Source organism: Phaseolus vulgaris, chromosome 2 (genome assembly GCF_000499845.2).
Source record: "Phaseolus vulgaris cultivar G19833 chromosome 2, P. vulgaris v2.0, whole genome shotgun sequence".
NCBI lineage: Eukaryota > Viridiplantae > Streptophyta > Magnoliopsida > Fabales > Fabaceae > Phaseolus > Phaseolus vulgaris.
Window position 1 is genome coordinate 25019929 of NC_023758.2, and position 70329 is coordinate 25090257.

The following is a 70329-nucleotide window of genomic DNA, read 5'->3' on the forward strand; positions in this document are numbered from 1 at the left end:
CTTATTGAAAAAGAGTGTTGGTCTCCTAAGGTGGAAGAAAGTGGTTTGCCTTGTAAGTCGAGTTATGACTTTGAAATATAATCATCAAATTTTCCAAAAATCATGAGGAAAAATTCATTCGTAGAAGATTCTCCAATGTTCAAGTGAATAAGAATATAGAAAATTATAAGTATATAAGTGAGTATGAAAATTAAGTAAATACTTCGTGTATGATAGCTCTATATTTGTAAGCCTTTTTGGATAAAACTAAAATATTTAAAACATATTTAAAATAAATAAAAAATATGATAATTAAATATTTATCTTATTATTATATAAATATTCAATTTTGTTTCACTATATTGATTTGGTTAAATATTATATTATTATAAATATTTTCGCATATAGGTAAGTAATATATGGATGAAATTATACATGCTTTTGAAAAAATTATACAAATGACTAAGAGAAATGGGTGAAGAAAGTGATCCATCAATTATATTATTTATATAATGATAAGATATGTATAAAAATAAAAATATTTACAATAATTAATTTTAACTTCTTTTTTATTTTGTAAACACAAATATTATGACACTTTACTGTATTACAGTGTATATACATGGTGTTCCTTTTAATTTCATCTCAATTTTGCTTGAGTGAAAAAATATTGTAAAGGGCCGTTGGACCTTCTTGGGCCCACCCCATCATTGCTCCCAGGCTCCTAACATCATTTCAGTTCATGACTATTTAAGCAAAGGCAAATTCTTCCTGTACCATATCAATTTTAACCATCACCATATTAATTTCTTAAATTTCTAAAACTACCCTCCTGTAACATATCAATTTTAACCTCCACTATAACAAGTTTTTAAATTTCCAAAACTACCCTTATTCCAAATTAAAAAATTCAAAATAATAATTATAATTGAGAAATAAAAAAATACATGCTGGAAAAAAAATTCTGAACACAAAACTAAAAATACATTCCAGATAAAATATTTCAGAATTCAAAAATATGTTCCGAAAATTGAAATCTAAAATATTTCAGATAAAAATTTTAAAAATATTTTTTTCCATTCTTGTGTAAGGTTATTTTTATCATTTAAAAGGGGTATTTTTGTCATTTTCTAGTGCATACTGAAATTAATATGGTGGAGGGAGAAATTGCAAAGCAAAAGCTAGAACAGTCAAAAAAACGATAAAAGGTTAAGCCTTTTTATTAGTGTGAAATTTTTACCATTTCTAATCCTAATTAGAAAATCTAATTTTCTCTAACCACAGAAAGTTGAACTCGAAATTCTGATTAAAGGAAAAATTAAGACTTGAATGAAAGTCATGTGATGTCATGACTTACAACATATGAACAGTATACACGCAAATTCTGGTGTCAGATATCTGTGGAGGAACAAAATTCTTTACTGATTTACATCTTTGTAGTTAAGAATCCAATAGAAAGAATCTTATTGAAGTTTAACAAAAAATAATAATATCACAATCAATAGTTCATGTGGAAGGAGGGGCTTAAAGATGTGACTGACTTTGACTGTGTCAAACCACATTTCACCCCTTCACTTTCCCACCCTGATTTCGAGGTTGCTCATCCCAACATCATCAACTTTTTCCTTAGCAGTTTCATTTGGAGGGGACTCCATGCAGTTCAGCCATGGATGTTCCAGGCACTTTCGGGCAGTTGGTCGCTTCTCCGGTGCAAAATCAAAGAGTGGTTGAAGAAATTCTGAAAACTCTTGAGCATCTTTAACTGAAAATTTATATCTATCAGTCAGCAATTTGTCTAATGGACAAAATTTTAGCCTTCGAATCCTTTTTAGATCCCCATGCCTGTCAAAGAAATCCTTGGATTGACCTCCACCAATAGCAATCTGCAACTCACAAGCATTAGATCTGGCAGAATAGCCCTTCAAGAAATTATATGAACAAATTGTTATGTACTCACCTTCCGGGGCATCTTTCCAAGGAGTTCCATCATCAGGGCAAGGTGATCCTAAAATCAACACAACGCAGAGTTTATTATTCTGCTAAAAAATTCTTTAGGGTAGAGACTTGTTGTGTTCAACAAGTGTAGGCTATCACAACACAAGTGACCTATTACACTAATGGCCATGGTGATTTTTTCCTTCGTTTTTTTTTTTGTCGAACAAGTCAAAGAATAGTTCTGATTCCAGCTATTGCAGGTATAATTTTATGTCAATAGCAAGAACTCATGATGCAAAAACCTAATATTGACCCTTTTCTTTGCAACAATATCAGCCAAGATTAAAAGCTTCAGCGTCAGAAACTACAATTTGATTAAAAGCCAGATTATACAATTACTATCGAAACTATTTTATCATGACCGATGCAAAAAGTGTTTTAGTAAATTAGTATAGAAAATTTGTCAAACTGACATCTGGCTTACTGGTTTACCAAGGTGATTCAATGAATTATATTCTTATGTATCTAGTAATCTTTCACATATCCCACAATAAAAGCAATATAAGTGTAATTGTAAGTATTGGAGACAAAAGATAGCATGATTCAACCATTTTTTCCAAATCGTTTCTGATAGTCTTGCCGCTTTCAAAAAGATCACATGCTTTACACCAAATTGAAGCCAAAGGAACCTCCTTCTAAAAAATATTGATTTATGATCCAACCAGATGCACCAAAGTGTATCATAAATTGCATGTTGCCAAAGCCAATAATCAGGACTGAGTTTCAGCACCAACTCCACACCGAAATCTCCTCTCAAACTAATTAATCAAATTATTTAATTATGAATACATGCTTTTGTCTATAAGTTATGCCAAAGAAATCTAAGCTAAACAGTTTATGCAAGATCTTTTATAATAAATTATAAATGCAGAAGATTAAAAACGTAATTAACTATTATAGCATTAATGAAATCATCATACCTCATCCTCACTAAAACCTTGTCCACCCTTTGGTGTAAACAACATATCTCCAGTGGCTAGTTCAAAAGCAATGCAAGCAAAAGACCACATGTCAACGGAGAAGGAATATCCAGATGTCAGTATAACTTCAGGTGCTCTGTACTGTCTTGTTTGTATTTCTTCTGCAAACTGCTTATCAGCCCAACACGCACTTCCAAAATCTACTATCTTGCATCTCACATCAATCCCATTAATATTTCTATCATTCTTTGCAATATCTCCACTTCCTCCCATTGACCCTCTTCTTCCGGATATCTTAGCAACTGCCGACCTTGCTCTCCTTTTCAACCTTTTCTCAATAAGACTTGATACACCACCATTTGGGTTTCCCTCAGGCCGCTCTAGAATTGGGGAGAGACCAGATCTTAAAGGGTCTTTGGCAGGATCAATGGTTGAACACAGAAGAATGTTTTCAGGTTTTAGATCAGAGTGGATTATACCAAGATCAGTATGCAAGTAGTCCAAACCAATTAAAATGCATTTGCAAATCTCTCTAACTTTATTCAATGGAAGACCTTTGTAACGGTTATATTTGATCAAACGAAGCAAGCTATCACCAAGAAACTCAAGGACCATGCAAAGATGCTGCCCATTTGGACCAGTGTGCTTAAAGTTGTCAATCAATTGAATTACAAATTTTGAATTTGATGGGTCATGGTCAGCAATGGATGAAAGAAAATCAATCTCATGAAGGGCAGCCTGAACAAACTGGGCCGCACTTTTCTGGATCTTGAGAGCAACAAATGACTGAAAATCACAATCTTAAAATTAGATAAAAATGAAAAAAAAAAAAAGAAAGTGAAAGCTGGTGCACAAAAGTAACAAGAAATTATATTGGTTGGGGGTAAAGGTAGACTCTGAGAACAAATACACAACCATACATACATGTTTAACCTTCATAGAAGGTTTCTGAATTAAAACACAAATACATTAACAAAGGATGAAGTTGGACATGGTTCACCAGCCCACCTGTATCAACGAAGAGTGTCATTGTGCATATGCTGTACAACTTAAATCTTATTTTCTTCTCATGATTTACCCCATTTCCTGCTTTCTAAATTCAAGCACTAGCAAGAACCTACAACTACAAGCTATGCGATTTATGGTAGCAGAAGTGTTGGATCCAATAGATGGCAGTTATATACATAAAAGACTTTCATCATTCATTAGTCTTAACCTTCTCCTCTGCTGAATCAGAATTTAACTTCAGAACCACAGTAACTACCATTCCATATACAGCTCACTTTACCCTTTCAACAAAATTAAATATATATGCATTAGATTAAAAGTGAAATAATAGTGTCACGGTTACCAATGTGCCTAATACACAAAATCGTCACCAAATCAGAATCAAGTCGTTCAAACAGAAGCAGTAGGGGCACATTTATTGCCCCTCTATATACAGACAAATCTATTACCCGTGTAAACTGGGTGGTCACATTCTGTGAGGACCATTCACCGTTTCCCGTTACACCAACCTGCATAGATTCCTTTTGATGACACACGTTGAACAAAAGAAGGAATCATAGATTCGTATTTCCATAGTGGCAAGCAATCAACATCAAGAAGCCAAATAATCTCAGACACAAAACGACATAAAGGTTCTCAAACAAGAACCGAAGATCCCGGAACCTCCACAACATTCAAAGGACGCAAATTTCCAACCAACGAAACACAAGGAAAATTTTCAAACCCATCACAGCCCAGAATCCAAACCCAAAAAGGGTGGTCTCAAAACGACGCCTTTTTGAAGAAAACAAGGAGGAAAAAAAGAGATGGGTAAGAAACATACAGAAGTTTTAGTATCGTAAGCAAGCCAGACGGTGGAGAACTGACCCCAACCCAATTTCCTCTGAGCTATGTACCTGCCGCCGCCAAACTGATCGGCGACTCTGACGGCATGGTAACCTCCTTTCCGGTAAGAGTCGAATCCCTCATCGTCTTCCTCCGACCCCGACGACGACGAACACGACATCACCTTCTGATCTATTCAGATTCACACAAAAAAAAAGTTAAAAATCTGATTCTGGTTTCAAAATCCTCCAGTGACTCGCTCTGCTTTCCCCTTTTGATATATCTTCTTTAACTCGGAAATTGCTTGGACGCGAAGTCTCTGTTTAGGAGGATGAAGCGTTATTTTATTTGCGGTGTGTGAGGCTTTTGTTTAGGAGGATGCAATTCCTATTCCTTATTCCTCCACTTTTTTCTCTTTCTTTCTTCATGTGATGTGTGGGTCTTCCATTTTTCCTACTCCTTCAATTTCATACCCCATCCTCTTTATCATTCCCTCTATGCCCTTCGTTTTCCATCCTTTGTTTACCTCTGCCATTGACTATTTTCGGGATTCCATAATTTCAACTGTCTGTTTCCAAGTGAGGTGGAGCAATCATACTCCCAAACACCTTTGTGGGTTTCTGTCATTTCCAACATCATCCACCTTTTTTTTTTAATGTATGTCTTTATGGTTTGTTTGTTTCTTCTATTTTTTAGGATTCCTAGGTAATGCACCTAGCTAATTACTACTACTACCACCAATAATTTCATCACTTAATTACTAGTAAATCTTAAAAGTCTTGGTTTATTTATTTGGTTTTATTTTTTGTAGATTTGATTTGACTTGTTACTCTAATGTGCCATCAATAGTCTTGAACTAAATATTCATGAAATTTTCTTACTTTTTCTAATACTACTCACCCAGGAACTATATATTGTGCTTATTATTCTTCTCATTTATGAATTCTTACAAACATCTTTCAAACTTTCATTTAATACCTATACACTAAAGTGCAGCATTTATACCAATAAGCTACTACATAAAGCATCTCTTACATATCATTGAGGATGATCACAATGCACATGGCATCACAGTCTCAAACAAATTGCTACTCCATTCAAAGTGTTTCATTAGCTTTTTCCATTTTAATGTTGTCTTCTTTGTAGCTGAATTAATTTACTGAGGATGATGGTAAGTTCTTAAACTTAATCAGTCATTCTTTTCCCCTTTTAAGATTTCATATACCTATGAAGTTGCCAATTAATATGACTGTAAAATGTAGAGGAATAAATTAGAATCTGATTTCGTTTTAGGTTGGTATAATTAAAAAAATCAAGTGGAAAATTATTTGTAAATTCTTTTGAAATACAAAGAACCTAAAAGTTGGAAAATGGATTTAAATCTAGATGCACGCATAACATCATGAGTGCAGAGAAAATTTGCTATGCAGTGCATATCCTACTTACAGTGTGAGAGAATATGTTATGATGCGTTATTTATAGACTTTTCTTTACAGCATTTCTAGTAAAACTAAGTTATTACTTCTTTGATAAGTGATCAATTAATTTATAATTGATAAGATAAGGACTAGATTATAAGTTGTTAAGTTATATTATAATCTCAACTTATTAAATTACAAATATTTAATCAAATTAATTGATTAATTTGTTCAAAATTATAGAATAACATATATAATTTTATCTGTATAATTTGATTTTTTTAGAAAAAGGTAAATTATTATGTAATTATAATTATATATTTAAAATTTTTATTGAACCTTTTATTAATATTTTTTATTTAGGCAAGTAATTTTTAAAAAAAAAAATCAAAATGCTTTTATTTCACAACTTTTATTGTGTGTGGTGATAGATAATAGAGGTAAAAAGGAAATTAAAGTTATAAAAAAGTGTTTTAAAATATAAGAGACATTTAAAAAATTAAATTAATGACAAACTAAAAGTTAGTTAAATAATAAGAAAATGATAAGAAGAAGAGATGTTTCTTATTATCTTATGTGTATATTACATCATCACTTCATGTATAGTAAATATATAGGGAGTTTCTCCCCCAAATTACAATCTAATTAGGTAGGATACTAATCATGAGATTCTATAATTATTAAATTAATTGCATATAATTGGGTACAATATCATCAAAAATTGCATATAGTTTGATAATAATTATTATTTCCTTAATACTCCCCTCAAGTTGGTAGGTGAAGATCAAGAACCCTAGCGTCAAAAATCGTTCATTGCCCAATGCCTTCGTAAAAATATCTGCGAGCTAATACTGTGTCGGTACATATGAAGAACTGATTATTCCAACTTGTAATTTTTCTCGCACAATGTGGCAGTCTATCTCAATGTGTTTTGTGCGTTCATGAAATACTGGGTTTGCAGCTATATGTAATGTCGTTTGATTGTCACAGAGAAGTTGAGCTGGCAAGTTACATGTCACCTTTAAATCCTGCAACAGATATCGCAACCAAACTATCTCCAAACAAGTATTGGCCATTGCGCGGTATTCTGCTTCCGCTGATGATCTTGATACGTTTGTCTGTTTTTTTTACTTCCATGAGATAATAGAGGAACCAAGAAAAATGCAATACCCAGATACTGATCTCCGAGTTGTCTGACAACCTCCACAGTCTGAGTCGCAATAAGCTGTCAATGTCAGATTGTTTTCAGATGGCAATAACAATTCTTGTCCTGGTGATCCTTTGATGTACTTTAGGACTCGAATTGCGGCATCCCAATGAGGTTTCCGTGGATCCTGTATATATTGACTTAGGATCCGAACCGAAAATGCTATGTCGGGCCGAGTAACCGTGAGGTATATCAGTCGTCCCACGAGTCGCCTGTATTTGACTGGATCCTTTAATAACTCTCCATCGTCTGGTGTGAGTTTTAGGTATTGTTCCATTGGAAATTTGTCTGGACGAGCACATGTGAGTCTCGTATCCTGCAAAATATCAAGCGCATATTTTCTTTGGGACATGTAAGTACCAGCTTTGGAACGGGAAAATTCAATCCCTAGAAAATATTTTAGGTCTCCAAGATCATGCGAAATTGTTGTAATAAACAATCTTTAACACCTGAATTTTTGTCAAATCATTTCCTGTCAAAAGAATATCATCCACATAAATCAAAAGGGCAGTAAATGATGAGTTATTTTGTCTTGTGAATAGAGAGTAATCTGTCTTGGACTGTTGAAATCCTACAGATTTAATCACATGAGAAAATGTTGAAAACCATGTTCGAGATGCTTGTTTGAGACCATAAAGGGATTTGTTGAGTCGACATACAATGTTCTCCCCCTGTCGATGATGCCTGGGTGGCAAGTCCATGTAAATAATTTCATGCAATGTGCCATGTAAGAAGGCATTTTGCACATCTAACTGGTGAGTAAACCAATTTTTGGCTGCTGCAATGGTGAGGAGACACCTCAAAGTTGTTAATTTTGTTGTTGGTGAAAAAGTTTCAGAATAGTCGACACCTTCAATCTGAGTGTACCCCTTTGCGACAAGGCGCACCTTATATCTGTCGATGCTACCATCTGAGTTGTACTTTATTTTATAGACCCATTTGCATCCGATGGGTTTCTGCCCAGCGGGTAACGGTGTCAAGGTCCACGTTTGATTTAGCTGCAAGGCGGAAAGCTCTTCGTCCATTGCTTTTTGCCAATTTGGATCAAGGATAGCTTGAGCATAAGTGTGAGGTTCTTTGGTGGCTGTGATGTTAGCAAGATATGCACTATGTGTAGAAGAAAATCGTGAATTAGAAAGAAAATGATGCATAGGATACCTGGTTCCATTCGGTCGGTCTTAGGCAGTGGTCGAATGATTGGCTTGGGATCCCATTACGTAGTCTTGAAGCTAGGAAGGTTGGGTTGATGTGCGACTGGATCGTCGAACAGGAAGGTCGGTTGGAGAATGTTTGGTAATGGGTGCTAAACTTCTTGGCATGGGAGAAGAAGGTTGGTCTACTGGAGGTTCAGGTGTATTATGACGAGTAAGAGAAGAAGGTTGGTTTGATGGAGGTTCAGGTGCTTGTGACAAGTAGGAGAAGAGAGTTGGTTTGATGGAGGTTCAGGTGTAATGTGACGAGTAGGAGAATAAGGTTGGTTTGATGGAGGTTCAGGTGCATTGTGATGAGTAAGAGAAGAAGGTTGATCGAGTGAATGTTGGATAGGAGTGGGTAAGTCAATGTCAATAGTGGGCAAAATACATTGTAATGGAGGTGAGGATTGTGTCTGTGACTGTTGGCAGAATGGGAAAACACTTTCATGGAAGATGACATCCCGACTTGTAAAAAAAGTGTCTGCATCTATATCAAATAATTTGTATGTTTTTTTTACTGTGAGGATAACCAATGAAGATGCATTGTCGGGCGCACGGATCAAATTTTTGCTTAGGTGAAACAACAGTTCGTAACAGAGGCAACCAAAAGTTTTTAGGTGAGAAAGTGAAGGTGGTTGATTATATAGTAGCTCAAAAGGTGATTTATTTTTTAGTAAATGTGATGGCAGGCGATTAATGATATATGTGGCGATTAAAACGCATTCTCCCCAAAATTCTAATGGTAAATTGGACTGAAATAGGAGGGCTCGTGCTGTGTTTAAAACATGTCTATGTTTGCGTTCTACTACTCCATTTTGTTGAGGAGTGTAAACGCAAGTGCGTTGACATTCAGTACCTTTTTTGAGAAAAAAAAATCATACATTGAAATAAATTCCAGTCCGTTGTCAACACGGATGGTTTTAATAGATGCCTGAAATTGATTTTGTGCAAATGTAATGAAAGACTCTAATCTCTAGTCGATGTGGGATTTCCAACACACTCCCTCACGCCGAGGCTACCAACTCGTGCATGGAGATATATGTTATGGGTGGTCCGATAACGGCCCGATGGCGGGTGGCCTGATAAACCCAACAAATACTCGCTAGGATAGGCTGGAAATGGCTCTGATACCATGTTAAGAAGTGGGTTTTAAGCCTAACTCAACCTCATAAAACCGGCTCAATGAGGTGAGGTTTGCACACACTTATATATTATGAAAGACTCTAATCTCTAGTCGATGTGAGATTTCCAACACACCCCCTCACGTCGAGGCTACCAACTCGTGCGTGGAGATATATGTTATGGGTGGTCCGATAACGGCCCGATGGCGGGTGGCCTGATAAACCCAACAAATACTCGCTAGGATAGGCTGGAAATGACTCTGATACCATATAAGAAAATGATAAAAAAATGGTAAGAAGAAGAGATGTTTCTTATTCTCTTATGTGTATATTATATTATCACTTCATGTATAGTAAATATATAGGGAGTTTCTCTCCCCAAATTACAATCTAATTAGGTAGGATACTAATCATGAGATTCTATAATTATTAAATTAATTGCATATAATTGGGTAGCATACAATAATTGCATATAATTTGATAATTATTATTTCCTTAATAAGATTAGAGTCTTTCATACTATATAAGTGGGTGCAAACCTCACCTCATTGAGCCGATTTTATGGGATTGAGTTAGGCTTAAAGCTTACTTCTTAACACAAGTTACAAACTAAAAAAAATCTTAAAATAAACTTAGTTGAAAATATTTATAAAAATTTTGGTATTGATCAAAATAAAGGAAATAAGCTACTAACAATTTGCCTTATCAAATATATCTTATAAAGGGATAATTATATAATATGATAGTTAATACTTCATTCGTTTGTTTTGTATTCATCAATGTAGAAATTTAAAAATATTTTTTATGTTATTTTAATTTAATAGTGATATTTTTTACTATTTATGTTGTTTTCTGCATTGCAAAATATATATATATACGTGTGTAAATTAATTAAAAAATCTATATTAAAATATTGATATATATATATATATATATAGTTGATTAAAAAATATTCATACTGTTTCGAATTTTAAAAATATTTCATATTGTTTCGAATTTTAAAAATATTTTTTACAAACATTTGACAATTAAAAAAGAATATAAAAACCAAATTAAAAAATAAAGTTTTTTCTTAAGAATCAATTTATAATATCTCTTACATCAATTAATTTTAGAATAAAATACTCCTAATAAAAAAAATAAAAAAAGTGTACTGGTAAGACAAAAGAATCAATAACAACCATATTAGTAGTAAAAAAGCATATAATAAATTGAGATAAAATTATTGTTATAAATTAATTTAAACACTTGAGAAATTAGGCAATGGAGTTTTAAAAATAAAAATGGAAGGAAAAATATAGTAAAGAAAAATATGAAACCTATTTCTAAATAATATAGATTAAAAAATAACTTTTTTTTAAATAAAATGACATGACATTTGAAATAAGATTCAAAGTAAGTGGATCAAAACAATAATCTTTTTAATTTATTCAGTTAATAAAGATTTAAAAAATATTTATATATGATATATATAGTGAAAATAAAATGTAAAATAAGGGTCAAACTTATATCTTTCAATGATAAGTTAAAAAATTTAATTTATTTTTTTTTTTGACGTACAAATGAAATATCCAAATAAAATTGATTAATTTACCATGACGATGTATTTTTTCTTTATTTTATTCATCTGATTAATTGTGCTCCCTATTTGAAGAGAAAACCTCTAAAGTCCATGTCATGGCCAGTGCAAAGGACATTTAGAAAACAATAGTTCTATCTCATAAAGGATCCAAAGAGGTAAGAAGAAACAACTTACCCTCTTGAGAACTCAATATGAGATGTTCAGGATGGAGGAGAACGAATCCCTTTAGTCAATGATTCTCATACTAAAAACCATCCTAAACAACTTAAGATCTTTGGGAACAATATTAAGTCAGTATGACATAAATGACAAAGTGCTAAGGACTCTCCCAACAAAGTGGAGGATACAAGAAAAATACTCTGAGAGCCTCAAAAGATCTAGAAAGTCATGTCCCTGGAAGAACGGGTAGAAATTTTGATCATTCATGAGCAAGTTCTCAAAAGATATGACAAAACTAAGGATGGTGAGGATACATAAGACGATTCAAAATCTAATGATGAAGACCTTGCATTCATCACCCAAAAATTTAAAAATATGTGGAAAAAAAGAAAAGATACACCTCAAGGGACAAAGAGTACAGTGGAGAAAAAAGAATCTATTTTGACTGCAACAAACTTAGACGCATCAAATCCGAATGTTTAGAATAAACAAAAGAAAAGTGTTCCGTCCGGTTGACCTGGGACGTCTTCGTGCGCGACCTCAACCGTCAGCTAGGGACTCCTTCCCACTGGTTACCTGTGGATTCCTGCAAAGAAGGACAAAAGGGCGCCCTAGCGGCCGTTTGCACTTCGACGCTCAAGTCAGCCAGCAAGAAACACCAAAAACTATGCACCTCCGTATCGAAGCACCGCGTATGGCACTCTCAAGGTGGTAAAAAGGAAACTGTGTCTAGTGTATATTTTCTCGTTCTGGCCAAAATCCTTCCCTAGTCCCTTGTGCATAACCTCAAGGCTCGAGCAAGCAACTAGAGTGTTTATGGAAAATTAGCCAAAAGTTCGAACCCCGTTCCCAACATTCTCGGCGCTATTTAAACTACCCAAGCATTTAAAGCGCCTTAAAGCGCTTTTAATCATAAAATGTAACGCACTTAATTAACGCGTCTAATTAGAAAACGTAGCGCATTTAAGACGTTGAAACGCTTGGGAGCCTTTATAGTACCTTAAATGCTCGAAACAGAAACTGTATTAAATGACTTTAATTACCTGGTACCTGACTAAATGGTGTTTCTATTCTGACCTGGCTGTCGTACACATGGAGGGCCTCACAGCGCCATGACCCCATCTGGGGACGTTTCTACGTGTGAGTCCTCCTGCTTGGGAGTGCTACTGCGCAAGGGGTGACTTTTTGGGTGCCAACTCATGCTCCCAATCATCTAGTCACTCACTTTGAGAGCGTATTTGCCTTCCTCTCGTACCCTGCACCTGGCTACCCTGGGCGTGACCCTCCCCTTGAGTCGTATCTGTCCCAAAGGCGTCTCTGGGGCGGCAGGGGTACTTCACGAGTTAGGCTGCCCTACACTGGTGCTATCACTATGGCCTTGAAGCCACCTTTTCCTTCTCTTTATCACTACCTCGGATTATCGGGACCTGAGGCCTTCCCACGGCGTCGCTCCCTCCATGGTCTTTCCTACCCATGGGTATCGGGGAACCACGTTGTGACTGCCTTGACTTAATGATATTTGATCTTGGCGACGCCCTGGTTGGGCGACGCCTCCATCTAGGCGACGCCTCGCCTTGGCGACGCTTCCTCTTGGCGACGCTGGTACTTGGCGTCTCTTCACCTAGGCGACGCCTTGTGTTGACTTTGACTCCTGGCGTTGACTTTGACCTTGACTTTGTCAACGCCCGGATACGGGACGGTACACAAGCCCCCCAGTCTTAAGCCGAAGACTTGTCTTCAGCGCAAAGACTAAGGCCTCGCCCACGCCGTCCACGTGCCACCCTGATGACGTGTCATTCCCTGCTGACTCAACAATTCTCGAATTATTGACGTGACACTCTCTGAATCAGAGGGGTGCTCTTAATGGCTGATTGGACATCCTCTGAAGCGGGGCAAATAACACTTTTTGGGGCTACACTTAATCGTGCGCCACGTGGCTCATCACACGGCCAGCCTCTAGAGTCTCTTGCGCTCCCCTTGGGCGCTTAATCCTTTGACACGCGGCATGATCTCTCGGCTTCTGATTAGCGCCTCTTGGGTTGCAAATGTAACGTTCAAGTTACCCCAAACCCCGCGCTCACACCACTGTTACATCCATTCTCTCTGCATCTCCGCACTGTTCATCGCCTTCAAACCCTTTCCCTGCAACTCCTGCTCTTTCCTTCGTGCTCTCCTTCCTCCCTTACTTCGACAACAAAGGTATGATTTTTGCATATCCCGACTCTTCTCCTTCGTCGCTTTGCATAGTTTATTGAACTGCCTGAGACTGTTTACGTTTATGCATTATTGTGTTCTTCCGCTTCTCCTTTCTTCTCTGTTCCCTTCTCCTTCTTTCTGGGTTTTCTCGCGTGGGTGGTATTTCCTGGGGTTTTACCCCCTTTTCTGTCTTGGCATCACTTTGTTAAAAACCTTTTTCCTTCTTCTTTCTCCAGCTATTTATTCACACCATGACGCGCCCGAACTCCTAGTCTGGTTCTCCCCCCAAGACCCCCAAGTCCAATTATAAAGTCTTCTATACATAGGCCCCCGACGAGCTTTTGAACGAGTGCACCAGCCTGACATCCTTTCAGGACCTGGAGAATCATCGTGGGGATCTCCACTTGTATAACTTTAATGCTTTCTGTCGCACTCATGACGCGCACATCTCCATTCGTCCCGGCCGACCGGGGGAACCTGTGTGTGTGGATGACAGACCTAGAAAGGGGAGTCCCTTCTTCTTCATGTACCAGACGGTGTTTAAACGCGTCGGGGTGCGCCTGCCATTCACGCCCTTTGAGAGGGAACTCCTCACCGAGATTAACACAGCCCCCGCCCAGCTCCATCCCAACAGCTAGGCATTTGTAAGGGGTTTTCAAATTCTCTGCGGGCACCTGGGCATCCTTCTTTCCGTGGATGTTTTCTTGCATTTCTTCGAAGTGAAGAAACAGGGGAAAAGCTTTTGGGTAAGCTTCTCCGGGATCGCGGGCAGGATCATCCTCTCTCTCTTCCAGAACTCCTATAAAAACTGGAAAGGAAAATTCTTTAGGGTGTGCAGCGCCAAGCACGACCCTACAGCCTTAGACGGCTTTCCCCTGTACTGGACGGAGCACCCTAAGCTGCTCAGGGCCAAAGCCCTGGATGAGCTATCCCCTGCTGACAGGGAGGTATGCAAGGCCTTGGCTGGCCTGGGGATCGTCTTCAATACATTGAAGCTTATCGCGAGCGAATACAACGCTCACGCCCTGACCACATATTTTGGTAGGGAGACCCTCCCCTTACCATCTTTTGTTATCTGTACCTTGCTACCAGATGTTTGTTCCTCTGGCCTCTTTCACCTGTTCTCCATTGTACCATGTGATTCGCGTCTCACGTTTCAACGCGTTTTGTGATTTTGCATAATTGCTTTGGCTTTGACTTCCGCTGCTTGGTTTATTTGAATGTAGGATCGGTGATGGGCGCCTCCAAAAGGATGATGCTGGCGAAAGCGATAAAGGACGCTTGTGCTGCCAAAGCGGACGCCTCTTCCGCCACTGCTGCTGACCCGAACCCCCCATCAACCCTGCCTCTGCCACCACCGACCACTACCGAAGCTCCACTAGGCTCATCTTCACCGTCCCCACATAGCCCTAAGGCGCTTCAGACTCCCGGCTCTCCTCTGCCCATTGCCGCCGTGCCTCTGGCCGTGGCCTCATCGCCGGCCCCAACCCCCCTCGACAAAGGGAAACGGGTCTTGGAGATCATATCCGACGATGAGGACTCGGATGGCGTGGCACCCTTTAAGAGGAGGAAATATGCAAGGGTTCCCCTCCTACCGACGGCGTCGCCTCAGGGAGAGGATTCTTTAAGGAACAACCCTCCCAACGCTACTTCTCTTCCCCCCACAACCGTCCAAGAGGATATAGGCGAAGGCGCCGAGTCTGCTCCACCTCCGCCATCGGCAGAGGTCTCTGCTTCTCCTACCCCCGTCGCTGCCGCCCCCGATTTTATCGCCATCCCTCCTCCAATCATGCATCTGATGAGGGGCTTCAGTGGTGGAACAATGCCAGAGGGCTCCGACAGGAAGGAGGGCATGCCTTTCTACTTGGGGGCCTTCTTGGCGGCGGCCCTTGAATGGCGCGCCCAGGCCAGAAACGCTGTTCTGCAAACTCAAACCCTCCAGGCCTTGGAAACAAGGGTAGCTGCCCTAGAGGAGGAAAAGAAGATTCTGGGACGCCAAAACGAAGTTTACCAAACCACCCTGAAGCAGGCGCAAGAGTCCAAAGCAGAGGCTGAAGAACAACTGGCAGAGGCGGTGGAGCTCCAGGCCGACTTCTACGCTCGGGAAGTCGCCCTCAAAGTTCAGGTAACGAGCCTTCAAGACATAGTCGAAGCTTACGAAGAAGTTCAAAAGGACTTGAAGGACAGCTGCTGTGAGCAAGTTGACGAAATGGAGCGGATGGAAGGGGAAATGGCTACCCAGGCCAAAGCTATGGGCCTTCTCCAGGTTGACTATGATAAACTGCAAGTCGAGGTCAGCCGACTCCGTGTGGAGAAGGAGGCTTTGGAGAAGCAGGTAGCTTCTGGGGATGCCACCATTGAGGAGCTAGAGAAGGACAAAAAGACCCTCATCCAGGACATGGCGGGAACTTTCGAGGAGGGATTCCAGGAGGCTCTGGCCCAAGCTGTCTGCATGAATCCGGGGATCGACATTTCCAACTGCGATTGCACTCATCACATTGTTGATGGAAAAGTCGTGGCCCTGGAACTGGACGATTGAACCGCCACCCTCGACCATCACTTTATTCCTTTACACTTGTTTTAACCTTCTTTGATAAACTTGTAATTCTTTGAATTGTTTGCACTTTCGTTACAACTTTGGATTTTTGCATGATTACTTTCGTGCTATTGCGATATAGAATTTCGCCTGTGTGATTTTACTTTCGTTCTTTGCCTTCACGTGCTTCGGTTGTTTTGCCTGTACTATACCCGTTTCTTTCACTGGGCGGCCTTATATGTCTGGGGAAGGTCACGCGTCGATGCCCACGCCCATGGAGAGGCTTGCCTAATGGGGCCGTATCGTCCACGGGGTGTCTCTAACACCAAAGCGATCCGTCCCTTGATTCTTAGCGCCCGGCGCCCACGCCTAAGGAGAGGCCTGCTACAACAGCGCCGTATCGTCCCAGGGTGTCTAAAAACGCCGAGTGCTCTGGAAGGGGGGGGGGGGGGTCGTTCCCTCCATGGTCTTTCCTTCCCATAGGTATCGGGGAACAACCCTGCCAGTGATTCGCTGACGTTTGGCGATCTCGTCTCCCTCCACAGTCTTTCCTACCTGTGGGTATCGAGGAGGCGGTCCTGTTGATACTTAGGTTGGCGACGCCCGCAGCGTCTCATGCTGGCGTCGCCCTTTGCGCCTTTCCTGGCGACGCCTCGGGCGTCTCATGCTGGCGTCGCCTTGGGCTTTATCTTTACCTTGACATTGACTTTGACCTTGGCCCTGGTCGACGCCTGAGGATAGCGAAGAGCTCAAGGTTTCGCCTGTGCCATCCACGTGGTGCTTCTTGCATGGTTGATGGGATGTTCAGTCACTCGGCTTGGTCCTGACTCCTACTGTGCCCCTGACCCACTCTCGACGGCGCATCGTACCCTTGGGCATTTTGTCGATACGACGTTTTTTGAGTTTAACCAGTGGTGCCAGGGCCATCCTTCCATCCTCTGCCACGTGGCTCGATCGTGCGGTGCATCCATTCGCGTCGTTTAGCGCTATAACTGCAATACTTCCATTTGCGTCGTTTGGCGCTCTAAACGCAATATTTAATTCTTCAAAACTGTGAAACTGTCTTCATCATTTTTGCGCTTTTCGTAACCTACTTGCACCCTTTCTACTTACACCCTTTCTCTTCTCGCGAAGAGTTCTTCCAGTTTTCGTTCCCACCAGCGTTTTACCCTTGCATTACCAGTGGGCCACACGCCTTCAAGCCTCCCCGATTCTGTTCGAGAATGTCTTCTCGTGCTACTCCCCCCAGGGTCAACCCCAAGGGCCTGTATACTTGGGCTTCGAGCGAGCTTCTTGATGAATGCTCATGCTTACTCTCCACCAGGGCCATAAGGGAACACAAAGGGGATTCATGCTCCTATAATCACCGTGCCTTCTCGAGGAGGCACGACGACGACATTGTTGTGCTCCCTTGCACTCTAGGGGAGCCAGTATGTGGAGACGAACGGGCCAACAACGGGGTCCCCTTCTTTTACTTCTATCAGGTGGTTTTCAAAACCATCGGCGTGCGCCTGCCCTTCTCCAGGTTTGAGAAGGAACTGCTGACGGAGATCAATGTTGCTCCGGCCCAGTTATATCCCAACAACTGGGCTTTTGTCAAGGCCTTTGACATCCTTTTCGGGTTTCTGGGTTGTGCACCCTCGGTTGACATCTTTCTTCACTTCTTTGAGGTGAAGAGGCAAAGGAACAACCTCTGGGTAACTCTCAGTAACGTTCCTGGCAGAGTTCTCCTGACCCCCTTCCAAAACTCATTTACTGGGTGGAAAGGCCGGTTCTTCAAGGTCTGTTGCTCTGATCTCGTTCCCTCCGCCCTGGATGGTTTTCCACTGTACTGGGTGAGGGAGACGAGGGCCCTCAAATCCAAACCCTTCAAGAAGCTTGCCCCGAATGACCAGGTGGTTTGCCGGATTCTCGCTGAGGCGGGAGGTTTTGACTCCGCCACCTTGATCAGTTTGGAGTTCAACGCTGGAACTCTCGAGAAGTATATAGGTATGAGTCACTGCCCTAGAAACTTCCGCCTTTATCGTTCTCTATCTAGGTGTGTTTTGCTTCATGGTGTCTCTGACACGTTCATCTTCCTTGGTGCAGGTTCGAAAATAAACCAAGAGCAGAGGACGCGACTTACCCGAGCTCTGCGGACTGAGAGCGGCGCTTCGTCTTCTTCCCGTGCTGACTCCGATGGCCACTGAAGAGTGGTTATTTTCGTGTTTTTGTATGAGTTGTAATGTTTTCCCTATTCGCGTCACTCCCATTTGTATCGAACATTGCTTGTAAAATCAACTTTATTATACCACACTTGGTTTTTGTAACGCCGTTTTACTTTGCATACCTCATATATTGTGCGCTTTTCCTCCATCATGTTTCTTAGCGGCACCTGCACTCAGGCGACACCTTTCTTCTTGGCGACGCCTTCTTTCTTAGCGACGCCTTCTTTCTTGGCGACACCCCTTTTACTAGCGACGCCTCACGCTACTTCAAATGGAGAAAGATAAAGACTGAGAACTAAGGCACGGTTTTTTCTCAAACTTGTTTTTTTTCTTTTATTTGGGTGACCTCATTAAAAAACCCCGGAAAGGGAAAAAGAGCGTCCCCTTTAACAAGACTGTTGTTACATAGCTGCTTTACATAAGTCAACTAAAAAAAACTTCAGGTTGGCTGCATTCCAACTGCGCGGGATGGGACCTCCTTCCAAGGTCTCTAGGCTGTACGAACCGTTGCCCTTAGCCTCGGTAACTCTGAAGGATCCGGTCCACTTGGGAGACAGCTTATTCTCCAGCTCGTATGGGTGGGCTTTCCTCATAACTAGGTCGCCAATCTGAAACTGTCGCGGCTTTACCTTGGAGCTATATTGCCGCTCTACTCTTCTCTTCACCGCTTCAGCTTTTATTCTGCCTTCTTCCCTGGCTTCGTCTAGTAGATCCAGGTTTACCCGCCTTTCTTCGTTAGATTCCTCCACCACAAAGTTTTGAAAACGTGGTGAGCTTTCATGTATCTCTACCGGGATCATCGCGTCCGACCCATACACCAAACTGAAAGGCGTCTCCATGGTAGAAGATTGGGGCGTGGTGTGGTATGCCCAAACGATCCTTGGAACTTCCTCCGCCCACGCCCCTTTGGCCTTCTCTAACCTTCTCTTTAACCCCCTCAGCAAAACTCTGTTTGCTGACTTGCCCGTTGGTCTGGGGGTGTTCGACTGATGCGAACACTTGCTCGATACCTATCTCAGCGCACAGATTCCTCAACTGCTGACTGGCAAACTGGGTCCCGTTATCGGATATCAAGCGCCTAGGTACGCCAAAGCGGCACACAATGTTCTTCCACACAAAGTGTTGTACCTTATGCGCAGTGATCTGTGCCACGGGCTCTGCCTCTATCCACTTGGTGAAGTACTCGATGGCAACGATCAAATACTTCATCTGCCTTATCGCCAGTGGGAACGGGCCCAAGATGTCGATTCCCCATGTATGAAAAGGCCACGGGCTATATATGGATCGCAGTTCTTTTGGCGGCGCCTTGTGCCAGTCAGCGTGCTTTTGGCATTGCTTGCAGCGCTAGGCGTGTCGCGCGCAGTCCTCTTTTATTGTTGGCCAGAAGAACCCTGCGCGTATCACCTTGGAGGCTAAGGACCTTCCCCCTACGTGGCTCCTGCAAATGCCTTCGTGGAGCTCCGCCATTATCCTGGTACACTCGTCGCCACTTACACACGTTAGGATAGGGTGAGTGAACCCGTGCCTGAACAACACTCCATCCACCAGAGTATATCTTGCGGCATTTCTTTTGACCTTCTTACCCTCTTCCGGCTCCACTGGGAGAGCCCCATCCGCCAGGTACCGTTTGTATGGCGTCATCCAGGTGTCTCCCTCGGCTAGGACACATACCTGCATTTGCCTTCCTTCTTCAGGCATACCCGTGTACGTGCTGATGCAGGGCGTCTTCAGCGTATCTTGGGTCAAAGAGCGATGATTCCTTGGACTCTCTCTTGATGTACAGATCTGGAGGACATCCACCCTGTTATCTTCCACGAATTTACGTGGAGCTTTGAGCGTCTCTTGGATCACTGTCCTCTGCCTACCCCCCTTGCCTGAGCTGGCCAGCTTGGCAAGCAGGTCGGCTCTAGCATTCTGCTCCCTTGGGACATGTATCAGCTCAAGAGCGTTAAATGCTCCTTTCAATAGTTGGACGTATCTTAGATACGCCGCCATTTGTGGGTCCTTCGCCTGGAACTCACCCGACACCTGCCCCGTAATCAGCTGGGAATCGCTTTTCACCAGGAGGTTTTGCGCGCCCATTTCCTTGGCCAGGAGCATTCCTGCTATCAGGGCTTCGTATTTCGCCTGATTATTACTTGCCTTGAAGGCGAAACGCAGAGCTTGCTCAATCAGTACGCCATTGGGTCCCTCCAAGACTATTCCCGCACCACTCCCTTGTTGGTTGGAAGAGCCATCAACCGAGAGCAACCATTGCGAGCCCACTTCCACCTTTTGCTCACCTCCGGGCGAGAGTTCCGCTATAAAATCTGCGTACACTTGCCCTTTGAAGGATCCTCTAGGCTCATACTGAATGTCAAATTCTGACAGCTCCACCGCCCAGCGTATCATTCTTTCCGTCACGTCAGGCTTCTGCAGCACCTTCTGTATAGGGAGGTTTGTCATCACTACTACCGTAAAGCTGTGGAAGTAATGACGGAGCCTCCTGGCTGAAAACACCACTGCTAACGCTGCCTTCTCCAGCGCCAAGTATCTCGTCTCAGCGCCTTGTAATGTCTTGCTCACGAAATAGATGGGCTTTTGACTCTGGTCCTACTCCTGGCCTAACACAGAGCTGATAGCCCGCTCCGTTACCGTAAAATATAGCCGGAGGGGCACACCTGTTACCGGTTTGCAGAGGACCGGTGGCGTCGCCAGATACTCCTTTAACTTAATGAAAGCCGCTTCGCATTCGTCAGTCCATGCAAAGCGACTATTTCTCTTGAGGCACTGGAAATATGGATGCTCCTTCTCTCCCCCGGCGGAAACAAACCTTGAGAGTGTCGCCATCCGCCCTGTCTGCTGCTGCACTTCCTTTACCGACGTCGGGCTTCGCATGGCGATAATCGCTGCGCATTTGTCGGGGTTCGCTTCTATCCCCTTCTCTGTGAGCATAAAACCCAAGAACTTACCGGCCTCTACCCCGAAGACACACTTCTCAGGGTTTAACTTGAGGCGGTACTTGGATATTGTGACGAACAACTCCTCCAGGTCTGTCGTGTGTTGTGCCCTATCCTGCGATGCCACCACCATGTCATCTACGTAGGCGTACACATTCCTCCCTAGCATGGGCGCCAGGACCCTGTCCATTAACCTTTGGTATGTGGCGCCCGCGTTTTTCAGTCCAAAAGGCATCACCTTATAACAGTAACTGCAAGTCTCAGTCATGAATGCAGTTTTACTCTCATCTCTCGAGTGCATCTTGATCTGGTTGTACCCTGAGAATGCGTCCAGGAAGCTCAGCACCTTGCTGCCGAATGCACTATCCACCAACGCGTCGATGCTGGGTAGTGGGTACGAGTCCTTCGGGCACGCCTTATTCAAGTCCGTGAAGTCCACGCACATCCTCCACTTCCCATTCGCCTTTTTCACCAAGACGACGTTGGCCAGCCACTCGGGGTATTGAATCTCCCTGATGAGGCCAGCACTCAACAGCTTCTGCGTTTCATCCTTTACCACCTGTTGTCTCTCTCCGTTAAACTTTCTCCTTCTTTGGCGCACGGGGCGGACCGTGGCGTCCATGCTGAGGTGATGACACAGGAAATCGGGGTCGATGTCGGGCATATCCGAGGCGGACCATGCGAAAGCATCCAGGTGGCGCGAAATCACTTCTGCCACCCCTTCCTGTTCTTCTAGGCTCAGCAAGCTTCCTAACTTAAACGTTTTGCCGCCAATCTCCCTCTCCACGGCGTTAGCCGTCGGTTGTTCCCTGCTATCATCCTCGACGGGCGCCGCCTCTTCCATAGGCACCGCGTCGCCAGGGCCTTCCTCCATGGGTGCATCTGTTTCTGGCGTCACCCTCGCGGGTACGGCCTCGTTAGGCGTCGACGCAGCGGGCGTTGCCTCAATCATCGTCGTGTCTGTACACGACGGACGCTCACACACCATGAACACGCCTCTCTTCGTTTTCAAGCTGTTCTCATAGCATTTCATTGCCTCCTCCTGATCTGACTTGATGACTATCACCTTGCCAATAAGGTCTGGCAGCTTCATCTTCATATGGCGTGTGGAGGCTACTGCGTTCAACCGGTTCAACGCCGGCCTGCCCAACAAGATGTTGTAAGCGGAGCTGGCGTTCACGACCAAGTACCGGATGCTTTCAGTACGCGAGGCCTCTCCGTCCGTGAACATAGTCCTCAACTCCAGGTAGCCTCGGACTTCCACCTGGTTGTCCGCAAACCCATACAGGCACCCTGTGTAGGGCCTCAAAAGGTCGGGGGATAACCGTAACTTATTGAATGTCAACCAGAACATGACGTCTGCTGAACTTTCCTGGTCGACAAGAACTCTGTGCACCTTTCTCCCAGCTGTGACAACTGAAATGACCACGGGGTCATTGTCGTGCGGCACCACGTCTCGGAGATCCCCTCTCGTGAATACGAGGTCCGACTCCCACGGCTCACCCGAAATTCTTTCTTCGATCGAGTTGACCCCCCTCGCATATTTCTTTCGCTGGGAGGTGGTGGGTCCTCCGCCGGAAAATCCTCCAGCTATGGTATGGACCTCGCCGAGAACCGGCGTCTCGTGTGCTTGTGCTTTCGCTGGCGGCGACAAGGTGGCGGTCGTTGTGGGTTCTGCGACATAATCCTTCAAAACCCCGGTTCTCACCAGCTCATCCAGCTGGTAACCCAACGACAGGCAGTTATAAATGTGGTGACCGAAAGCCTCGTGGAACTCACACCAAGAGTCTTTCCAAGGTCCCAACACCTTATCGGACTTCGCCGGTCGCCTCAATCTCTCAGCTATATTAGGCACGGCGATCAGATCCTTCAGTTCCACCACAAAATTGTATCTCGCCGGCCTTGTTCTTTCTCTGGCCGGGCGATCGCCTCCCGCTGGACCCCGGGGCTAGGGCTTTCTGGCCTCGTAGGGGCGTCTCCCATCTGGTTTCTTCCTTCCCGTCGTGGTCTCATTGATCCTGGCGGGTTGAGCTCGCGTCGGTCCCCTCAGGCGCGAGGGTACGACGCTGGTGCGCTTCACGCACACCTCTCCCTCAGAAGCGATATGTTCTACCGCCCGACGCCGTAGTTCAGCAAAAGTCCTAGGGCGGTTGCGAATGATAGATTCCCCAAAAGGGCCGGGGCATACGCCTTTCACGAACGCGTATACAATCATAGGTTCCTCTGTCGTACCAACCTTTACTACCTGGGCCCCGAAGCGATTGATGTATTCCTTTAGGGTCTCCCCTTGATACTGTTTCACATCAAACAAATCGTAGGAGACCGGCGGCGGGGCCTTGTTTGCTAGGTATTGTTCCCTGAACAATCGTGACAGTTGTCGGAAAGAGGTGATATGACCGTCCGGTAGGCTGATGAACCAATCCATTGCCATCCCAGTCAAGGTGCTCATAAAGAGCTTGCACTTGGCAGCGTCAGAGCCGCCTACTAGGACCATCTGTGTGTGAAACGCAGCGAGGTGCGTCTCAGGGTCCTCCATCCCAGTGAAGATCACCTTGGGCCCCGCGAACGTGTTCGGGATCACTGCATCCAGAATCTCCTGCGAGAAGGGAGTGGAAAACTCCCTTGGCGGGGAGTGGTTTTCCATCTCGTCACGTTCATGTTGCCCCTGATTATTTCGCAGACCCCGGCTCAACTCCTCATTTACACGACGGAGCTCTTCATTCCTCTCATGCGAGGCTTCGAGATCTGCTTGCATGCGTTCCTGTTCCAGTTTCGACTCCGCCATATCCTCCTGCAGCCCCCGCATTATCTCCAGGACCTGTTGCATGGACAGTTCTTCTGGTGCCGCGCGTGCAGTACCCCGTCTTGTGGTGGCCATTGTCACGGTCTCTTCGAACCTCCTCCAACGTTACTATAACTTGGTAGATCTTCTCAAACTTGTGATGGGACTTATGTTTTATATCAGCCCCACGGTAGGCGCCAAATGTTCCGTCCGGTTGACCTGGGACGTCTTCGTGCGCGACCTCAACCGTCAGCTAGGGACTCCTTCCCACTGATTACCTGTGGATTCCTGCAAAGAAGGACAAAAGGGCGCCCTAGCGGCCGTTTGCACTCTGACGCTCAAGTCAGCCAGCAAGAAACACCAAAAACTATGCACCTCCGTATCGGAGCACCGCGTATGGCACTCTCAAGGTGGTAAAAAGGAAACTGTGTCTAGTGTATATTTTCTCGTTCTGGCCAAAGTCCTTCCCTAGTCCCTTGTGCGTAACCTCAAGGCTCGAGCAAGCAATTAGAGTGTTTCTGGAAAATTAGCCAAAAGTTCGAACCCCGTTCCCAACATTCTCGGCGCTATTTAAACTACCCAAGCATTTAAAGCGCCTTAAAGCGCTTTTAATCATAAAATGTAACGCACTTAATTAACGCGTCTAATTAGAAAACGTAGCGCATTTAAGACGTTGAAACGCTTGGGAGCCTTTATAGTACCTTAAACGCTCGAAACAGAAACTGTATTAAATGACTTTAATTACCTGGTACCTAACTAAATGGTGTTTCTATTCTGACCTGGCTGTCGTACACGTGGAGGGCCTCACAGCGCCATGACCCCATCTGGGGACGTTTCTACGTGTGAGTCCTCCTGCTTGGGAGTGCTACTGCGCAAGGGGTGACTTTTTGGGTGCCAACTCATGCCCCCAATCATCTAGTCACTCACTTTGAGAGCGTATCTGCCTTCCTCTCGTACCCTGCACCTGGCTACCCTGGGCGTGACCCTCCCCTTGAGTCGTATCTGTCCCAAAGGCGTCTCTGGGGCGGCAGGGGTACTTCACGAGTTAGGCTGCCCTACACTGGTGCTATCACTATGGCCTTGAAGCCACCTTTTCCTTCTCTTTATCACTACCCCGGATTATCGGGACCTGAGGCCTTCCCACGACGTCGCTCCCTCCATGGTCTTTCCTACCCATGGGTATCGGGGAACCGCGCTGTGACTGCCTTGACTTAATGATATTTGATCTTGGCGACGCCCTGGTTGGGCGACGCCTCCATCTAGGCGACGCCTCGCCTTGGCGACGCTTCCTCTTGGCGACGCTGGTACTTGGCGTCTCTTCACCTAGGCGACGCCTTGTGTTGACTTTAACTCCTGGCGTTGACTTTGACCTTGACTTTGTCAACGCCCGGATACGGGACGGTACAAAAAGGATAAACAAAAGTTTACCAAAAAGAAAGGTCTAGTGTCAACATGAGAAGATTTAAATCTTTTAGATTCAAAATTTGAAGAAGAATCGTATTTTAAAATAATGACAGACTCAACATGTATCAAACAAAAAATCTAACAAAAAAAAGACCTTTATGACTTTTATTTGATTAGAAAACATACTTATAATTAACATCTTATACTAAATATATTAGAACTGAGTTTAAGTCCATAAATAAATAAAAAAAGAAGAACATTAACTATGATTTAGATAGTTTAACCATGAAAAATTTAGAATTCTCCAAGACGAATAGCTAGAAGAAGAAAATAAAAAAATTGAGTCAAAGACTAAAAGATAAAAATGACAAGGTGATTAAAAAGAGGTATGGTTGGTGAAAGAAAATCTAGGAAAAAGGAATAAAAATAATAATTTCACAATCTGACTCATGCAAAAAATCCTAAATAGGGTGCCACATGATAAAAGTGGTATAGTGATGTGAGTTGATTTTAGGATTGCTCATTTTATGGTGTGACACTTTACTTAAATTGAGATTTTCGAAATTTAAGAGTGAAGACCTTAGGAAAATCCTCACTGGATATTAACTTAACCAAGTGGTTAAGTAGATGTGAAGGTTCATTTCACAAAGACAAAAGGAAAAGACAATTATAAGGTGAAAATGATGCTAAAAGGTGCAGAGTTAAAGAACAAGGAAAAGAAACGAAAATAGAATTGCCGAAACAAGGAAAATCAAGCAAGAACATGATACAAAGAGTAAAAATGGAATGACAATGGAAGAATAGATAAAGGAAGGAGAAAGCTTATGTGATGGATTTGAGAAATGAAACACGCCACTTAGAGTGTAATTGGCCTCCAAGATAAGTGAAGATAGCCGTCACTTGAGAACTCTCAATACTCACAAGATAAGACCTAAATGCTAAGAGGAATTCAAATCTCACTAACACCTCACACAATTTGTGCAGAATAACTTTTCTTCTACTAATTTCAACTTGTGAAATACACTAGGTATGCCTCTTATTTATAGGTGAAGGAGTCTTGGAGAACAAGCTAAAGGGGTAAGATGAGAAAAGGGAAAAAATGGGCAGCCTTAGGGTTTGACTAAGTCAAACCCGCATCCTAGGTTTGTCCTTCTAGAAACTAGGTCAAAATGGTTTCCAAAAGGACTAGGAACAAGCTAAAATGCTACATACATCCTCCTATTATACTAAAGATACTTTATTCTAGCTTATCTCTGCTAGTTGGACTCCTAAAGTGAGCTCAAATTATTTACAAACATATTTACTTTTTAAGAAGACCAAAAAGAGGAACTTCTGATATTCGGGTTTATAACTTCTTCTTCTTTTGTTGATTTTTTCTCTAGGCTTGGTGGGGTATGACCTTGTATCTTGAGATGATTGACCATTTTGAAAAGTGTTTGTTATATCCTTAGTTATATGTCGATTTGTATCATATAGGCTATAAAAAAAAAAAACAAAGAAAATTATAAAGAAACTCCATATTTACAAGGTTATAATGTTTGTCTCCATTCCTTTATTTCTTGGTGTAATCCTAAATCTTAAATTTTTATTTTCCATATTTATATTTATTTATTTTCAAAGCTCACCTTTATAGTTACATCTATTAAAATGAATAATAATATTTATACACCTCCTTTCTAAGTCTCTCCCGAACTGTCCAACTCAATTTGGATAAGAACAAGTTGTTTTCTGGTGTTAATGCTTTGAAACAATTAACTCTTTAAAATCTAATTCAAAATCAGTGAGTTTTTTTAGCTCAAATTCAGGTTTTAGAAGTAGAAGACAATTCTACGCTTGCATTGGTTCATTGAATTGCACGACAGAAAGAGACACGTGGCAACTTGGCTAATTTTTTTTCCAAACACGAGCTAAAGACAATTGCTTTAAAAATGTCTCATCATCGCTGTGGAGGATCCTGTTCCCACGTTAAAAGGTTGTGTTTGTGCAAGGCACGAAATTGAATAAAAACTTGGAAGGTCTCTCTTTGATCCATGGAAGCAAAAGTAGGAAGGAAGAAGAAATTTAAAACAATTTAACTAATGGAATATTTCTCGAACAAGCCTTCAAGATCCATATGCTACAATTCTTACAAAAATTGAACAGCATTAAACAACAACAACAAAGAATAGGTAGACCTTTATTCTAGATGGTGATCAAGAAATCACTCAGCAAACTGAACACTTCATTCAGGAGCATCAATTAGCAACTACAAGAATTCCCCTCCCAAAGCAATCGGCATCTTGCTGCAAGAATCACTATCAAGGAAACACCAAGCTTATACTTATAAGCTTCGCTTCTGCAATGTATCCAAATAATCAAATACATTTTCGGATTACTATTACTCTCTCTATTCAATAGTAGATTCAGAATAAAAACAAGATACAAAGAGTATCTTTCTCCAAAAGTATATTAACCACCCAAGAATACGCTCAGAAGAGATGTTAACAAGTTTTGAACTGAATGATTAGGATGTGGGGGAAAGAATCTCCATCACAGAAGTGAAAGTTCCAGTAACTGCAATCACAAACCCAAAAACCACAATTGCTCCATCCCAAACAAGACAACTCCACCCCAACTCGTCCTTAAAAACAATAAGATGAAACAGTGCAGGCAACACAAAACTCAACACAACACACACACTGCTTCCCACCAGGGACAAAAAATCCGCAAAATTAGGCACCAAAAGCGCCACCAAACTAATCACCAACACCATGAACCATCTCAACCACAAGCAGTACCTAGACCCACAGAACCTTCTCTCCATCACCTCATTCACAGGATTCATCATAATCGGAAAAGTGAAAAACAAATTGATACAAAGCCCCAACTGAACCAAAAGAGTAATCACCCCAGGACCCAAATTGGTGGTGATAATACCCTTAGTTTCTTCCCCAAACGCAAAGTAACCTAAACCCCCAAACAAACTAAACAACACAGAAATCGACCCCATCCCCAAACCCAAAACCCTACCGAACTTCTCCTTATCCTTGGCCTCAGTTTCCAACGGCAGAACCATTCCGATTCCCTCAAAAGCATACACAGCCACACCGATGCCGTAGAAAAACACAGACAAACCCCCGAACATTTTCAAATCGGGCCTATTCTTAACAGAAACAAAAACATCCTGGACCATGACAATACTCTTGGCAAGAAGATCAACCACGTCAGCGAAGATACTCAACGGAGCCAAAAGAGTCAAAGTACGAACCGAAATGAGTCCTAACTGGAAGGGGAAGCAGGCCCAGAGGAACAAAACCTTGGGGGTGAAACCGAGGAAAACCGGCGTCGTTTCGTTGTTGGTAAGGAACGCGAGAGTGGAGGAAATAAAGATGAGGTAGCTGACGCAAAAGCCGGATTGGGAGAGGACGATCATGAGGTCGACGGCGAGGCGGCCCAGTGGGCCGCAGATGGTAAAACCCAGGTCACCGAAGGAGGGGATTGCGGTGAAGGGCGTTAGGGATTGGAGTTTGCGGCGCGTGAGGACGAGGAGCATCATGCAGTGGTAGGTGAGGAAAGCGACGGAGAAGAGCATGAGGAGGCCCATGAGCCAGCCCGTTCGCTTGAAGCTGTAAGGCAGGCCCAAGACGCCGGCTCCAACTACGGAGATGAAGATGTTGGCGAAGGTCTTGAGATTGGAGGACAGAGCTGGTGCCTTCCCCAGGAGAGGAGTGTCCTCTCTAGGGTAGGGTGGAAGGGAATAGGACGACGACCCTGCTTCCTCGGAGAACACCATTGTTTCTCTCTCCAATGTTCAATTCTCAGTTCTCAATTACTGCTACATAGGATTATGTTTTTTTTCAATCTCTGTTACCATTATATAAGAAGTAGGTTGGATAAAATATTGGGATATGTAGAACGTGGTCAACTTGCTATGGCGGCTATGCTTTTTCTCACTGCACCACTTTTAGTTTTCGTGTTACGCTTCTCTATACCTTTTATTTATTTATTTTATTTCATTAATTGGGGTGTTTTTTCTTTATTTTTCTCAATCTTTAATAAATAAACGAGATCTAATCTCAACTGTAAGAGGGCTCCAGATTAATGGTTCTTATTGATATTTTATTGTTTTTTTTAATACAATATATGTCCCTAACTGTTAGCAGTCCCTAACAGTAATAACTATCTTTTTTGCCAATGGAAGCATGTAGGCACTCCAAAGAAATGGCAGGTGAGTTAAGAACTACCCAACAGAGAGAGAAGTTTAGATTAAATGTCTGTAACGCTAACGTGTGTGGGTTGCATTCAGTGACTTATGTTGATTTGGAAGCGGAAAAAATTACTAAAGTCGAAAACATCATACGCACATATATGTGAAGAATTATGTAGATCTGTGATAATTTATATCTCGCTACCTTTCCTTTTTGGTGAACTGGTGGTGTGTGATACTTGGTAATTTATATTTCTATTTATTTAACATTCTTAATAGTGTAGGAATTTTATATTTTTATTTAAATATAGTATTAAATAGTTTAAAATTTCTATTTTTTTAAGATTTTTAATAATTTTTAAGAATTTTATTTCATATTTTTATTTAAATAAGATATTAAATAATTTAAAATTTGTATTTAGTTAAGGTTTTGAATGATTTAGGAAATTTATTTATTTTAAATTTTAATTTAAAAAGGATATTCAATAATTTAGAATTTGTATTTATTTAGAATTTTGAATAATTTAGGAATCTTATTTATTTTATATTTTATTTTAAATAGAAAATTAAATAAATAGTTTAGGAATTTGTATTAATTTAAAATTTTGAATAATTTAGAAATTTTATTTATAACAACTTTTTTTTAAAAAAATAAATAATTTAGGATTTTTATTTATTTAAAATTTTGAATAATTTAATAATCTTATTGATTTCATATTTTTATTTAAATAGAAAATTAAATAATTTAGGTTTTGTATTTATTTAAGAACTTAAATAATCTAGAAATTTTATTTATTTTATATTTTAATTTAAACAATATATTAAATAATTTAAGATTTGTAATTATTTAAAATTTTGAATAAATTAAAATTTTATTTTTTTCATATTTTTTAAATACGAAATTAAATAATTTAGATTTTTATTTATTTAAAACTTTAAATAAATTGAAATTTTTATTTATTTCATATTTTATTTAAATACTAACATTTAATAATTTAGATTTATTTTAGAATTTTAAATAATTTAATAATTTTATTTATCTCATATTTATATTAAATAGAACATTAAATAATTTAAGATTTGTATTTATTTAAAATTTGTATTTATATAAAATATGTGTCAAAATTTGTAAAATACTTTACATAAATTTTAATTTTTTTTTGTATAAAACAATTTAATCATATTATATTTTAATTTAATTTAATTTTAACTAAAAAGGTAATTAGAATCTTATACTTTTATCTATCTTAAAAAATTATTTTATTAATTACACTTATCACATTATTATCACATTTTCATAAATTTATTTTTCTTTATTTCACGTTTTTCTTTTAATTCAAACAATCTTGACTTGAATTCCCTCCTTTAAATCAATCTTTAAATAAAATCCAAAGAAATGTTTGACATCATTACGTTCAAAGTTAAGTTAGATCAAACTCTTTCAAATTGTTCAAGGACACCTCTTTTAAATTGTATAAATACAAAATAACTATATTATTAAACACTTGTAAGAGTCAAGTGATAGTACTTTTATTCTAATATTAAAAAGACTGTGAAATTTAACAATAATGCTTATAGCTTCTTATAATTAGCCTCATTACTATATTGTATTTGAATAGATTAATTATTAGGATTTTATTTTAAGAAAGTAACATCTTTCCCTCCTAATAAATTATATATTTTATTTAAAAATTAATTACATTCTTTGTTCTTTTTATAAAATTTATGTTAGATATTATTATGAATTTTGATATCTCATTGAGTTAGACACCCCGCCTCAAAATCTACCAATCATCTATCATCACATGAAACATAAGAAAAGAAAAGAATATAAAATATGGAAGGCCAAACCAAAACTCATATAAGGAAAATGAATACAACATAAATACATAATAAAGGAAATTGGTATATGTTATGGAAAAAATGCAAACTAAGATAAGGAGGCATAACAAAGTACCCAAAAAAAAGTCTAACTTATTATCAACATCCAAATTGACCAATTTATCAACACATTTATTTCTTTCACTAAACATATGAGAAACTTTGAAATTCATTAAAAAAAAGTGTATACACCTTCTCCACCTCCCTCTAAGAGTCCAAGCAACCATTTCAGCATAAGACAAAGCTTGATGGAGCAAAGTAGACTCACTCTCCAATCAAAGTTTTTCAAACTCAACCCTTTGAGCATTTTCAATGGCAAGAATGCCCCTGTGACCTCAGCATACAAGACATTTTGATTTCCCAAAAAAGCATAAAAATCACCAATATATTTCCTACAACTTCCTTTGAAGATACTTGCATGAGCAATAGGGCTTGGAGACCTCCAAATAACACTGTTAATGTTCACTTTAGTCCAACCCACAACAAAGAAGTTCCAACACACTTGCACATGAACAAAGACCTTACCAAGTCTAGTGTTAATGCCAAAAAACTTCAAAACAAAGAATTCATCCATATCATTAGAGATATTACTTGAAATCCAAATGCAGCTTAACCATGTAAATGACAAAGACCATTGGAGAGAGCACATAATTTAACGTGCTTAATAATAAAGCTATCAAGAGACTTAAAAAATGTAATAAAACCAGAATATGAAAAATTATTAAGATAAGGAAAAATATTCTAAAGTCATGACTAAATAAAACAAGTACAAGGACAACTGAAAAACAGATGGTTAATACTTATTACTCCTTACACAGAGAGCGCATAGAACATAAAACAACACCTCTTTTCTGAACCTCATTATTAGTATGAAGCTTTATGAAATGACTTTTTAAAGCACTATAGATTTAGCACGAGGAATTGAGCTAAACCAAATTAACTTTCCTCAGTCACAAGGAGAAGAAAAAAAAAATCTCTGACAAATCTTTGATTAAGAACCCCATTGTGCTTCATCCTCCAAATAAGAACATCAGACAGACCATAGAACTTTAAATAATTAATAGAATGAATATAAAGATGTTTATAAATATCCAAAAAAAGATATCAATCAAAGTTGTAGAAATAAGACTAATTCTTTCAAGACAAGACACCTTAGTAATAATAAAATGTATTTATGAGAACATCATAAATCATTTCAGAAATTAATTTAATCATCCTTCTTAACCGTATTATTATCATAATATTCAGTAATGTGAGACTAAATAGACCAAAAGATATTACTGTAAACAAAACCACAAGCTAACCAAAAGAGATAGGTTTTTTTTTTTACCGAAATAGGCTTTGTTTTGCACCAGTATACCCTTGCAAACTCTCATCCTGTTTAGAATTGTAAACATAATTCCATTCAAGAGTAACCTTCATTTCAAATGAAACATGTTCTTAATGTTTACTCAATATTTAAAAAAGATCGAAGTTTTCATCTCACTGAGAGATCAACCAAATCGTTGAAAAGGGCACTAATAACTTTTTCAACATTCGATTAAATACCAAATTAAAAAAAGGTTTAATAAATTTTAGGTGCTTTATTGGTTTTAGTTTTTCTTAAAAGTTATAATTTCATTAGATTTTTATGACAGGTTGCAATATTTGAAAACGGTATCAAATTAAGATTATTTAGAGTAATATCATAAGAGCATTGTAGAAATGCAAACACATAGGGAGCTGCTACTCCCCTGTTTATGCTAGTTATTATAATGAAAAGACATTTGATTCTCTTCTTATTTTTTTTATTAACATTTTTAATTTAGAAATATCCTTGTGTGGTAGGCACTTGCTCGCTATATAATATGAATATCCTACATCAAATTCAGATATTTATAAGGGAATTTATTTTGATCGTGGCTATTTTATTTATTCACTAAAGGCCAAGGCGTTTGTCGGTCCCCATTAGAGAAAGGACACCACAACTTTGTTTCTCCTTTGTTCATCTTTCAAGCAAGATTTGTCCAAAAAAGTCATGTCAAGTGTGATAGGGAGTGAAGATAATTCATTCGATGTAAATCTTAAAGATGCAGATAAAATAAAAAAACTCAAATATCTGTCGTGTGTGATAGTAACAAGCTAACTAATAGCCTACCATCATCATCCAACTGGTCAGGTGTCGGTGTACCCATTCATAAGTTTGAGGTGTTGCAGTGTACTATTTCTTGTCGTTTAACCAGAAGAAGACGTGAAGTTTTTTGCTGTCAATACGGAGAACCAAGAGAAATTTAAGAAGGTATGGACACCCATAGCCATTAAGATAAGGTTTGTAGGAATTAACTCGGAGTAAACGACAAAAACACTAGGTGTTAGATTTAATTGATGGAAGTCAGTCGCATCGATTTCCACCAAATAAACAATTCCTGAATACTTAATGTGTGGGGAGTATTAAGAGTGTGAAGCAAAGACATTGTTTGTGGGACAGAGTTTGCAATATGATTACTAGAGTATGTCATATACGTCGAGTGTATTCTTATTGATACGTCTTTCTTGACGCAGAGAGAGTAGCAGTGAATTCCAAATAAAAAGGTTGGGAAGGATGCCCTTGTCTACCATTTCTCTGAAGACTTGCATGGCTTTTTGAAGGTCCCCTTTCCTACATAAGACATCTATCAGAGGACAGTATGTTTCTGTATTGGGTGCACAACCTCTTGCGATCATGTCTTCCACCAACTTCAAGGCATTCTCAACTCTTCCCTGTCTGCAAAACCCCGTGATGACAGCATTGAGTGTAGATGGAATGGGAAAACAGTTATTAGCAATCATTTCATTCATCAGCTCAACTGCCTCTCGGACACTACCTTGTTGGGAAAATCCATGAACAAGGCAGTCATAAACTAAAATACTTGGAATTCCACCTTCATCAGTCATCTGATTATATACCCTCTTTGCATCCTCAATAGATCCCTTCTTGCAGTGTTCTAAAATCTTCAGGCTTCTGTCAACAGCTCTAGGGAACAAGTTCCCCATCTTTGTAAGAAACTCAGCTGCCTCATCAAATCGGTTTTGCTTAAACAGGCCATATATTATGCTATTATAAGGACTGATGTGCCCTCTAGAGCCTTCTTTGCTTTCCTCCATTAGCTCCAAAATAGAAAAACCATCTTCAATTCTTCCTTCTAAACACAGACCCCTAATTAATGAGTCGAATGTAACAAAGTTCCATTGGATCCCATCTATTTTCATATCATTAAATAGATCAAGAGCCAAATCCAACATCCCAGATTCACAAAAGCCAGATATCAGTGCATTAAAGGTATCCACATTTGGAAGACAGCCTTTACTCTCCATCTGCTTCAAAAAATGAAGCCCAACCTTCACCTTCCCCACTCCACAAAACCCCTTTATCAAGGTGTTGTAAGCCACAACATCTAGCGAACCTCCCATGCTCTCAACTCTCTCTAAAACCTCAGCGGCCTCTGTGGCGCGTCCAGCATTGCATAGAATTTCCAGCACTTTAGTAACAGAGACAGTATCAGGCACAAATCCCAGGCTAAAACTCTTCTCCAGCAGGACAAGAGGCTGAACTGAATTCCCTTCCTTACAGTACCCAGATATCAAAATATTAAAGGTAACATCATTAGGCTCCTCCATCTCACTCATCAAGCTCCTAGCCCTCCCTACCTTCCCATTCCTACAAAGCGCATGAAGCAAAGTGTTGTAAACCACAGTGTTTGGAGTAACCCCTCTGGACTTAATAAGCTGCAAGAGCTTAAAACCTTCACCTATCCTATTAGTGAGGCACATCCCTTTCATCAAAATCCCAAAAGTGTAATCGTCCCCCTCAACCCCACTCGCCATCATGCTCTTTCTATAAAATTCCCGGGCCATGTCAATGTCCTCCTTCACAAGGACATCCAAAATTGAGTTGAAAATCTTGAGGGAGGGACTGCCATGGAACTTGTACGCCAAGTCAAGTACTTTGATTACAGTTCTAATCATCCGCGCTCGGCCGAGGCCGCGGATGATGGTGACGAAGATGGCATCATTGGGTGGTGCACCGAGTGATTGGGGCATTTCGTCGAGCAGTTGCTTGACAGTGTCGAAACGGCGGAAGGTGCAGAGCTTGTGAATCAAGGCGCGGTATGTGGATTGAGAATGGGCGAAGTTGGGAACAGTGGACGCCCATCTGAAGCATTCCAACGCTTGGGTAGCAGATTTCTGGTCCAGTATCAGCTGCGAAACATGCTCCTCGCTTGGTGCAGAAGAAGAATACGAAGATGAAGATGAAGATGTAGATGAATGCGTTTGGAATTGGAAACGCCTTAGATAAGGGATTGAGGAGGATCTACGATATGCCAATGCTTTCCAAAGTTTATGCATCTCATCAATCGAGGCTAAGTGCAAAGATTATTCAGAGTAGAAAATCTTGCTATAAACAATGACTTTCCCAATGAACAAATCGCCCCACTCAATCCAAATGTTTTCCCGTTAAAGAAAAAATGAGTCATTTTTGTCTATTCTTATTGAGTATCTATATCTATATACGTATATAAATTAAACTCTTCAGCATTTAAACACCATCCTTTCCCAAAGATTAATGGGTCTAACATTCGTAACTCTTGATAATCATCCCTAAGTTTTTACTGGTTCTCTGCTCCGCTATGGGATTTACTTCTGAAAGGTTATGTTTTCTTGATTATTGTATTTATTTAACACCCTTTTTTCTTATAAAGGAAGGGGCCTAAAGTCCAAACAAAGGGACACTAACCACAGAAAAGGACAGCTGAATCATTTGCTGACAAAGGAATGCAAAGAAAAATAGGAAGACTTTTATTCATGCTCTTCAACTATATCAACCTACACCCTCTTCTTTCATTATACAAGTTTACTTACAATTGTAATTCTGAATTAAGAAAGTGTTTCCTTTCATTCCAAAAATATTATTGTACATTCCGGGTTAACCTTTTCTAAAATGAACAAAAGAATGTGTTGATATTATTGGAGCTTAGGAATGGCATAAAAAATTCTATGGCCTGAGATCATGCTCATGCCTTATCTTGCGCGCTGGACCATTAGCTTCTATGAAAATGTGATTGCACAACAAGGATTCCAGGGAATTAGTACTAGAGAGAATATCCCTGACAAGATTGTAGCAATGAGGCTGAACATGAACACTATCAATCGTTCCTAAGTATTATGTCCATTTATCTTTTTAACAGAATCATTTTCAACTTTGATAAGTGATTATCTGTTTTTCCTTTAATTTGCCAAATGTGTGAAGGCAAAGACAGGTCAACAACAATAAGAAAACATGGTGAATGTTCCTAACAAATTTACAATGACTTGAAAATGTTGTAAAAGATAAACTATGGGGGGGGGAATACAAATCATTTACTTCATAGCTCTTTTCAGTGGACAATGGAAGTTTGCTACTATTGTGTTGTGTATTTGTATCACTTCCCGCCATTGAAAATGGGAAGACTGACACTGAAGGATACTCAAAAATTGGACTTCAAGAAGCTTGTTGTAGACAACAAGACCAGAAGTATGTGCGAACCTTGCCGGGTGATAGTCCTTGTAATAATCATATAGTACAAGTAATGAAGGCTCAGAATCTGATTGGTAGGTACTCCCCAATTCGAGTTGTTACAAGTCGTGTAACATTATTATTGACATTTAAGCAAACAACAATATTCAAGGGCAGTAGGGGTAGCAGTTAGTCAGAAAAATCCCCACTGAAGAACACCCTACTCAATAATCTGTACAAATCAGCAACAACATTTATTCATCTACCATTCAAGACACCCTTGAGAAGATCAAGGCCCTCAGCAGAAATACTCCTCCTCCTATATGATCTAGGAATTTCAATTTTAGAAGGTGGATCTTTGGAGAAACACACAATCACTACTGTGAGGTTGTCACATGTGTTGCGTTGGAGGGCCTCCAAAACAAGTACTTTTGCGCATTTGTTGGGATCATTATGCTGCATGAGCTCCTTCCTCACCATTGTCACGGCACACTGGCTGCTCATCACATCCCACAATCCATCACAGCCCATTATCAAAAACTCATCCTCTTCGGTCAGCACAATCTCCTCCAGCTCCGGCTCGCAGCTTAAAGGACTCTTAGAACCTTTAGTGCCTTTTATGTGCCAATCTCCAAGAGCACGAGCAACTGATAGTTGGCCATTGAGGTATCCATCATAGATAACCCCACCCAGTTTTTCAATTCTTAATCTTTCAGAAGTGCAATTTGGTTTATGGTCTTTGGAAAGTTCAACGGCTCTGCCCCGTTTTCCCAATACAGCACGAGAATCTCCTGCATTGGCAATCAGCATGGAACTGCAAAATAGATTACTAGTACAATTAACACCATTTGCTTGTGCTAGAAGCATGCATTAAAATTCATATATGCAACCACCAACAGCGTCTAAAAATCATTATTCTAATCATATAGTTCTCAGTCCTTACCTTCCCAACATAAAGGCTATCAGAGCGGTGGTGCCTGAAGAGCTATCAAGAGCACTGGCATCTCTAAAAGCAAGATCAGCCTTCACAAATGCGCTCTTAATTGCTTTCTTAATGCCAAAGGGGAAATGGGCATCTTCAACTATAAACTTGAGGATGTTCTTTCTCGTAAATGATGCTGCGTCAACACCACCATGTCCATCAAATACCTGTATATCATCAATCCCCATGAATACCTAATCTAAGGGACATGCAAAAGGCAACGGGATTGGAATACTAATCAAAGCATGGTAGTCAAAGAATAATTTCTATGATGTATTAATCTTTGTAAATCTTTTAGGTCAATGTGGTAAATCAGTGATTGGGAATTCATTCATATCTTATGGAATATTGCTCCACTTATGAAGAGAATTTGCCCACTTCATTAGGTTAATAATAGGATCGATCTAACTCAACACAAGAAACATACCCCATAAAATGCTGCAGGAGAAGCAATGTTTGCTCCAAGACCGTCACATTCACTAAGAATATCAATGCATATGAATTCATCCTCCATGTACTGCTTTGGTCCTTTATCAGAATAGCTTCCAGATCGAATATCAAGTGGAAAGTGTGATTTTTTTTCTGTTCTTGATTTAAGTCCAATAATATTAATATTTGATTCCTAGACAGAAGAAGATAGGGCATAATTACTGGCTAGGACTACGTCAAAATATATGGATAATAGCAGCTTGAACAAATAAACAATCCATTTTCTTTACATGGAATTAATTGTCTTTCTATGCTTTCATAGACATGAACACTATACTTGAAACAAACCGGTCAAAACAAGGACATAAACCAACAAATTGCTCAAAAGTTTAATAGTAAAATGCCATTTCAACTTTCAAGAAAAGTTATCCTATGGATTGCAGCTTTTATAAATCACCAGAAATTATATCGACCCTTTTGCAATTAGCTGCAGATTCAATCGGATCCAGATGCACGTTTGAAAACTGTTTGAGAAATAGGAAATCATGTCTGGGATATGGAAGTTATAACTATTAGCTTCTCAATAAACGCATAAAACTACATATCAAAGGTGGAACGAAACACGCCAAAAGCCTCTTTTGTAACAATACAACTACTATATTAACAAGTCCTAGGATAATATCAAAACAATAAATGAGAGGAAACAATATGTTCCAAGCTTTCCTAAATCCTATGTTTCTTTCAACCAAATTGTGTCGAGCCATCAAAATGCTGCACAGGTGTTGTTGAATTGAATCTAGCTGATATCCAACCCACAAGAACAGAAACATGGAATTTCAATTTGATTATACTAACCGGTTCAGCAGACCAAGAAGAGCTGCTGAAATGTCGCATAGACGAATAGTCCCTGGGAGGCTTCCCTGAATTCTGATTCAAATTCCCCACCGTATCCCCATTCAGGTCCTCCATGGAACCCTCACTACTACGCCTGGGGCAGGGGCATGCACCACTAACACCACCACTCATTGTATCTGCCTCACACGTGCAACATTTCCTTGTCCCATATCACCAATCCACCAATCAATCACAACCACAACCAAACAAGAGCTTAAAAATTTATTTTTTCATAATATTTATTTATTTTTATTTACCCTTATACCAGAAGCTTCTCCAAAACTATTCAAACAACCACCACACCCGAGAAAGAAGCCATTTTTAAAGCACCCCAGAAGAACACACAGGCAGATACAGCTATAGGAAACGTGGTTGGCACTTGATCCAAGCAAAAAAGAAAAACTGTAGCGAAGGCAACCGTGAGAAACACGAGAAAAATGTGGTAGCGTGCAGAGAAAGGAAGAAATGGTGGTGGCAAAGTGAGAAGATTAAGAGCAGAAAAACGAAGACCAATATAGATATAAATGGATATGAGAGAGAAGGGGGAACCGTTGAGAAGAGTATATATAAAGTGATTGGCAAATGCAAGTTTTGCGGTCGCCATTGTAGCGCTTGAAAGGAACTGACATGTGGCTTCTTCTGCTGCCATTTGTGTTACTAGTTGACCGGATACAAGGCCTTCTGCTCCTCCAACCTCTTGCATTCCATCATCATTTTTCTTTCATCATATCAACATACTAATCATACTAATCATTCTTTTCACATTTTTCTATATAAATTCTCACCAAAATAACAAGGTCAACACATTCTCTTACCTTAATATATTTTTCCAATATTAACCTTTTTATTTCTTAATCATTGTACTGAAGTATGTTACTCACTTCAACTTGGAGGAATCAAATTTATAAGAGAATCCCAATTATCTGAACTCAGCAACTATACAATTTTTATCACCTGTTATTATCAAATTATGTACAACCAATTCATTTCACGCATATAAACAAATAAATTCACAAAAAACTTCTAATCCTTACAATTTATTTTGCCCCTAATTTTTGTAACTATTTTTTCCAACGGTATTAGTTCAATGTTAAAATAATTAAGATGAATACTTGTATTTGAGAGTTTAACTGTAAAGGCATTAATATTTATTTATTCTTTATTTATAATTTTTTCTACTTAAAAATAAATAATTTTAAAAAAAAAATAGTTTACTTCCTTAGTGTATTATCGTGTCAAACTAAATAATATATTAAGTTATTTTTCTAAATAAAACAGTTCTTTTAAATATTTTAGGGGTGCAGTAGTTCTCAAGTTAATGCATGCATAATTAATGGCATGTGCTCTGGTCACGTATTCAGAGAGTTTATCAAGTTGCTAATTTTTTTTGACAAAGTTTGAGTTGGATTTAGATACTTCTAACATTTCTAATGTTTTCTATTCTTTTATTGACTTTTGCACTATTGACGTATAGAACATTTTCATTTATTATCAAGAGCAATGATTAATACTACCCAATATTTTTAATATATATAGAATTTTTTTATTTTATTTTAATGGGAGACTACAACCAATAAATTTTGATAATTGATGTATTGAATGATGAACATTATAACATTTTGAAATTTTACATCTTTTTAAGACAATGAAATTCAATCTAAAAAATTGGAAATAATTTTTTCCATTAACTATCCACTATTTTATAAAGAAGTTTTTATCTCATTCTCTATGTAAAAGGAACTTGTGAGAAAGAGAAGTCTAAGTAAGTGAAAATACAGAGAATAAATGAAATGAGAATTGATATTCATCATAATTTGAGATTAAAAATTCTAGTAAAAAGCTATAGAATTGTATTACATCCTCCTATAGTGAGATTAAGTATTATCATCGTAGGATGAGATAAACAAATATTGTAATCATACTTTATTATAGTAAAAACATTTTTGACATTTTTTAGACTAAATTACATGAGTTTTTACTTCTCAAGTTAATGATGTTTTTCCATATTAATTTTTTCTTTATATCATTATCTTATTTTGTTCTATTTTTTTATCTATTTATTATTTCTGTCCCTAATTATCTCAACTTTCATAAGACTATTTTTTAATTCAACAAAATCATAACATATAACAAAATTTATAACATTTTAAAAGGCTAAATACAAAATGGACGACAAAAAGAATAGGACGACGTATCCAAGAAAGTTATAAATTAAAATAAAAAGTGATTAATTTTTACATTTATCTAAAACATTAATATGAAAAAGATTTTAAAGTAGATTAGAAAAGTCTATAACAAATAAAGTATGAGTCTTAATTTTTTAATTTATCTGTACATTTTCTTATTATTCTACTATCATTTTTTTTAACAAATTTCCTCACTTTTCTTTTTTTATATTTTAGCATCATATTTTTTAATTTCCATACACTTTACCAATTTCTTAAATAAATAATAACTCAGTAAATAAAAAAGGTAAAAGCAACTTTGAATTTATTTTCATATTTTATTTTTTTGTTTCAAGGCACGTTAATACGTAATTGGATATTTAATAAATGAATAAATATGAAACTAAAATACATGCCAATAAACTATAAGAAAAAAACCTGAACAGTAAAAATTTACAGAATAATAGTTAAATAATAAAATGAACAATAAAGAAGAATCATTAAATTATTAGTTATAATAGTAACATAAAAGAAAATAAACTATGTCTACATCACTTTTGTTTTGTTCTCTTATTCTGTTTTTTTTATGACTTTATTTTGTGGATTGAGAAGGACGTTCTACCGTAAATGAAACATGGCTTTCGACACACTTTACTGTCAACACAGTTACACAGTATTACGCTTATTTTTTATTTCACTTTAAATTGTGCTAAAAAATCAAATTTCAATTAATATTGAAATTGATCTAAAATAATAATAAAATTGTGTTACGCAGATAAATATTAAAATCGTATTAAAATTTATTTATTTTAATAATTTTTAAAATTTTATCTATTTTAATAATTAATTTACAAAATTATTCTACTTTCGTAAAAAAAAAAACTCATAACCAATAACTTTACTTTGAGGCGGAGATCCCGTCATGTGTTTCACATGAAAAATCAAACATATTACTACTATTATTAGTATTTTATAGTAAATATACCAATTGTCACTACATGACAGTCCTTAAAGTTGGAAGGGGTTCAAATCTGTGCTGTTGTGGACACGACAATTATCTCCAACTGTTTCGAGGCAATTTCACACTTTGAGGTGCAATTTCAGTACCCAATTTATTGGTGCCAAGGGTCATTATTGCACATCATCACTCAAATAAAACAGAAGGAGGAGCAATATCTTCCCAGTGGCATTAATTTTGATGGACCATATCTCCCCTCACCAACCTTAGCATTAGCAATAGCCTTAATTCCAATTTCTCCCCCCATTTACTTTACTTTTCATCAGTGTTCAAATTCTTCATATTCCACTATGTTTTTCAAGGTCTCTTGCTTTTACTTTTGGTTCCCTCTTCCTGTGCAAGTATTGGCCACTGGTTAAAGTTTGTCCTTTTGTGAATCTACCAGGCATGTATAATCCTTTTTGAGAAAAGTTGTATTTTTACATGTTGGTGTATTGCAAATCTGTACTTGTTTGCCTTAGTTGTAGGCACTTAAGTGTTTTTTTGTTTCCCCATCGAATGTTTGTCTAAGATTTATTTATATTTGGTATGTTTAAGATTTGGTTTTTGAATTTGTGAGCTATCTTGTTTTGGGGGGAGGGGGGGTTCTATTACTACCTCTTTTCAAGAACTATCTCTTTTCAAGATGTTAGTTTAGTTACTAGTAGTTGTTGTACTTTCTTTTAGAAAATAAAACAGAATTGGAGATATTGCTTCACTTGTTTGTAGAGGAGGTTGTTCATTTGTGGTTATTGTTTAACAGGCCCCTTATCCAACCATGATTAAAGTTTGGCCCTTGGTTTTCATGGTTCTCTCCATTGGATGCTTTTCAAATGGGCGTGGCGGGCAAAATTCCACAGTACCAGATTTTGTAAATATTGGGGCTCTCTTCTCCTTCAATACCAGTGTTGGTAGAACTATAAAAGTTGCATTAGAAGCTGCCTTTGAAGATATAAATTCTGATCCAACTATTCTTGGTAGAACCAAGCTAAACCTCTCACTGCAAGAAGATTCTAAGTACAGAGGTTTCCTGAGCATTGCCGAGGGTATGTCTTTCATAGTATCACCCTTGTTATGTGTTAAAACCATAAAAATAATCTTTCTCAGCCACAGATCAAGTTACTTCAACTCTGTGAAATTATAGCTCTACGTGATAACAGTTTTGCAGGTCATGGCAAGACAGACGGTGGCGATAATAGGCCCCCATAGTTCTGTAACAGCTCATGTCATAACTAATATTGCAAATGAGCTCCAAGTTCCTCTTTTGTCATTTTCAGCTTTAGACCCTACTCTTTCTTCACTTCAATTCCCATTCTTCATTAGAACTTGCCATAGTGATCTTTTTCAAATGACTGCAATAGCAGACCTTATTGACTACTATGGCTGGAAAGATGTTATCGCTGTCTACCCTGACGATGATAATGGGAGAAATGGAATTGGCGCATTAGGTGATAAGCTTGCGGAGAGGCGTTGCAAGATATCATATAAAGCAGCTTTGAGTCCCCAAGCATCTATGGAAGAGATTACTAATGTGCTTGTGCAGGTGGCTCTGGCAGAATCACGGGTAATAGTTGTTCATGGCAATACTCTACTTGGCCCCCAGGTGTTTACAGTTGCAAAGAATCTAGGAATGATGGGAACTGGTTATGTCTGGATAGCCACTGCCTTCCTCTCTGCTCTGCTTGATATCAACTATCCCCCTTCTCCTGATTCAATGGATGAAATTCAAGGAGTTCTTACACCACGTATCTACACGCCAGATTCACAGCGCAGAAGAAGTTTTGTTTCTAGGTGGAAAAACTTGACTAGTGGAAATACTGCGAATGTCAAACTTGGATTGAGTTTTTTACCTCTCTTTGCATATGACACTGTTTATGTACTTGCTCGTGCTCTTGATGCATTTTTCAAAGAAGGTAACCAAATTACATTCTCAACTGATTCAAAGCTATCTAGCATACATGGAAACAACTTGAATCTTGAGGCCTTGAAAATCTTTAATGAAGGAAATATGTTACGTAGTAACATCTATGAGGTAAACATGGTTGGTGTATCAGGTCCATTCAAGTTTACATCTGATAGAAACCTTGCTAATCCTGCATATGAAATCATTAATGTGATTGGAACAGGAACTCGGAGGATTGGTTATTGGTCTAATTACTCTGGTTTATCAGTTGTTCCTCCAGAAACTCTTTATTCCAAACCAGTCAATCTTGCCAGGAAAAATCAAAAGCTGTTTCCTGTGATTTGGCCTGGAAACACAGATGAGAGACCTCGTGGTTGGGTTTTTCCAAACAATGGAAGGCTCTTAAAGATTGGAGTACCAAGAGGTGTTAGTTACCAAGAATTTGTCTCACAGATAAAAGGCACTGATATGTTTGAGGGTTTCTGCATTGATGTATTTCTTGCTGCGGTGAATCTGTTGCCTTATGCTGTCCCCTACAGGTTCATCTCATACGGGGATGGTAAGAACAATCCTAGCATGACTGAGCTTGTCCGTCTGATCACAACGGGTGTGAGTATCATGCCGATAACCTTTTGTGCAGTTTGGATGTTTTATGGCAATCTTCCAAGACCAATTTTCTTCTTCTCATGCAGGAATTTGATGGTGCGGTAGGTGACATTGCAATTACTACAGAAAGAACAAGGATGGTGGATTTTACTCAGCCATATATTGAGTCTGGTCTAGTGGTAGTAGCTCCCGTTGGGAAGGCAGAATCTCATGCTTTGGCCTTTTTGGCCCCTTTTACACCAAAGATGTGGTGTGTCACAGCTGTCTTTTTCATATTAGTGGGAGCTGTTGTTTGGATTTTGGAGCATAGGGTAAATGATGAATTTAGGGGACCACCCAAAAAACAAGTAGTTACCATTTTATGGTAAGGAAATCTTTGTATCTCTCCTCTTTGGACCTTTTTTAGAACTCATCTTTGTTAATGGTACATACTACAATTATAAAGAGGCTTCAATTTTCCTATTATATTTATGTGTATACAGCTTTGTTTGTAACAAACTTGAGGTAGGAACAATTATGTTTGTAACTTGTTTGGTTTGCATCTTGCAGGTTTAGCTTTTCAACAATGTTCTTTTCGCACAGTAAGTGCCAAACTTTTGTCTTTTGTGACATCTATTGTCAAAGTGATAGCTCCCCTTCGATTAATCAAGCTGCTTTTCTCTAAACCATGTAGGGGAAAATACAGTGAGCACACTTGGTCGTGCTGTGTTGATTATATGGTTATTTGTAGTTCTTATAATTAACTCAAGTTATACGGCAAGTCTAACCTCAATCCTCACAGTGCAACAGCTTTATTATTCCATTAAAGGCATTGAAAGTCTAGTAAATAGCAAAGAACCTATCGGCTACACGCAGGGTTCTTTTGCAAAAAACTATTTAGTTCAGGAAATTCATATTGAGGAGTCCAGGCTAGTTCCTCTGACAACACCAGAAGACATTGCTAGAGCACTGAGAAATGGCCCCAAAAATGGGGGTGTTGCTGCTTACATTGATGAGCGTGCCTACACTGACATCTTCCTCTCTAGCCGTTGTGATTTTACTGTCGTAGGTCAGGAGTTCACGAGAAATGGTTGGGGATTTGTAAGTATCACATGCCCTTTACCTTGGTTTTTTTCTTTTCCTCTTGGAAGAAGCAAGTGTGACAATATGATCTGCAGCTCATGTTGCATACTTAACTGCTACTGTCAATGGACTTTATGCTTGGGTAAACAAGGATAGGTCATTTCAATCTACAGAAACATAACCTACCTGCAAAATTCAGACCAACTGCCTATAGAGCAAGGGCATTGTTAATGACTAAAAACACATATTAAAGAATGAAAATAACATTTTTTTACTCATGTTAAAGAAGAAAATATTAAGTGTTTTTTGAATGTTTGAGATATTGGATATTTATACTTGGCATCAAATAGTTTCTAAGGCAGAGGTTACCGAAACCCATATAGGAATCACCCTAGCCGTTCCTAATCTTGGAATTCATTAATTCTTTCTGCCATATATGATCATAAACACAGCCGCCCAAGATCCGGTGATACATTTGTAGAATCATGAAACATCAATAGTACAACTTTGTTTTGGAGGCAAAGTGGAAAAACAAATGTGATTTTCTTTATATATTATATGCTTTACTTGATCATTTTTCCCCATGTTATATTCTTAATCTATTTACTATTCGAATGAATTAGTCCAACTTGCTGAACTTAAATAGGAAAAAAGATTGAAGGAAATTACCATTCAATATTTAGTTTAACGACTATACATTGGAAGTGTAAAAAAGGTATACTAATTAGAAATCACAGTTGATGTGAGTTTTAAGGCAATCATTGTAAAACTCAACAAATCTGCCATACAGTTTGTGATTGGATGAATGTGTAAAACAACTTTGTTCAGTGTTAGTGCATTACCTATTTTTTCTTTAGTTTTTTACATTTTGAGTACAACATGCTTAGTACTAGTCCTTGGAATCAAGTTCAAGATTAATATACTCCTTAGTTCTTGGTTCCCATATTTGATGTTACCAACTTTGGTAATATGTCTTGTTTTCCTTCATTTTTCTTCAGGCTTTTCCACGGGACTCACCATTAGCAGTTGACATGTCAACTGCCATATTGCAAATGATAGATAGTGGAGATTTGCAAAGGATCCATGACAAATGGCTTTTGAGTAGCGCTTGCTTATCACAAGGGGCAAAGCTTGAAGTGGAAAGACTCCAACTTAAAAGCTTTTGGGGCCTCTATGCTATTTGTGGACTTGCCTGCTTGCTTGCACTCTTCATGTATCTCATACAGATTTTGAAGCAATACCACAAGCACTACTCAAAGGAACCTGAGTCCCCTGACGGCCAAAATGTTGGATCATCAAGATCTTCACGTCTTAAAACTTTCCTTTCATTTGCAGATGAGAGAGAAGAGACTGTTAAGAGCAGATCCAAGAGAAGGAAAATGGAGAGGATCTCATACAGAACCACTGAAGGAAGCTCATCCATCGACTCGAATAAGGGATATGCTTCACGCAGAAGTGAATATGCTAGTGAAGTATTATGACCAACATTTCTACATGGATCAGCAACACTCTTTATTCCTACTGCAACTAGTGGTCTACTAGAACTTCCTCTTTTTCCTTTTAAGAAAATATATGTAGGATAAATTAAAACTTTGGCTAGCTATATGTAACACTTCTTTTAACTTGGTTTTTAATTCTTCATATATGTAGGATAAATTAAAACTTTGGCTGGCTATATGTAACACTTCTTTTAACTTGGTTTTTAATTCTTCATATATGTAGGATAAATTAAAACTTTGGCTGGCTATATGTAACACTTCTTTTAACTTGGTTTTTAATTCTTCATATATGTAGGATAAATTAAAACTTTGGCTAGCTATATGTAACACTTCTTTTAACTTGGTTTTTAATTCTTCATATATGCAGAAAAAAGGGTTTTCAGTTTATACTAAATATACATTAATCATTTTCAATCCTCTTGCTGACTAGTCACAATAAAAGTGTCATTTATGTCTTATGTGACCAATGGATTAAAACATAACATCACTCTATATCTGACTAACTGCTTTTAATTAATGTCTTGGTCTATTTAATTACGTGGAATTGTTTACTTTAGTTTTTTTATAGGTGAAAAGAATCGAATTAGCTGCTGTATGCACTTCACTGTGCACCACAACCACAGATAACGAATGAAAAATTTTCCGAGACAAAAAAATAAGTTAACCTATATATAATGTCAGTTTGGAACTAGACATCATACAAGATTTTCAACCTATAGATAATTTAACCTCCGCTCCTTTTAGATTTTCGTAGAATACTCAATGTAGAACGAAATTAGTTAAAATTTACATTCAGGGGATGTTTGAGATGTCTTAATAAGGATAACAATAATCTATTTTACATGAACTAAGGGGCAAACTAACTGCCTGCTTCCAATTCCTGTTTGTATAGGCCTCCAAGACTAGAACTTCAACGTGTGAAATTCTGATAGATAAGTTCTTACAATTCTGAATTCTGTATGGCTTAGAGTTAAAGTAAAGAAGTAACCGTTGAAGAATACATTAATGTACATTTAGCTGAATTCTATGAGCACTAGGGAAAATACAGATGGCATTCCACTGTAACTTTGGGTTAGTTAATCTGTGAAGAGTGACCACATATGTACATTGCATTACACTACAAATCTATTGCTCCGTTCTGTAAATCCGAACACATTTCGCTCCAGACCATCCTGTCTTTTCCGACTGATAAATTCCAAGTCATCAGAACAAAGCGATGGTACTAGTTAATGTATCTAAAATATCTTTGAAAACATTCATCGTTCTTGCAATTTCTGTATATAACTTTGTACACTTCAATCAAGAGCCTTGGGAATCGACTTGCAAAGTAGTCATTGAATCCTTCTGGAAGAGGACCTATCAGTTCCTAATAAGTAAGAAGAAATAAATTAGAAGGCACAGCATTCGTTATATGTATTTACAGCACATTACATTCACATTCCCTCAAGTTTAACAATATTACACTCAAGAACCTTTCATTTTTAATTTTACGCTGACCTCCCTCAATTCATAAAGAAATCGATAAGTCATATCAAAAGAACCATAAAAAAGGGAAAAGAAAAAAGACGTTATGCTGGAAATGAGTAGAAATATCTCATAAAAAACCCCTCCTCCTAAACAAACTCTGTTTCAGCCCTATCCTTCATCATTTGTGAGTTGTAACTTGTATTTGGAACGTTTTTTTTACCAGAAAGGGTACATTATATATGTTATATGAATTGAGGGAGGTTCAGGAGGAGTGGTAAAAAAAAAAAGGAATGTCAAGTATAATTTGCCTCATAATGAGTATAATTTCATTAAACCTTAACAAGTGAGTAGAATTTGTCTTTTATCGAGTATAGGAATAAGGAATAAACCTCATATAAGTCAAAGATCTGGAGGATTGTATCATTACATTAATGGAGATTCAATTTCAATGAAATTCATTGCGAAAATTTAAAACTTCAACTCAAGCACAATCAAACAAAAAATGCAATTGCAATCAACAAAGGCTAGGATGTCTAAGAATAACCCACACTGTTGCATTTCCCAATCATCACACAAGATAACAACATCAGTAACCACAAAGTTACAATACTGTCGTGACAACCAATTATCAGAATTATCACTGTCATGTCGTGCAGTAAGGGTTGATGTACTAGGCTTAAGATAAAATGCTCAAGATATTCATAATGTACAGAATTGCTTTACTGTTACATTTCCTCTAATAAATATGCTTTGCCGGTATATTTTATCTAGTGAATATGCTATTTAAGCGACAATTGCCATTATGATAAAACATCAACATTCAGATATGGCTTTAGCTTAAAATAAATTTTGTAAGACATTGTTTTGATATTGGGAGAAGAGTTACTTACAAGAGTTTATTAGAAAAAAAAATTGTTATTAAAGCGAACAGTCACTAGAATAGTCATAAAATATTCAGAATCACCGTGACATAACTGGTATCAGGGATGTACTTTGAAAATGAAGTTGACCCCAACATTTAGAGCTGATTTGATACAAGAATTACATTTGTTCACTTATGCTAATTGATGCATTTGTTAAAAGCAGCATTGGACTATTTAATAAAATTCTGGATGAGACTTATAAGTGAACAAATAGTTTCATGGAATTCAGCCGGAGAAAAAAAAAATTGAGAAAATGTTAGTTCAAGAAAAAATACCTGGATTTCATGAGGCAGTTCCCTGTAATGATTTAGCTTATTTCTCATGACCCTCAACAAGTCCCGAACACTGTCAAATTTATATCTCCGGTAACGACCAATGTTAGTAACGAAATCAGGATCTAGCTTCTCATCCCATTTTGCACCTAAAGCCAGTGGAGCAGTGCTTTCTAATGCCTTCAAAAGATCAGAACCGTATTCTCTATCTTCAAGTTCCACCCTATCACTAACATCGCGAAAAAATGAAAGTCTCATCTCAGAGCTCCAAAAGAGAGGATGTTGCAATACTTCAATCGCCATTGGCCTGATAACAAATGACTTAATTTCTTTAATGAATTGAATACAAAAGTCCAGTTCTCTAATCATTGAAAGCCATCAGACAAACCCTCTTAATCTTATCATAATTTATGCAATCAAATCTCACGTAAATTTAGCAAATGTATGCAATATAATCATCCTCTTTGATAACCTCCCAGGGATAATATTTTTGCTGCAACCATGCATGTGAATGCCAATCACCTTTCCTCGCAATTTTCACTTATATAGCTATACAGTAAATAAGGAAACAAAGAAACATAATTATATAGCCAGATTACAAATCAGAATAGTATATAGATCCTAAATAAATTATATTTTCACTAAAGAGATTTAATTTTCCTAAATAAGAGATATTTTCCAACAAGCTTCTTGTTTTGGACTTCATTAATGGCCAACGCACCAAAATGAGCATCCATACATCTAGAAATATCTGCCAATTTCCAAACTGCAATTGGAATTAAAAAGCCAGTTGAAGGTGCACTGCCACTGGCAATGCCATTAAATACAGATTTTTCAGTAGCATTCACTAGATATCAAAGTAATAGTACCAGTAACAAATATTACATTATGTCCATAGCAAACTGAATGACCGTTTTATGCATCATATTTGAGATGAATAACATGATAAATCAGATCATTTTCATTCAATCCATTTTCACCAATCTTAGGCTCAACTTAAAGGCAGTCTGATCAATATCAGCCTATTTATAAAGATTTCTACAGATTTATCAAAATAGAATAAAGTTCCTGTTTTATTATTTATATTGACATTTCATACATGGAAACAACTAGCAAAATCGAAAGCTGAATTTTCCGAGAGGTGATAATGTATTAGAATTTATATTGCACAACAATCAAGTAATTCAGAAAGAGATGCAAATTATTAATAAATATGAAAGGTATAACTCTATTCTCCTAAAACTGATTTTGGATGAGAATGATATACCTAAGATCAGGATTAGGGTTTAACAAACAAGAAATAAGATCCTCGGCTTCAGGAATAAACTCCACTAAGAAAAGATCTTTTTGATTTTTAACAATATTGACATCACGCTCAAGCCGCTCTCCAAATGGATGTCTTCCTGCAGTCATGCAGAAAAAGAGGACACAACCTAAACTAAATAAATCCACAGCTCGTGTTTGACGCCCTTGAACAAGTTGCTCCGGTGCTTGCCAGCCTGAACTGCCACAGCCTACATGCAATTAACATTAAACCTTAATGTAAGATTAAGAATAAGAACAAATAATTGACTAAGACTGGTAAATTAATGCAGCATGAGACTAAATGTGTGTTCGGATTAACATATTTTGAGTTCAATAAAAAATATGAAAACTGGAGAAATTCCTGTAAAGCTTGTCCCAAAATTAAGCAAAACTAACTTGTGAAAGGGACTTGTACGTAACTAAAATCATACAATGATAGAGCCATCTCATTCTAGACACCATTAGTCATTCATAGAGTCAATGCTTTAAAAACACAAATAAATTATTCTACTCACCCGTAACACTTTCACCTAGAGAAGACATATCTTCGAGAAGGCGTTTGCTAATTCCCATGTCAGAAAGCTTTGCAACTAATGATCTTTCTTTTATTATCAAAACATTTTGAGGTTTCAAGTCCCGATGGATTATTCCTAATTCATGCAAATGAACAAGCCCAGAAACTACATCCCTGTGTTGCAATAACGTGAAAGTCAAGATGATGTCCACAGAAAATAAACAAGACAAATCAAAATAAATGTCCATGGTTGAGTTATCACTAAGTCATATAATAACAAACAACTATCAACCTTCATTGACTGAATCAACTGTGAGAGTCCTAAATGAAAATTAAAAAGGACCCTCCCTGCATATTCTTATCTCTTTTTGTCACGTCTACCATTTCAACCAATCTTTGCTATCTTATCTTTTTGCCTTCATATGTAGTACTCATGTCTTTCTTATCCTATTTGGATTCTCTTATGACAAGGTAATGCCCGTATTATTCTAGTCAATTAGCTCATACTCTCTTTATGAAAACTACCATCTTTAGATCCCCATTGACAATAGATCCTTCCATTTTTTCCCTAGTTGTAGAAATGCTCCTACACGTCACCTTAACAAGGTAGATTTCTCTAGCTGAGAACTAAGCTACCATATCAAAACTTTAGCTTGTATATTCTATTGAAAAACGGTTTTCGTAGTTCTATTTATAATAGCAAAACATTAAGTGCATGTCAATTGCAGAAGTTGCTAAACTAGTTAGCTACTATGACACTCATCCATGCACAAAGATATCTCCCTAGCAACTCTCACTCACCGTTTTTACACATTAGCCAAGAGAAATATAATATTTCTCTAACCTAGGAAAATGTAATCATTGTCACCTTGTAGATCACATCCATAACAATCAACAAGTGTTCAATATTTTCACTCACCTCATCAGTTTAAGTAGCAGAGGTGATGGAAAACCATTTGTTTTCCAAAGATTGTGCATAACAATCTTCTCTGTCTGCATTTGAGAAGTTCTAACTGCTGGATTATCTGATATATCAGAGTACAAATGAATCAAATGGTCCAAGTTGCATGTACAGCGTTCCAGAGCAAGGTAAACAAAATCATGATCGCATTCCACCCCATACCATCGAACAATGTTTGGATGTCTGTCAGATGCAATAAGATTTTGGATTTCTTTATGGGCTACATCGTGATGACTTTGCACAAGACGTTTGACAGCAACTGTCCGACCTTCGTATGTCCCCTCAAGGACAACAGTACCATTGCTTCCCTTAGCAATTTCTTTATTAGATACAAATAGTTTACCGATCCTGCGTCCATCAACTTGCACCTGTGTACTGGAGTTTGTTTCATTAAGTGTGAATGTGTCCTCCTCCTGGACCAATAACGATTGCTTATTCTGTGTGACAGCAATGATGTTGTTCTTTATTGACTTGCGGGCTTTCTTCTTCTTAGGAGGTGAACTTTTGGTATTTATCTCCCTATTCTGGTCTTTATTTGTAAAGAAAAGAGACTGGTATATAATGAAAGAACCAAGAAAGATGGTAAATAATACAAGAGGTACTGTTTTTGACCATTTATTCACCCTGCCTGGATCAACTTCTTCTGTAGTGATCTCCATACGAGACCGAGGGAGCATAGGTACATTATCATTGCTCTCAAAGAAGCCATTTTTTTGTTGCAAAGAAGGCAAAGAATTTGGCATAGGCAAAGATAGGATCGTATATCCATCCTGGCCTAGGACAAATTGATCAGTAGCAGGTTTTGATGGAAGCATGAGCTCTGAAGTACGAAATGGAAGCATATCAACCTCCTCATAAACCTCAGACAATCTCTCAGCAGATTCTATCAAAAATTTCTTACGTTGGCGATATACTTCATTCAGTTTCATGTCCCAACATGCATAGGGCATAGCAAAATCTAAGCCACCGTCCAAATCATACCCACCCTCTGCATCTAATGAAATCCTTCCAGAAGTATGTGGGCAAACCAATGCAGCCTTAAATTCAGCCACTTTCATAGTCCACAAAACTACCCCAGAACCAGGAACAACGGATTGCAAAGTATAATCCGTCCTAGTTATCTCAAGCAAGAACTCAGGTGGCTTCAGCTGGGCAGGATCAACAAGCTCATTATCCTTCGTACTTGAAACATGCAGCCGGTCATCAAAACTCGACACCACATTAGAAGCATGATCATGTTCAGAGTAACTTCGAAAAAGCCCTCCAGTTTTAGCATTAACTACATACATAGTGGTTCTCTTGTGACCAAATACCGATGCTCCATCCTTTGTCTTGATAGGGGTAGAAGCAACATACTCTTCAATCGATTTCGATAGTCTCTGCAAGCATGAAAAAGGTCCTAAATATAATTTCTATTTGAATCCAGAGAACCATCCAAGTAGACAATCACAAATTTGCAATTACACTAAACAAAATATAAGTCACCACAAACCTAACCTTCTCAGTCATATGAGAGGAACAGGAAGTGCAGAAAAAAGCAATGAAATATTTGATATGTTAAAAGACAATACCGTTTGACCCAAGTGGGGGTCGTGGACGATTAATTCCCAATCATCTCCACATTCAACGAAGGCGGTGAAGTTGTGGTTAGGGTTGTTGATGGGAGCATGATAGGAATAGTAGATTGGAGATCCAGTTGAAAAAGACCAAAAGACCCTTCCAGAATCACTGTCCACCAAATACACGGTGCCATCAAGGGCGGCGACGAGAGCGGTGGCCGGTTTAACTGAGGGTGGAGAAGGGCGAAGGGAGAGTTGGGATTGTGAGGTGGAGAAGGTGAGGAAGGAGAAGAAGAGAAAAAGGAGAAGAAATAGGGAAAACGGAGAGCTTAAAACAGAACAAGTTTTCATCTCCGTTCTCTGGAAACAAGGTGACCGACCGACATCAAAACACTTTTATACGCTGTTTTTGGCTAAGCGGTTTTGTGTTTTTCGTCAAACTAGGAATTATGATGAAACCCAGTCACAAGAATTCAAGATTATGCATTCTAAATAATATTCTCCGTTTTTCCCAACCTAGAGTTTAATTATTTGTTAGTATTGGACAAATAATTATTTGTTACACAGTCCAACCATTTAAGCACATACTCTTTTTTATTATTTTGTTACTCTGAAGATCATACTGGTAAATATATTTTTTTGTTATAAAGGTTTATGAGATGATAAATTTAATTGATTGATATTCCTATAAATTTTTATGACAATATTTTGGTTTTTTATAAATATTTTACAAGAATAAATATAGACAAAATAAAAAATAAATAAGAAATAATTGATTTACAAAAATATCCTTATCTAATTGTTAGAGTCAATTTATTTTTATTTATATATATATATATATATATTTGTGTTTCAACTTTTTATTTCAAGAAAAAAAACATCACAATTATTTTGATGATCATGAAGTAAAAAAACATTATAAAAAAAGTTTGTTAATGAAAAAAATTGTGAATGATTATACTATTCGTGCATTAAATTTCATAATTTAATAAAATAGGTAAATTTGACTATAATTATAGAAATAAAAATAAAAAATTAAATGAAACAGAAGACTATTTCAACCTATCCGGAAGTTTATAGTTCATACTTTCATCAACATTAATCATATCATTGACATGGTCAACATCATGAGAAATGTGGAAAAGAGTATTCAAACATAATTAGAGTCCTTACATACCTTGTTGCAATCCCTATCTCTCCATATTCATTTTCACTTTTCAGGTTTTCTTCTTGTGGTTGTTGTTATGGACCATGCTTCCATAAACTATTTATGATGATTCAATTTTTCAAAGATTTTTCATTGAGAAAATATGGTCAAAGTAATTTTGAGTTAGCCTCCAACTTCAAATTGAAGCCTACATGCAAGAGTATATGAGTTATCATAAGAGCATAAGGTAGAGGCATGCCATTTGACTTACAATTTCACACATGGCAAATAATATGGTATGACCAATTAATGACAATGTTATGTTTCATGACCCACATCACAAAGACATCATCATGTAGTAGTTATGCATAGTTTCTATTGTGTGGAATGAGAATATGGACATATACGTAATGTAATAATCTATCCTTAACAGTTAAACTTCATACATTCTTTCTTGGACGACCGCGAAGTTGTTGCAGTAACATTTCATCCAAAACATGATCCTTGTCGTAGTTTAGGTCATCAGGGATGACACTTAGGTTAAACATCATGTTTGCAACAGTAATCCAATAATCTAAAGTGATCCATATCTTCTTCTTCAATACCTATATGACTAATCGTTAGTGTCGAGGAGTTTCAAATTTGTGTAGAAGACCTTTCCATGACACGAATTTATCCAATGACTAAAAAGATAGACCTAAGAAAATGTAAAACCAACCATAACAAAGAATGAAAAATTCATGACCTTTGGTTGCACAAGGGGTTTATTCTCATAATTGGCGTAATATTTTTTCATTTGTCATTCATTTGAAAAATATCATTTGTGATCTAAGAAATGGGGAAAGGAGGTAGGTTTGGTGGAGGAGGAGGTGGGTTATCAGCTTGCATGAGTTCTTTCAGTTTTGATATCTTCAATCAGCTTGTGATATTCGTTTATCTGGATTTTGATGTCTTTGCCTTCGATCATCTCTTAGCGGTAGTAGTTTGCAATTACGAACCTTTGTCTGACGATGTCTTCGAAAGTATATTTGAGGATAAGAGAATCCCAAATATCTTTTGCGTTCTTATAAGAAGCATAGACATCGAATAGATCGTTAGATAACACACTGAGTAAGGTGTGATGACATACCTTATTTGCATGGTTCCAATCATCAACTTGTTTCGCAATCGTGGTTGAGTCGGGTTTGGAAGTTGTAAGTGCAAGAGCAACTTCATACATGTCCAATAGGATGGACACGCATTCTTGCCAACGTCGGAAATTCTGACTGGTGAAGACTTCAATTTTCAAGACATCCGGAAATGGTTTCGCAAAAATGATTTGCGTTGCGGAAACAACATTTGACGTTTTCGGAATTGTGTTGTTGTTGTCTGTATTTTCAGCTATTAAGTCCTTACGATTGTAGTAAAATAGGCTTTAAGACGAACAAAATTGGTTTCCCGAGGCGTGAGTAATCACTGTCCGTAAGGACTTATCCGCGGTCTATTGGCGCAAGTCCCCCAGGATACAACAGGAACTTCCCAATAATTTCTGAGGATCAGAACTAGCAAGTTACTATTAAAAGAGTAAGAACCCAATATAATATTAAAATAAAATAAAGTAAATGAGGAGAGAGAAAGTGGAAAAAGGTGAGAGGAAGAAGATGGTGAACGAAGTGCGTTTGAAGAAGATGAAGAGGTGAGTGTGTGAGATGTGTTTTCTGAAGGGGATGGAGATCTCTTTATATAGGGAGAGGAACAACAAAATTTGTTGCAACTTCCAGACCCACATGCTTCCGTTTAACATCTCAACTGCGACAACGTTCTAAAGTCCCGAAAGACCAGCTAGTGCGAGCGCGAAAGCGGAGCAACGTTCTTCAACTTTCGAAGGACCAGGCAGAGCTTTCCCGGTCATGCGGCCACGATGTTGAACCAAGTGGTGTTCAATGTTTTGAAGAATCCAAATCCTTTGAAGGATGTTGAAGCCTCTCTGGTTTAAGCTTTGTTCTGGGGTAGTTTATATGTTGTAATCCACCATTTGATTAAATCTCAAACAATTAGCATCTCAATCTTTATGAAAGTAAAATGTTTTTCAAACTAAGTTGAAACAACTGATTGTTTTGTCGAAACAACCGATTGTTTATACTTAGGTGTTTTAAGAAAGATTGAAAACTGTTTTTGAATAGTTGAAACTGTTAAGTACCAAAACAACTGATTGATTCGAGAAAACAACCGATTGTTTGTTTTGGAATCATAACAGAAAAACTGTTTTGTGTTTGACTGAGCTTTAAATGCTTTAACTGTATACGCTCCAGTCATTAAATGCTTTGACCAATCTTTTAATGCAATTTAAGAGTTTGTTAAGATTTGATAACAAACTACATCTTTGAATATATTAAGAAAAACAGATTTGAGAATTAAGTATCTTTTGACAAAGTTTTTCTAAAGAGTTTTTCAAAGAGTTGAGATTGCTAAGAGTTTGTGATTGATCAAGGTGCTGGAATAGGATTCTACTTGTATTGATTTCAGATATTCATCTGTAACAAGTGTAATCTTTGTACTCTATTGAACAATTTGTTTCTGTGCTTGCTGAGATTGGCTGTGTGTTCTTGAGGTGTTCAAGATCAGCAATCTTAGTGTTGGCCAAGGAGAGTGTGTTTCTTGAGGTGTTCAAGGTCATTCTCTTGGTTGTTGTGTAAGTGATCAAGGTGTGGTTACTTAGTGGATATCCTCAGGGTTTCTGAGAAGACTGGATGTAGCTCTAGTTTGGAGTGAACCAGTATAAACAACTGTGTACAATCTCTCTATCTCTAACTCTTTAAACTCAGTTTATTTGTTGTTTGCTGGTATAAACAACCGATTGTTTCTACGAAACAACCGATTGTTTTTCTGGTACTACAACTTTTGCTTGCTGTTTTGGCTAACTGAATTGCTGAATCAATTGGTTTCTAAGATAAACTCATTCTAGTTTTTGAAAAGTTTGCGAAAACCCTTTTAAACTATTCACCCCCCTCTAATTTAAAGCCATCTTTTCTAACACATGATCCTGGGTGGAGGGTGCAACGAGCGCGACAATCTCGGTGTAGTTCCAGTTTCAACCGCATTTCCGATATCTCCTCCAACGGAATCGAAAAATCTAGGGTTTTCCACGCACACTCTTATTTGTTTAAAAACATACTCTGTTTTTCATTTATTATTGTGCAATACCAGATTCTGTGATTCTGTTTCACAACAATCCCCAACATATTGCAAAAAAAAATACATAGAGAGAAAGAAAAATAATATTGGATTCGTCTAAGATGTAATGCATTAGAGCTGGTATAGCAAGCTATATGAACCAGTCTTAGATTGATGAATTTAACACATAGTGTAGTTGGTACAGCAAGCTATATGAACCAAGACACTTAATATGTGTTAGAGGTTTATCAATCACAATACACCCCCACATTACTTCCTGTTATCGCTATGTTGCGCTACTAGGCCATGCGTGTGCCTGATATTCATGAGTGCTATAGAGATCTTGCCAAGATCGCATGCAAGCGGCCCTACATGACACTCATATAGGTGATTTCATCAAGCGTATGCTGCAAATCATACACCACTCATAAGAGATATGAAAATCATTAAAAACTTTGTAAATGTTAAAACTCTTTTACCTCGAGATTTTAACCACAAAGTTTATGCTCTCGATAATGCAGTATCTAGCACTTTCACACACACCATAAGAATGGAAAAAATTGATTTTGAATCAATATTAGTGCTAGCAGAACTAACAAGTGACTTGTTTTTACCCATATGAACCTTATTCATGGGATCTCCAATCACAAAGGTTGGGTTTCCATCACTTGTTTGTTTGCAAGTGGCTTAAGTCACATTCCCCTCGATGTTTCTAATATTATTTTTCTCCCTAGGGGTTTTGTCAGAGGATCTGTCAGCTTCCGTTCTGACTTGTGTATGTCTATTCTTTCCATTGTAACTTTTATTTTTAGCTATAGCTATTGTCGATTGGCAATCACAAAGCATTGATACAGATGGGGTTGGTTTCATTCCTAAAGGAATGTTTGCTAAGAAGTTTTTCAACCACTCAGTTTCACTACCAGCCATCTCGAGAGCAACAAATTCAGATTCCATTGTTGATCTTGCAATAATAGTTTGTTTGGCTGATCTCCATGTAATTGCACCACCCCCAAGTGTAAATACATAACCACTAGTGGATTTTGTCTCATCTGAATCAGAGATCCAATTGGTATCACTGTACCCTTCTAGCACAACGGGAAATCCACTATATTCAATGGCATAATCCATTGTACCTCAAGTATTTCATGAGTTTAGCAAGTGCATCTCAATGATCCTGACTAGGACATTGAGTGTACCTACTTAGTCTACCCACTGCATAAGCAATATCTGGTCTAGAAAAGCTCATCAAATGCAATAAGCTCCCAATCATCTTGGCATACTGAGTTTGAGAAATAGATTCTCCTCTGTTCTTCTTTAATTTAGAGTTAGCATCATAAGGGGTACTCACTGACTTAAAGTCATAGTAACCAAACTTCTTAAGAAGTTTCTCAGTGTATTTTTCTTGGCATAGTAATATACTATCTCCCTTCCTTATGATTTTAACTCCTAGAATCATACTTGTTTCCCCCATGTCTTTCATCTGAAACTTAGATCCAAGAAACAATTTTGTTTTAAAAATTATATCATTGCATGTACCAAAAATTAGCATGTCATCCACATACTAACATATAATGACATATTCACCATTTTCAGATCTAGAATACACACATTTATCAGCATCATTGGTAGAAAAACCTTCACAAAGTAAAACATTATCAAGTTTTTCATGCCATTGTTTTAGTGCTTGTTTCAAGCCATAAAAGATTTTAAAAGTTTGCACACTTTTTCCTTTTGACCTGGAACTACACATCCTTCAGGTTGAGTCATATAAATTTCCTCTTATAGTTCACCGTTCAGAAAGGTTGTTTTAACATCCATTTGGTGAATTACTAACTTATGGATAGATGTTAAGGCTAGCAACACACGGATAGAGGAAATCCTAGTAATAGGGGAAAAAGTATCAAAGTAATCTATGTTATGTTTTTTAGTAAAACCTTTAGCAACTAATTTTGCCTTATATTTCTCTATGGATCCATCAGGATGATACTTCTTCTTAAAGATCCACTTACAACCAATGGGTTTTGCTCCTTTAGGCAGATCTACTAAGGTCCACGTATTATTTTTCTTAATTGAATCAAGCTTAGTTTTAATGGCCTTATCCCAATGTTTAGCATCAGGAGCACTAGTAGCTTCTATAAAACTTATTGGATCATTTTCAACTAGATAAGTGTAAAAGTCATCTCCAAATGATGTTTCCTTTCTCTATCTTTTACTTCTCCTAACATCCTCACTCATGGCATCACTAGTACTATCTACAGGTTGTTCAAATGTACCACTACTCTTTAGGGGAAAGATATGTTCAAAGAACTCAACATTTTTCGTCTCTACTATAGTGTTACGTTCAATTATATCACTATTAAGAACAAGAAACCTATAGGCAGCACTATGTTCCGCATATCCTAAGAACATGCAATCAGATGTTTTAGATTCTTAGGATCAGGTAACATCACTTTAGCTAAATACCGCCACACTCTTAGGTATTTCAGATTAGGTTGATAACCTTTCCACAACTCATAGGGTGTTTTACCAGTTTTCCTATGTGGTATCCTATTTTGCAAAAAAACACGCAGTAAGCAAAGATTCACCCCATAAATTACCAGGAGCATTAGAACTAATAAGCATGACATTCATCATTTCTTTAAGAGTCCTATTTTTTCTTTAAGCCAATCCATTAGACTCAGGTGAATACGGTGGAGTTACTTCATGAATAATACCTTCTTTTACACAATAATCATTAAATAAAACATATGCACCACCTCTATGTGATCTAATTCTTTTAATTTTCTTATTCAATTGGTTTTCTACTTCCGCTTTATAAGTTAAGAACATGTCAAAAGCTTCATCCTTATGTTTAATTAAATACACTTTGGTGTATCTAGAAAAATCACCTATAAAAGTTACAAAATAATTTTTACCACCTCTAGACATGGTTTGTTTTAAATAAGCAAGGTCGGTATGAATTAAACCAAGAAGTTCAGTTTGACGTTCTACAGAGTGACATGTTTTCTTCGTTATTTTAGATTTTACGCATACATCACATTTACTGTTTTGTTTGTCATGCATGTTGATTAATCCTAGTTGTTGCAATTTCATAACATACGAAGAATTCACATGTCCTAATCTAGCATGCCATATATCATATGAGTCAACAATATAAGTAGAAGATTCAGATTCATTCATAACTTCATAAATGTTCTATACAAAAAGACCTTGATCACAATATCCCTTTCCCACAAAAACATTGGTTTTTGTCATAACAATCTTGTCATATTCAAATGACACTTTAACCCCAACTTTGCTTAGCAATGCCACAGAGATCAAATTAACTCTAATTGGTGGCACATGTAGCACATCACTCAAAGCCAGAGTTTTACCAGATGTGAGCTTCAAAAGAACTTTTCCTTTTTCTAGGACAGCAGTTGTCCTGGAATCACCGATATATACTTGTTCTTCTCCATCCCCCACACTTGTGTAGGAGGTAAACACATTTTTTTTTTGCACAGATGTGTCTGGTAGCCTCAGAGTCTACCACCCATTTGCTCACATTTGTCACAAGATTTACTTGTGAAACGACTGCCACAATTGTATCTTTCCCATCCGCTAGATTTGCCTTAGGAGGATAGTCGTTTTTGGCCCTATGTCTGCATTGTGGTGCATGATGACCTGGCTTTCCACAGACAAAGCAATTACCCTTTTTTTATATAGTGGGGTTAGTTACATTGGGACGAGAGAATTTATTATTATATTTCTTTTTGTGATCAAATTTTTTCTCGTACCTTTTTGGAGCTAGTTTGTCTTCTACCACGTTTTCTTTGGCAGACAAATTTTTGGCCTTTGCAGCAGCGCACTCCTTCCTGTTTGTGTCTTTGATGATGATGTTGGTGATCAGATCTGATAATGACATCTGTTTGTGTCTGTGCTTCAGTTGTTGTTTGTAATCCGTCTAAGATTGCAAAAGCTTTTCGATCAAGAGTTCGAACACGAATTCATCCGGCAAGGTTATGCTTTCAGTTTTGATATCTTCAATCAGCTTGTGATATTCGTTTATCTGGATTTTGATGTCTCTGCCTTTGATCATCTCATAGCGGTAGTAGTTTGCAATTACGAACCTTTTTCTGACGATGTCTTCGGCAGTATATTTGAGGATAAGAGAATCCCAAATATCTTTTGCATTCTTATAAGAAGCATAGACATCGAACAGATCGTTAGCTAACACACTGAGTAAGGTGTGGCGACATACCTTATTTGCATGGTTCAAATCATCAACTTGTTTCGCAGCCGTGGTTGAGTCGGGTTTGGAAGTTGTAAGTGCAAGAGCAACTCCATACATGTCCAATAGGGTGGACACGCGTTCTTGCCAACGTCAGAAATTCTGACTGGTGAAGACTTCAATTTTCGAGACATCCGGAAATGGTTTCGCAAAAATGGTTTGCGTTACGGAAACAACATTTCACATTTTCGGAATTGTGTTGTTGTTGTCCATATTTTCAGCTATTAAGTCCTTACGATTGTAGTAAAATAGGCTTTAAGACGAACAAAATTTGTTGCAACTTCCATACCCACGTGCTTCTGTTCAACATCTCAACTGTGACAACATTCTAAAGTCCGGAAAGACCAGTTCGTGTGAGCGCGGAAGCGAAGCAACGTTCTTCAACTTTTGAAGGACCAAGCAGAGCTTTCCTGGTCATGCGACCACGATCCTAGGTGGAGGGTGCAACGAGCGCGACAATCTCGGTGCAGTTCCAGTCTCTACCGCACTTCCGAGATTTTCTCCAATGGAATCGAAAAATCTAGAATTTTCCATGCAACTCTTATTTGTTTAAAAACATACTCTGTTTTTCGTTTATTATTTTGCTATACCAGATTCTGTGATTCTGTTTTACAACAATGCTTAGTCAATTATGTATGATTATGCCCCATGTCCGAATACTCCACTACCATGTTGAAGCCCCACTAAACATGCAATCTCACCCTTATTTGACCAACCAAAGCATTCAATTCAAAACAGTAACACAAACTATACAAAACAAACATTCAAATTGTGTTGAATGCCCTGATTCTTCCCGTTCTATCAATGGTTACATCATATATATATATATATATATATATATATATATATATATATGACACTCACCTATATCTTGAAAATCAAAAGAAACAACCAATTTTTTTTTTTAAACAGAGTATAGGACTCTTGCTTCCACCACGTCCAATAGGTTGCTTATCTCATGCAATATCTTAAAATTCGTAACATTCAACAATTTCTCTTGTATTGTAATAATCAATATTTTGTTCAAATTATTTTCAGTCAAGTTTTTCATTAATGTACCAAGTATATTGTGAGAGAAAAATTTCATCGGGACCTCATCAAACTTTTTCCTATATGTAAAGGCCTTCAACCATCTAACACCCTAACCAAAATATTTCTCCTTCTACTTTTTATAATATTTGTTCCAAGTCAAGAATGCTTAATATATACTCCTAACTTGAGGAGGTCAGTCAAAATTATACACAAATTTCAAAATCAGTTTAATGCACTAAACACATTTTCTATTTTTTTATAGTTTCCGTTTCTGTGCTCTATATAACAGGCTTGTTGGGTCTGTTTTGTAAGACACAATTCTCCTTTACAATAAAACTTTCTCTTCATGTTTTCTGCTGCTATTTTTTCCTTTGTTTCTTGTTCTTTTCTTTTACACGGTAATCAATTCTTTGATTGAATGAAGAACGTTTGCATGCGCTGCTACCAAGCCAAACACACTTCGAATTTGATGGCACTAGATAATACACTTAAAATACATCAAGTCATTGGTATGAATGTTGATTTGACTTTGAAATGACATAGTATAATAAGAACCTGAAAGTGGAACAATCTCACAACTCAAAGAAAAGTACAAGTTTTGGCTTGAGACAAAAAATTTCATCACTATTTTGTGTTTGCTGGTGTGTCATTTTCGTGGCTTGGTTTTGAAGGTTTTAAAAACATCAAATATAACTTTATGCGTGATGAAAACAAAGGAAAAATCACTCAAAAATATATTAAAATGAGACATAGACTTTTTAATATGGGTGTACACAAGAATACGAAAATGGAACAATCACTATTTTAAGCCTTTAGAAAAATGGGTTAGGAGGGATCACAGGTTTTGCCTTGAAGTGTTAGGAAGACTACAAAGCAAGACTTTCGTGAATAGCAATTTTCACTCTCTAGTAGTTAAAATTTTTACAAAAAATGGTGTTATGGCTAGTGAGATTTTTCGACCTTGTTTTCACGCTCGTTTCTTATGATTTTTGAGAAAGATTTTGGTTAACTTTAGAGGAGCCATGAGGTAAAATAGTTAGTATTACGTGTTATAAGGACCAAGAAACAAATTTTTCAAGCCCAAGATATAATTTTTAGTCGTTAGGAAGTTTTTTAATAGATTTTTGTGAGGACAATTTCTTCCTGCACCATATTACACTTTTAACCTGCACCGTATATTTTTTAAAATTTCCAAAATTACTCTTATTTTGAATTTGAAAATCTAGAATAATAAATATAATTCGAAACTCAAAAAATACATTCCAGATAAAAAAATTGAAAAATACAAAATTAAAAATTCTCTCTGAATAAAAAATTTTAGAATTCAAAAATATGTTTCAGAAATTTAAATCCGGAATACTTTTAAAAAAAAAGTTTTGAAAGTAAATTTTATCAACACCCTCTTTTTATTTAAAGTTATTTTTATATTTTTAGGAACATTTTTTTCATTTCAAATAGCAGATTGAGTGTATGCAAGAATTAAAATGGTGCAGAGAGAATTTGCCTTTTGTGAGTCCAAATTTTTCATCCTAGTTTTCGTGCAATTTAGTTCATGTTTTGGTTACCTTTTGGATGGTCCATGAACTAATTTTTTGTATTCTTTATGTTTTCAGAATCCAGAGATAAGAACTATTTGAAATGCATTTTATATTGCAAGATATGAGATTTTTAAAAAAATTGGCTATGACCAAAAGTTTTGGAAGTACGAAATCATACTCTTTTATGTTCTTGAGATTGTTTAGCTCTGTGTTATGAGAATCTATAAATAATAACCACCAGTCTTATATGATGTGTTATGCATTGAAATGTTTGATGATTTTGTGCATTGTAAAGTAAAATATGTGTAATACATATAATAGAAGACTTGTTATTATACTGAAACTTCTATTAAATAATGGAAACTTTTATGACAATTATTATTATTAAACACAGACTTGTTACTAAAAAAACTTCAAGAATTGAAATAAAAATGAATAAAATACAAAGAATAATAATAATTGGACTTTCTTTTCTTTTTCCAATGGAGAACTCTATAAAAAACACTAAAAACCTAATGATAGAAGGTGGTCGAAAAGGAAAATATGTATATGTTGTGTATGGGGCATGATCAAAGCCATTCACTTCAGGCATCTAACTTCTTTGTTGTGTAGCAGGGGTTGATATAAGAGCAAGCAAAGCCAAAATTGCACTCAAAATTGCAAAAGTACCATTCTTCTTTCATGTGACCTCGACTAGGACAAAAGGGGTGAAAGAAAACTGCTGTGTACCACACTAGAGTCTGTCACACAGCCATAATATGTAGAAGAGTTTGATCTTCTGAAGAGTTTTTGTATTTGTTTTTTTCTTTTTTGTTTTAGGGTTGGCTTCAGAGACAGTGAAGTCAGGAACTGAAGACTCCTTAAGATAATAGCCACAAGAGGAATGTTGACCAGGCAGTGAGTGCTATGGCTGCAGCACTATATGTCCACAACAGAATAACTGAACACTCTTCATTTCCTACATCAAATAGCTGAGCCATGGTACCTGCGTGATAATTGCATTGAATTTTGTCAATGAGAAATCCATAGCTAATGAAAGATCAAGTAAAGGTACTTCAATTAAAAGCATGTGCATGGAATGGAATCTTTCACTTACTGATATTCATAGCCGGTGGCATGGCATACTGCATCACCAGCACATACTGAAACAAAGGATCAACTGGGAGTAAGCCAAAATTTGCTGCTGCTTTTACAATGAACAATCCAATCACAGGTAGTAGGAAAAGTCGGCCTATGATGATGCTGATGAGGGTCAATGGTTTGATAGTAGATGATTTCAAGCCTGCAATTTCAAGACAAGGTTGACTAAGTCATTTTTTGGACCATGAAATTGGTTAAAGAGTATGCTATGATATATATGGCAGCTAGTTTTTTTATACCTTGAGTGAGGTTACCACCCAGCAAAAGGGTGATGCAAGGAATGGTCCCATTCCTGAAAAACAATGAGTTCAATCAGATAACAACGTGGTTGGAAAAGAAATTGAACTGCAGAACAATTTGGTTTTATGAGCAAAGTCACGTACCCTAGTAATTGAAGAGAGTCTTGGATGACATGCAGTGGAGCATTGTCTCCGATTATTAGGTTTCTCAGCCATGCAACCGCACCGAAGAGGAAACCAAAAAACTGATGGTGCAAATAAGGAAGTAGGTGAATGTCAGAATACAATGAAGTAGTGCAAACTAGAGACCAAACCAAGAAACGAATCTAACAAAGGAAACAGAAAGGAAAGCAGAAGAAAAAAAAACTCACTGTTGCAATTGCTGGTGGTGACATGAGTTCTTCCAGAAACTGACTACTCACTTCCACTATTCTATGCCAGAGCGATTCGGTCTTCTTTGATACACTGGACTGACCTTGGTCTACAGGCTGAAAATTCACACCCCTTTTATTAACTATAGCTGTATTCGAGGATGTTTGATATAGATATGTGCTATATTATGCATGCTTTGATCAGGTATAAAGAAAATAATACATGCATACATTTGGATAGGAATTATACTAATCGTTAATTTGTTACTTGATTAACCGTGTGGATAATCACTTTCATGTAGTTAAATAGATTCTCACATTTTTTATTAAACTGATGCGTAAATGTAAACTATAATTTTCATTTTCAAAACCTTCCTTCGTACTAAAACAAGTATAGCAGGTTGTTGGTCTTACAATTTGGTTTTCAGTGTCACAAACATAGGTCGATGTCGGCACCTCAATTGAGTTTTGGCTGTCATTGTCCTTGAGAAGGAGAGTTTCTGCATTAGCATCAAACTCTTTGTTGGGAACCTTAATGATCTCAGCAGCCTCGAGTGCCTTAAATTTCAATGATCTGCTTTTTATAGTCTGAAAAGTGTAGGTCCAGATGAAGATGCCACCAAGCTACAATTAACATAACAAGACGAGATAATAAGATACACAACACAATATGCTACAAGCAAAATTTTAAATGTAAAATAGAGGCCTCACCGCCATAGAGAAAGATGCATAGGAGAGTGCATTATTGCGGCAAACGTCACGTGCACCAAATGGTCCTCCCTTCTCATCACAGATAGCAGGGATGATTACAATAGGAAGGTTGCCCATATTTCCTGATCAAGGAAGCATTCATGAAACAAGAACATTTTAGATGAAGTTCTTCTGATAAAATTATTAAGACACGGCTTAGAAGGAGTGGAAAATGAAGTATTGGGGGATGGTGGCATAAATTTTACAGTGTATCAAGACATGCATCCATGTCTAAAGACACAGTCAAATTTTGTCCACCTTCAGCTTCTCTATTCCTTCAAATTTTACTCTTGCTGAACATACTATAATTTTGATGCCATGATACCTGATGAACATGCAGCAATTATAAGACCTTCCACTTTCAGATTAGGCTTCAGTAATTTCACAAGTATCCATCCGATAATTCCTCCAATTAAGAAGGTAAGTCCAACGTTAACGGGCATAAACCACCTGCACGAAAGTTAAGCCGAACACAATCATGAAACATGCACAAAAATTCCATCAGTACTATCGGTGAAAAAAATATGTAACAAAATCAAAGTCTGTGTTATAATTACTAAGCTTATGGCTCTGACTCTGCCCCTAACAGAGGTTATTATATTCTAACAAAAATAAACAATGCAAACATGGTCATATGATCCGTATCCTTTTTAGAAAATGAGTGACGATTTTTAGTACACTGCTTGCTGGCGGAGGCACCAAAAGTGAACGTGGAATAATGTCACTTTTATAAAAATAAATACAGATGAATAAAGTTAGCAAAATTTAACACAAAATTTGACTGAAATCATAAAATTGCTTCATCTCTTTATACAAAACTTGGTTCATAAAATTGATTGCAAAATATAGTTCTTGCATGTTTGACAAAAACTGTTTTCGTTCTGACCAGCATTTCTCTAAAACTGACTCAAAAACCATACAAAGTACTTGAGAGTGGAAAACAAATCTATCTGTCCCTACCATGATATCATATCTTCTAGTGAAACACTCTTGGCGAAACTGGCAAATATAAGTGAAGGAGTGAATATAAAGAAGACAATCTGCAAAACAGGAAAAACAAAACACAACAAATGTTTGATAAGAACCATGCAGAATCTGTGCTGCATTTGTTGTCTATTAATGCAGGAACATTTAACAGGTGTATATTAGTACGTTAACCATTACACATATGTTTAATATGACGTGCATATATATTATCTTACCTTGTTCAAAGCTTTCCGAATATCTGACGAAAGAAGATGGTCGAAATACCGAGTTGCCATCAAAGCTCCCAATGCACTGATAAGAAGGACTTGAATAATTGGCATAGAAGCCACCTCTAACAGTTCCACAAAACCCATCTTCCTTTGACCTTCTTGTGCTGATCTACTTCTTCTCTTTGCTTAATATTACTCTTGAACTCTTTTCTTAGTTTTATTCACCCCCTATATACATAGCATAGGAAACAGGAAAGAACAGACGAGTCATTAGATCCAGGACAAGAAAAGGAAAATGATGAAGCGTGACAGCAACCTATGATTAACTAGTGTTTTGAAGTGGGGTCAGTGCCTACAACCAATCTGTGAGTATCATACTCAATATATTTACTGGACTAACTAGTGAGTGTAGTTTTGGAAACTGTAATTGACCGTGGTTTAGGTTCTTCAAATTGTGAAAAGACTATTAGATGATCTAATATCACCAAATCAGTTTTTAAACGTATTCAAAAAAATTAACTAAAAAAATTAGTGAATGATTTCAAATCAGCTAGAAGTTCATAAATGTGCATGCCTTACTATATGTGATGTCATTGCCTGGCTCCACTGCACCACTGTCGTATTATGCAGATCACGGAGTGGGTGGTGCAGTGACAAACAGGATCACTGAACTCAATGAAATCTTTTATATGCACTAATAATGTAGTGACAGATTCCTACCACATCTCCAACTTGAATCCTTATTAAACATGCAGAGAAAGTGACTAAAAACTGTACTTTATAACTGGCATGAAGAAACATACTAGTCCCCACGTATTTAACTTTACACCATCGTTAATTTATTTATAACAACATAGTATATAAGACAATTTCCTTGTTTATGGTCAATAACTATTTTGGTAAAA

At 37.8% G+C, this 70329-nt stretch overlaps 7 protein-coding genes across 13 annotated transcripts in view; 1 reads left to right on the forward strand and 6 right to left on the reverse strand.

Moving 5' to 3' along the window:
* Positions 1-1378: 1378 nt before the first annotated feature.
* Positions 1379-5361, reverse strand: LOC137811038 (uncharacterized). Of its 2 annotated transcripts, XM_068612598.1 has the most exons (5): positions 4726-5164; positions 4352-4411; positions 2895-3680; positions 1937-1984; positions 1379-1862 (listed from the first exon to the last, which is right to left on the reverse strand). In XM_068612598.1, the coding sequence occupies exons 1-5, from the start codon at positions 4906-4908 to the stop codon at positions 1551-1553; spliced, it is 1389 nt and encodes a 462-aa protein (XP_068468699.1). In that variant the 5' UTR covers positions 4909-5164; the 3' UTR covers positions 1379-1550. The 2 variants fall into 2 exon arrangements, with proteins under 2 accessions (XP_068468699.1, XP_068468701.1); XM_068612600.1 differs by lacking the exon at positions 4352-4411 and having other exon boundaries at positions 4726-5361.
* Positions 5362-27531: 22170 nt separating this feature from the next.
* On the reverse strand, positions 27532-29422 carry LOC137811039 (amino acid transporter AVT3C-like). Its single transcript, XM_068612601.1, has one exon. It carries the CDS (start codon positions 29241-29243, stop codon positions 27975-27977), a length of 1269 nt encoding a protein of 422 aa, XP_068468702.1. The 5' UTR covers positions 29244-29422; the 3' UTR covers positions 27532-27974.
* A 4143-nt stretch (positions 29423-33565) lies between these two features.
* LOC137811040 (pentatricopeptide repeat-containing protein At2g17525, mitochondrial) lies at positions 33566-36524 on the reverse strand. The gene has a single exon (XM_068612602.1). It carries the CDS (start codon positions 35901-35903, stop codon positions 34023-34025), a length of 1881 nt encoding a protein of 626 aa, XP_068468703.1. The 5' UTR covers positions 35904-36524; the 3' UTR covers positions 33566-34022.
* A 349-nt stretch (positions 36525-36873) lies between these two features.
* Positions 36874-40091, reverse strand: LOC137811041 (probable protein phosphatase 2C 47). 2 transcript variants are annotated; one of them, XM_068612603.1, is made up of 4 exons: positions 39317-40091; positions 38460-38654; positions 37994-38199; positions 36874-37864 (listed from the first exon to the last, which is right to left on the reverse strand). In XM_068612603.1, the coding sequence occupies exons 1-4, from the start codon at positions 39485-39487 to the stop codon at positions 37309-37311; spliced, it is 1128 nt and encodes a 375-aa protein (XP_068468704.1). In that variant the 5' UTR covers positions 39488-40091; the 3' UTR covers positions 36874-37308. The 2 variants fall into 2 exon arrangements, with proteins under 2 accessions (XP_068468704.1, XP_068468705.1); XM_068612604.1 differs by lacking the exon at positions 38460-38654 and having other exon boundaries at positions 39317-39624.
* Positions 40092-42523: 2432 nt separating this feature from the next.
* On the forward strand, positions 42524-47835 carry LOC137811042 (glutamate receptor 3.6-like). 3 transcript variants are annotated; one of them, XM_068612607.1, is made up of 7 exons: positions 42524-42612; positions 43281-43563; positions 43678-45029; positions 45113-45390; positions 45576-45607; positions 45700-46106; positions 47087-47835. In XM_068612607.1, exons 2-7 carry the CDS (start codon positions 43296-43298, stop codon positions 47567-47569), a joined length of 2820 nt encoding a protein of 939 aa, XP_068468708.1. In that variant the 5' UTR covers positions 42524-42612; positions 43281-43295; the 3' UTR covers positions 47570-47835. The 3 variants fall into 3 exon arrangements, with proteins under 3 accessions (XP_068468708.1, XP_068468707.1, XP_068468706.1); XM_068612606.1 differs by having other exon boundaries at positions 42559-42923; XM_068612605.1 differs by lacking the exon at positions 42524-42612 and adding an exon at positions 42678-42840.
* Positions 47836-48352: 517 nt separating this feature from the next.
* LOC137811043 (serine/threonine-protein kinase/endoribonuclease IRE1a) lies at positions 48353-55092 on the reverse strand. Its single transcript, XM_068612609.1, has 6 exons — positions 54601-55092; positions 52988-54408; positions 52070-52242; positions 51517-51763; positions 50253-50556; positions 48353-48953 (listed from the first exon to the last, which is right to left on the reverse strand). Exons 1-6 carry the CDS (start codon positions 54937-54939, stop codon positions 48810-48812), a joined length of 2628 nt encoding a protein of 875 aa, XP_068468710.1. The 5' UTR covers positions 54940-55092; the 3' UTR covers positions 48353-48809.
* A 10962-nt stretch (positions 55093-66054) lies between these two features.
* Positions 66055-70329, reverse strand: part of LOC137811044 (protein PIN-LIKES 7-like) — a 7736-nt gene continuing 3461 nt past the window's right edge. For all 3 annotated transcript variants that reach the window (XM_068612610.1, XM_068612611.1, XM_068612612.1), the window contains 10 exons: positions 69431-69652; positions 69189-69268; positions 68554-68678; positions 68190-68311; positions 67893-68102; positions 67479-67595; positions 67252-67352; positions 67108-67160; positions 66825-67010; positions 66055-66713 (listed from right to left, as the gene is read on the reverse strand). In XM_068612610.1, coding sequence (XP_068468711.1) covers positions 66589-66713; positions 66825-67010; positions 67108-67160; positions 67252-67352; positions 67479-67595; positions 67893-68102; positions 68190-68311; positions 68554-68678; positions 69189-69268; positions 69431-69568 — 1257 coding nt within the window. In that variant the 5' untranslated portion in view covers positions 69569-69652 and the 3' untranslated portion in view covers positions 66055-66588. The remainder of the gene's footprint in view (positions 66714-66824; positions 67011-67107; positions 67161-67251; positions 67353-67478; positions 67596-67892; positions 68103-68189; positions 68312-68553; positions 68679-69188; positions 69269-69430; positions 69653-70329) is intronic.

What these genes read in the sequence shown, in the direction of transcription:
- LOC137811038 (XM_068612598.1), bottom strand. Translation starts at nt 4,908, where the DNA reads ATGTCGTGTTCGTCGTCGTCGGGGTCGGAGGAAGACGATGAGGGATTC. An exon ending in CTTACGATACTAAAACTTCT is followed by an intron (nt 4,412 to 4,725) that starts GTATGTTTCTTA and finishes GAATCTATGCAG; the next exon opens with GTTGGTGTAACGGGAAACGG. An exon ending in TTGGAAAGATGCCCCGGAAG is followed by an intron (nt 1,863 to 1,936) that starts GTGAGTACATAA and finishes TGTGAGTTGCAG; the next exon opens with ATTGCTATTGGTGGAGGTCA.
- LOC137811039 (XM_068612601.1), bottom strand. Translation starts at nt 29,243, where the DNA reads ATGGTGTTCTCCGAGGAAGCAGGGTCGTCGTCCTATTCCCTTCCACCC.
- LOC137811040 (XM_068612602.1), bottom strand. Translation starts at nt 35,903, where the DNA reads ATGCATAAACTTTGGAAAGCATTGGCATATCGTAGATCCTCCTCAATC.
- LOC137811041 (XM_068612603.1), bottom strand. Translation starts at nt 39,487, where the DNA reads ATGAGTGGTGGTGTTAGTGGTGCATGCCCCTGCCCCAGGCGTAGTAGT. An exon ending in CTTCTTGGTCTGCTGAACCG is followed by an intron (nt 38,655 to 39,316) that starts GTTAGTATAATC and finishes TCTTCTGTCTAG; the next exon opens with GAATCAAATATTAATATTAT. An exon ending in CTCCTGCAGCATTTTATGGG is followed by an intron (nt 38,200 to 38,459) that starts GTATGTTTCTTG and finishes GATGATATACAG; the next exon opens with GTATTTGATGGACATGGTGG.
- LOC137811042 (XM_068612605.1), top strand. An exon ending in TCCGTCTGATCACAACGGGT is followed by an intron (nt 45,030 to 45,112) that starts GTGAGTATCATG and finishes CTTCTCATGCAG; the next exon opens with GAATTTGATGGTGCGGTAGG. An exon ending in AACAATGTTCTTTTCGCACA is followed by an intron (nt 45,608 to 45,699) that starts GTAAGTGCCAAA and finishes TAAACCATGTAG; the next exon opens with GGGAAAATACAGTGAGCACA.
- LOC137811043 (XM_068612609.1), bottom strand. Translation starts at nt 54,939, where the DNA reads ATGAAAACTTGTTCTGTTTTAAGCTCTCCGTTTTCCCTATTTCTTCTC. An exon ending in CTGCTACTTAAACTGATGAG is followed by an intron (nt 52,243 to 52,987) that starts GTGAGTGAAAAT and finishes ATTGCAACACAG; the next exon opens with GGATGTAGTTTCTGGGCTTG. An exon ending in TCTAGGTGAAAGTGTTACGG is followed by an intron (nt 51,764 to 52,069) that starts GTGAGTAGAATA and finishes AATTGCATGTAG; the next exon opens with GCTGTGGCAGTTCAGGCTGG.